Source organism: Vigna unguiculata, chromosome 3 (assembly GCF_037176805.1).
Source record: "Vigna unguiculata cultivar grain cowpea cultivar isolate G323 ecotype 2 chromosome 3, ASM3717680v1, whole genome shotgun sequence".
Taxonomy (NCBI): Eukaryota; Viridiplantae; Streptophyta; class Magnoliopsida; order Fabales; family Fabaceae; genus Vigna; species Vigna unguiculata.
Window position 1 is genome coordinate 50,355,829 of NC_140794.1, and position 72,089 is coordinate 50,427,917.

Consider the following 72,089-nt stretch of genomic DNA (forward strand, 5'->3'; position numbering starts at 1 on the left):
ATTTATTTCAAAACCTGAATTGTTTTACTGCAAAAAACTACTGTAATTAATTTAACGTACGTTAACTTATAATTCCAAAAGTGGATGACAGAAGAGTTGCATGTGCTAAGTGCTAAAGAATTTTATTATTTTTAATCCCCACTAATATAACATGCCTAACAATATGTTGCATGAATCAAAATTCGGTATTGCACAAAGAAAACAACGAATTAAGAGATTATATATATATATATATATATATATATATATATATATATATATATATATATATATATATATATATATTACTCAACCTTTCAATTGTCACTTTCTGATAAAATTTTATCAGTAAAAATAAATAAATAAATAAGAAGGAATCTTTTAGAGAAGCTTTCGGATTTTTGGAATGGACGGCCTAAAGTGACCTTTTGAATGTGAGAGCGTTAGAGGCAAAATGATGCCATTATTTTCTCAATTTACTGAAATGCGTATCTTTTTAAAAATATTACGTAATTGGGTAACTTGTATTTGAAAATGTATTTCTCAATTAGTTTTTTTTTAATTAAAAATGTATAAAAAGGTCGTGTTGTGTAGTATGATTTTAATATTTTTTTTGGGGTACAGTGATAGAAATTGCGTTTAGAGGCATTAAGTTTTTTTTTATTTTATTGTTGTTAAAACAATTAAGTAAAAGTTGTGGTTACAACTACATTTCCGAGTTTTAATTTCTTTCTTAAGTTTAATTTACTTTTGTTTTAGATTTTTTTTACTTAGAAATTAAATTTTGTAAAGTAAAGATGTATTTTTAAGAAAATTGGTCAAGTAGAAATAATTCTACATTAAAAGGAATCTAGATATTTTTATTATATATATATATATATATATATATATATATATATATATATATATATATAACTTGTTATTATAGAATTGTTGGGAATAAAGTGTGAGTCTAAGTCCCACCTTAGGTGAAAATGAGAAAGTTGAACATCAATGATAAAGGCCCATAAACCTATGGTCTTAAGGTTTTGAATTGAAAGTGGTGTCAATCATTTATGTTTGGATTAGGCTCATGCTCATTGGTGTTAAATCTTTCCGATGATTCTACCCAACAGTGATACTCCAAGTGTAAATATAAGTTCAATCGATTACTCACTTGAAAATCAACAAGAATAACCATTGAACTATTGTTGACTTGTTTGTAATTAATTTAATTTGTTTCATAACAAATGTAGCCGTCTTTTTGAATATTAGCGTTAAAAATTAAATTTTGAACATGAATAAAGAAACTAATAATATTGATTTTAAACTCAATAAAACTAAAGTTTATAAGTTTTATAAATTCCTTTTACTTGTAACAAGTTAACAAATATATCAATTTAAAAATGGCAAAGGAAAGAATAACTGAGTAAAGAAGTTAGAGAGGTTAAAACTCTCGACTATCACACAATTAGTCATTTAATTTGATTTTATAATTCATTTTGTCAAAGAAAACACTTGATTCCTAACACATTTTTCTCAATGAAGTCAGGATTTCGTAATTTTTAGATTTCACAAATTAACTTTTATTTCTCATTCAACAAACTACATTATATATATATATATATATATATATATATATATATATATATATATATATATATATATATATATATATATATATATATATATTTTAAACGTGATTTTGACAATGAGGTGTATGGATAAGACTCCTAAGTACTCGTGTAAAAAAAGTAAACTATTTATAACGTTTCTTTTTAAGTTTGCAATGAGATAAGCTGGCCGGACCTAATTTATTATCCATTTTTTCATATAATAGCTTTTTTTCCATTTCTATTTCCATATAAATGATAAAATAAAAATAGATTTTTTTCCCGCAAATGAAAATAATTGATATTGTTTCTTAGAAATTTATTGAGTTTCTCTTTGAGGTAATAGTATGAGTATGGCCGGTGAACTTTATGAGTATGGTGTACATGCAATTATGAGATTGAGTTCATTGCCTTTGAACTTTAAGTGTAAGCTAAGTCTCTTCTTATAGATCAACGATCATGTGATGTCCTCTTTGTTCTTTCAATCATCAGCTCCACCATTTATTAAAAAAATAATTTGCCACCTTTGTCCAAACAAATATAAAAACAGAGTATAATAATAATACTACTACTACTTTTATGTTTGTTAGATTAGTGTAATAGTATACTATAATATACAAATGAAGATGACCTCAACCTTAAGTCATCACAAATAGATTAACAGTTATATTTAAGAATATGCTTCATGACAATGACACAATTTCCTGTTTGTTAAAGAATCACGAGTGTGTCACTCACAAAAATAATCCTTTTATCTATATACATATTCAATAATTGTTGTACACAATCCAAATTAAATTAAGTTTACTTTGTTCTTCTTTTGAATTAGTGTACTTTTTTTATTTACATGTGACTCATTGGTCCATTGGTCCATGTTTGTGACTCAAAATAATTTAAGGTGAATAAATTTAATAAAAAAATCAAATTGCATCGATTTTCACAAACCAGAATTTAATGGAAAGACTAATTTTACATTAATTTTTCACAAATAAATATCAAGTTACATCAATTTTCACAAATCGGATCAATTTGAAATTATAAAAAATTAGAAAACCAACTTTATATTTGTAGACAAAAACACTAACCAAATCAATGATTAAACCTAAATTTTTTAATCCAACTTAATCATAAACCAAAGCGATTGAGTTAGATTTTTTCTTTTCTCAATTTGAATTTTAATGCCTTACATTTAACTCCACGAGTTAACCAGTAATAAAAATTTTATCAAAATCATATTAAAAGAAAGTCAGAGATTAGATTTACAAGAAAGTTTATTATTAGTAACTTCTTTTAATAAAATTTCGGCTTTTCTTTTATCTACTAATATGTTTAGTATACCGGTCAACATATATTGTTTTGACTATCTAAATTCACATATGAAGTCATGTTTATATATATAACCGTAAATTTAATGTTTTAAAATTAGAATAACCATTAGCAAGAGTGTTTTTATCAGTAATTACTAAATAGAAAACAATTAAGGTCTTTCTTTCAATAAAATCATTTCAAAAATAAACTATAATATTTAAAAAAGTTATCAATTGTAAAAAATAATATTGTTATATAATTTATATAGTAAAATATTAATTTATAACTATATATAAAGAAGATTTTCTCTTTTATATTTACAATTTATTTTTTCAATTTTATCTTTAATTATTATTTTTAAAATTAATTATTTTATAAATAATTTAATTCTAATGGTTATTTAATTTTTTTTATTTTTTAACAATTATTTTTAGAACCTATTTTGTACATATATTTTATTTTTTTAATTTTATATTTAATAACTATTTTAAAATAAATTATATATTTTTTATATTTAAAAAAATATATTATTAACCTTAACTTAAATGTGTATGAAGTGCGAACATACATGCGCTTTTTACGCTGTGTGTTCGCTAATTTATTATAAATTTTATATTGTTTGTTATTGTAAAACTTAGTTACAAGAAGTAAATATTATTTTTTCTGTGGTGGAACCCACCGTCTTCGGTTTTTCTTCGTTTCTACATACATTCTTCAACTAATCCACCCAACCTTGTCTAATTTTTCATGGTTTGGTATCTCTCTTTTTCCCTCTTCACCCATACCAAGGACACCGTTAAGCATAAATACTCCCAATCCACACAATACAAATATTAGTTTCAACATGACGCAGTGGGTTTTCAACATTCTCCATTTTCTTAATTCTGTTTCTTAATGTGGAGAAGTTTATAAAGTTATGAGAAAAGTTTGACCTAACAATATACACACAAAATTAATCTTATAAAAAATCACAAGTAAATGAACACAAAACATAGACTTATACTATTAAAAAGTTGTTATGCAAAAACAACATTATTAAAGAAGTTATTTTTAAAAGTTTAGCCAAAAGTAACTATGTCCAAATAATATGTGTAACTTAGTAAAAATGGCTATTTCCGAATAATAAATGATTAAACTCATATAAAAACAAAACGATCTTATTTATCTTTTACTTTCTATATTACATGTTATTTATCTGTAACTAATCTGAGAAGGAAAGTTTTGTAAAAGAATTTAAAAAAAATATTTTAATAATGCGTTTGTCTTGCATTCGAAGAATTTGTCAAAGAAATAGTTTCATTATGATCAATAAGAGTACAAAAGAGTCTCAATCAATAGTACAAATTAGTTCCAACACCCAACCAAATAACAAAGCAACAAAGCTTTCAAAATAGAGAAGAACAAGTGAGGAAACCTCTACAAATCATTAGTGCAGTGCGAAATTAATATCTTCCAAGAAATTAATATCTCCCAACTCAGACCTAGTATCAAAGATCCGATCGGTCAGAATGAAGAGCAATGAGTTCCGAACCTGCTGTAAAAATTTCCGCAGCGCCGATTCTACTGTGACAGCTCTGTGAAAAACACGTGAACAAAATTTTCCCTCTACCTCCCGTCCTATATGTTAGGGCTTTCAGTGTATTCTGACTCTATTGTTCTGTCTCTCTTTATTTTATAGCCTTCTCTCCACTAAGTTAAGTGAGACATGGACTTCTCAAATTTTAGACATTTTCTCCACATAGGAATAGAGCCCAATACCTAACAATAAAATGTAATTGTAGTTTTTTTTTTTACGTGTTAGAACTTTTCATCAAAACAATGTGATTAGAAAATTACATAATATGAACTAGAAAGAGACGAATTTAAAACACATAAACAAAAAATTCTTTAAACAACTTATTAATAAATCAAAACTGAAAATCAAACCTGAAACAAAATAGTTTTTACCATCACAAAATTGTAATTTAAAAAACTATGATAATGACCGATACAGACGCACAGATTGTCCTACTTATATTGTTCTACTCGATTTTTTATAATTTTTGTAATTATATTCTGTATTATATATATATATATATATATATATATATATATATACGGAAAAAATATTCTAAAGAGATTTTTTTTTATTTTTCTTATTTGTGTTGAAATAGAAATATTCAAAAAACTGTCAATAAAATAATATTTTTTAATCCTTCATGATAAATCGTATATTTAAATTTCTATTTTCTCTAACTTAGGATATTTCTGCCCGATAATCTTTTACTTTTTGCGTATGTGTCTACTTTGATTAAAAAGAACTATTTATTTTAATTATTATTAAAAATATTATTAAATTTATACAAAATATATTTTAAAAAAATAATTATAAAATACAGATATAGAATTTAAAGAATAAAATAATTTGTATTAATAAAGGGAAAACTGATAGTAAATATATACAAAAAAAAAACCCTACAATTATAAAAATACTCCTTTATATATAGTTATAATATTATACAACTAACAATTTATTATATTTTAAAAAAATAATTATAAAATAAAGATATAGAATTTAAAGAATAAAATTATTTGTATTAATAAAGGGAAAACTGATAGTAAATATATAAAAAAAAAACCTACAATTATAAAAAACTCCTTTATATATAGTTATAATATTATACAACTAACAATTTATTATATTTTAATTTTAATATATGATGAAAAGATATAATTATTTGAACGAAATAAGTTTGTTCATTTGTAATATACGAGGTCTATTTTTATTAACGATGAAGCAATTATTTTAAACCAAAACCAATATTCTAAAATTATTTGAGCCCAATTTTTTAATCCATTAATTCAATAATCCAACCAAAGTCATCTAATATTTTATTTTGCAGATTTGGATTAGTTGGATTCAAGTCGATCAAGGGAATTTTTCGCCCAACCCCACTTCATATATGTGATTATTCTAGCTCAAATCTTCACATTCAAAGTTTTTTTTTTTTTTTTTGTCTAGCAACAAAATATTAAAAAATAAAATCGTACTTAGCTGGTTAATCTTTTCGTCTGCCACCAATTTATAAATCCATAACCCATTATGGCCATGTGTCCTTTTTTGGAAGTTGAAACGATTGAATGTTATCCTTACCCTCTAAGTTTCAGTCATAATTTATATATCTTCTAAGGTACATTATGTAATGTTCCTATTTTTAAATTATTATTTTACATCTCTTAATCGTGAACCCCATTTATTATGTACGTATAAGACCTATTTTTAAAATATTTATGTTACATCTCTTCATCGTAAACCCTAATGAATGAATAAGTACATATAGTAAGACTTAATGGTCCTATCAATTATGAGAATACGACAACTTCTTGTAGTATATAGCAATTATTATCTATGATTATGAAATTAAACTGTTGAATAGATAATATACCTCTTAAAGTCTAAGCAAAAGGTTTTCCGAAGATACATTGGTAAATTACAGAAGATATCATGAAATAGTATGTTGTGAATTGTGAATGTCTCTTTGTAGGATTTATGGGGCATCTTTAAATTTGAATTTGCAACAATAATGGCGACCGTCGTATGAGAATGTTTCTATACAGAATTTCTTTTTCTTTTTCAGAAAAACAGCAGATAATGCTCCAATGATTGTACTAAAGATTATTCATCTGTAATATCTCAAAATTTATAATGTAATAATTCAAAATAATTATATTGTTTATAAATTATATATGTATATATTTTTATTTTATTAAGGTAATATACGATAATTATATATATATATATATATATATATATATATATATATATATACACACTAATATATCCTTATTTTTTAAGATATGAAATAAAAGAATAGACAAAAATTTCTTCTTCATAACTTACAAGATAAAGAGGAGAAAAAAAATGAATATTTGCTTCATCAATTTACTTATACGTATGGGAAAGTAAGAAATTTTTACAGTAAGAAGGGGAGAAATATAAGAGAAAACAAGAATAAAAGAAGGAGAGAGGGAAAGAAAGAAGATATAAGAAATGAGAAAAATGTTTTGCTTAAATCCACATAGTTTTAAAGTTGGAAGATTAAATTAGATAAAGTTTTAAAAATTGATTAATTCCGATCTTCACTAAATATAGATGGACCAAAAATATATTTAATTATTTTTCCAACTAAATTAAGAATTTTCTTTTTATTCAATTTACTAAAATGAACAATTTTTAAAAGAATTACATGAATTGATGAGTTGTGTCAAGATTATATGACTTTATTGTAAAAAAATCATGTCAAGGTGATATGATTTTAATTTAATGCTAAAGTCGTGCCAATGTCGTGCCAATGTGACAACTTTAGTTCAATACAATTTAAAGTGATTGTATTTATTTATATGTATTTCTAAATTATTTATTTATTCATTTATATTCATCTTTAATTATTCATTGGTTTTATTTATTTATATTTATATATCTTCGGTCTATACATTTATATTTATATTCATCTTTAATTATTCACACACAAATTCTATTTATTTATTTTATACATAGGTCCTATTTATTTTTTATATTTTTATTTAATTACATACTACTCTATTTATTTATTAATTTATATATATTTATTTATGCATTGGTCCTATTTATTTATTTATTTATTTATATTCATGTCTAATTACACACTGACCCTATTTATTTGTTTATTTCTATTTGTCTCCAATTACACAATGTACTACTTGTCTATTTAAGGGAAAAATATTTTTACTCCCTAAAGTTTGACTCTAATTTGGAAATGGTTCATGGTTGAAACTTTGTCACTGATTGATTCATCATGCACTTTCAAAATCATTGTTTTATCCCTATTTCTGGATGGCGTTAAAAATAGCAAACAACGAGCCATGTGTAATTAATTTTTTTTATGAAATAAATAACTAGCATTGGGCGACACTTTAAACAATTAATTATAAATTCACTCATTCTCACCTCTAAATGCCTTACACTATTTTTTTTTTGTATAAATTTATTGTTCACAGGAAAGTGAGAGAAATGATTTGAAGGTGATCTAGTTGTTCACTTATGCGGATTTGAGGGAGTGGGAAAAGAAGGAAGATTGAATTTTCTCTATTTTCTAATCCTCTCTCCTATGCGATGATTTAAGGGGATATCAGGCATATTATATTTATGTCCTTAGTTTATTTTTTCAATTCAATTATGATAATATTGTAAACATGGCTTTTAGAATTACGTTTACAAAAATAATTAATACCGAAAATTTTAAAATTGTTATTAAGAAAAGTTTAAAAACTAATTATTATTTTAATTTTTTAATAAATATGTTTTTATTAAAATATGTTATTTTAATTTATTCATTTTAATATTTTTTTTTCTAAAATAAATCTATCTCATCTAATTATAATTATATATTACTTTTAAAATTAAGGACAATTTGGTAATCTTGTTTTTTTTCTATTAAACTTAATTCTTAATGTATCACTTACATCAAATCACTCACAAACTTTTACGAATTTTACTTATAAATTCAACCACTATCACTTCTAAATTTCTTATACTGTGTTTCTTTTTGACAAATTTACTGTTCACAAGAAAGTGAGAGAAATGATTTGAAGGTGATGTAGTTGTTCACTTCTGCGGATTTGAGGGAGGGGGAACGGAAGGAAGAGGGAGATTCCTCTATTTTATAATCACTCTCCTATGCGATGATTTAAGGAGATATTAGACAGATTACATTTATATCCTTAGTTTATTTTTTCAGTTTAGTTATGATATTAATGTAAAAATATGATTTTTAAAATTATGTTTACAAAAATTATTAATACCGAAAATTTCAAAATTGTTATTAAAACAAGTTTAAAAAGTAATTATTATTGTAATTATTTTTTTATTTTTTATTAAAATATTTTTTTTAATTTATTCATTTTAATATATTTTTTCTAAAATAAATCTAACTCATCTAATTATAATTTTAAATTACTTTTAAAATTAAGGGTAATTTGGTAATCTTGTTTTTCTTTTTATTAAACTTAATTCTTAATCTATCACATCCATCAAATCACTCAAAAATTTTCACAAATTTTACATATAAATCCTCTCACTCTCACCTCTAAATCCCTTACATTGTTCTTTTGGAAGGATTTACTATTCATGTTTTACGGGAAGAGAGAATTAGCAAGTGATTACTTTGCTCTTTTGAGGGTGATAGAAGGTGATGTCTAGCGATGATTAGCAACTGATTACATTTCAATTTACGAAATTACTATCTCATATTTCGATTTTCTTGCACATTTATTCATTTATCCTTATTATGAAAACAACATAATAAAAATTATTAACACAAATAAAATTTTATTATGGTTATAATAAAAATTTATTACTTCTAAAATTACTATTAAAAATAAAATAAAATCTCCATGTAAATAAATTATTTTCCACCTTACATATATTTTCATACCAAATATATTGTATTATTCATTTTTTATAATTTCAATCATTCAATAAAATTTATAAAAGTAAATTTAATTCATTTTTTAACAATAGGGGCATTTTAGTAATATAACTTTTTTATCTATTAATTTTTTTTAATATGTCATATTAGTCAATTCAGTCACAAACTTTACTTTCTAATCCACTCCAAAATCACTTCAAAAAATTCCCTAAAAAACAAGACAATACCAACTTCACCCTCTAATCATTCCAATCTCTTCCCCCTCTCAAATCATTCATCCCATAAAAAGCCTTAAAGTGAAGAACACAAACTTCACCCTCTAATCCACTTAAATTCATCATCTTCCTTTCCCTTGATGTGTTCTTCTTAGGTTATTTTATTAACTATGGTAAAAGTTATTTATTCGTGGTAGCCATAACAAAACTATTGCAAATATATGATAAAATGGACTTTGTGAATTTAAGAGTCTTTATATTTTATTTTGATATGTTGTTATTTTACATTATATTAATTAAAAAACTTACATTAAATTAAATAAATAGAAGCGTCAAATATCTCAAACGATTATAATAGTCTTTTCGACAACGAGTTGGAATACGACTAGTATTAAAAATTAATAATGGTGTGACATTTTAAGGGATATGTTTTTCTGTCTTTAATTTTGTATGCCCTCAAATGCATCAATCATTCTAGAAAGACCAATTATAATCACTATATATCCATACCATCAATATGTTTCCACCAGCAGCGTCTCGGTAAAGAGTATTAGTAAAAGGAAAAATAGTAAAAAATAAAATTTCTTTTCCTTTATTAAATATTATTAAAAATATCTAAATTATAAAATAAAATATAAGAATTATATATATATATATATATATATATATAATATACAGTTATCTTTAATTTTATATCTATCTTACATAATTTAATTATCTCTTAAATGCTAATTAAATTAAAAACTAAATTATGACATTTGAGATTTGAAAATGGATGTGCAGATGAATCTTTGCCTTACCTTCAACTTCTTCAAAGTAATTAGAATCTATTTCATGCAAAACATATTTATATTAAAATACTCCAAACATCTGATGGCATTCTCGAGCCACAACTTGGGAAATCCACGTGCTTTGCTGAAACAGTGGATGTTTGGATTCCCTGTGAAAGATTTCAATTCGAGAAGTATTCTCATCGACTTTGAAGAGCTATAAGATGCAAGCAATGGTAGGTTTCTGAAAGAATGAATCTTCTTTTCATGTTTCAGAGTGCCAATGAGTGCAACCTTTTGGAATATGTGCCAACCTTTTGTAAATTTGTATCACGTGGAGGTCCCTTCTTGTTTCTCTCTTTTTCTCTTCTTTTTCCCACAATTTGAATGGCCAACCCAGATAACTACTTGAGTCAAAACAGGGTACACACCCCACCAATATCATGTCACTGTTAATTTCATGCACCAAAGGGTATGCCATAATGATCAGTTAGGCCAAAGGCATTTTGACAAACATTTGTCATTCAAAGAAGTTTCTCTTTTTAAGAAAAAGAGAATAAGCACTTTGATTAAAAAAAGGCTCACAGGTGATCCACTCTTAGCAAGTGTCAGGCCATTACTTCCATTTCTGAAACAGAGCAGATTATAACTAAATGTTTCAAAAATACGACACTGTTTCTTTTGAATATTTGATCACACAATAGGATGTTCCCACGCCATGTCCTAATTTTTTCTTCTTCTATATATGGGAAGTATGAGTCAAATAGAGTTATTGAGGATGAGCTTGTCAATTTGGAACTCCGTTTTCCCAAGTGTTATTTATGTACAGATTGATCCATTTCATGTTTTGGCCCAACTAAAACTCACTGCTGCAGCTTAGGGCTTCAAATATATTTTTTAATTTTTGATTGACTTTTAGTTTTGTAAAATATTTTATGTTTTTATCCTTGGAAAATTGAAATCGTCCTCTCTATTCTTGATATTGTATGATACTAGTTAATTATTTGTTCCGAAAAAAAAAAATTCAAAGTTAAGCATATTAGTGTTGTAATATCATAACAATACGTAACACACTATAAAGTTACTAAAATTATAAAATAAATGTTAGAGACTAATTAAAGACAATGATTTGAAATTTTGGAAGAATTAAAAACAAAGAAAAATATTTTACAGAAATTAAAATTAATATGTTTTATAAAAAATAAATAGAATAATTCAAACTTCATAAAATAAAAAATAACTAAATTCACTAATTTTACATTTACCAAAACATATTTAATTTGTTCACTTGTCTAGAGTTATATAGTAACACATTATGTGTTCTTATTAGTTGCATTCATTATTAAATTACGGACTTTCTTTTTCACCAGCCTAACAAAAGTTCCAACATTTTGATTATATTTTTTTAAAATGCTATTCAAGTTGAGGAAAATAATTCACAGGACTTTCTGGTTGCTATTATATTGTCTATATCTACACATCTACATATAAGTATGAAAGAAAATCTGATATTCATAACAAAAAGAAAGGCACAAAATCAGGAAAAGCTACTTGACTGTATAATTTGAAAGTTTTAATTTTTTTAAGTAGTGGTTAACGTGTTTTCTATGGTAGTTGACACAATGACACTCACATTTTGACTAACGAGATAGCAAGCTGAAAAACATGTATCAGAAAACAAATCACAGTAATAGAAAGAAAACTCGGAGGCCTTATTATACTCTGAAATCGTGGGAACGTGTCTGTAGCAGTAGTATATGAACTACTGCAAACTACAAAGTTGATAATCACATGTGTTTCACGGGGACCAATTGAATCGTTGCAGGTACGTTGTCTCCTTCAGGGGTAGCTATTTTTCTAAGAAATTACCAATATTGTAAAGGGTGGTTACGTAGGAACAAAATCTTAAATCAACAAGGAAAAGCGACCTCTGGCTTGTAATTAGTTACTGGGTCGCTACGGCTATTGTCTATAGCTTCTTTCATCTTAGCTCCAACCACTCCAACCCAGTACCTTCTTCTGCATCTTCACACCTCTAACCCTCTTTTGCCTCTGCATCAAAACCTTCCTCACAAACTAAACTATCTCTATTAGGAATCTATTAATTAATCAGTGAAACAAATATCAACCAACCACATCAAGAATGATGGACCAAATATAACAAAATTGAACAAAATCGTTCTCATTAACGTTGTTTTCGGTTCTAGTCTAGAGGCTTGTAGGAGGGTCAATGTATAATGTAAGGTACTACTAATTCAGGTCACCCTCAACATTTCCACCCCTACACATTGCTTCAACTCTCTCTTATGCTATTCCAATACTTCTTTAAATTCGATCCTTCTTTCCCAATTCTCTCCCAAACCACAGAATCTCCTTCCAAACCATCATCATGAAGAACACAAACACCAACACCAAATTCATCCTTCTCCACCCTTATATCCAAAAACAAGGAAGCTCTAACCGCTTATGGCTCCTAGCCTTTATATCAATCCTCACCCTCGCTTTCCTCGTCACCCTCATTTACACCAGAGAATCCACCTTCATCACCACCGCAACTTCTTCCGTGATTGCTTCTTCCAATGCCCCGGTTTCTGCTCTCGGAACCGCTCCTTTGCCGGCCACCGTGATCAACACTCTCCTCCACTACGCCTCAAAATCCAACGACACCAACCGCATGCCACACTCAGACCTCAAACCCATCTCCGACGTGCTCCGGAAGTGCTCGTCCCCGTGCAACTTACTCATCTTCGGTCTCACGTCCGAAACCCTTCTCTGGAAAGCCCTCAACCACTACGGCAGAACCGTGTTCATCGACGAAAACCGTTATTACGCTGCATATTACGAAGAACTGCACCCAGAAATCGACGCCTACGACGTGCAATACACCACCAAGAGAAGCGAGATGAAGGAGCTCATAGCCTCTGCTAAAGAACGGGTAGCCAACGAGTGCAAGCCGGTGCAGAATCTTCTGTTTTCAGACTGCAAACTGGGACTCAACGACCTTCCCAACCACGTGTACGAGGTTGACTGGGATATCATACTGGTGGACGGGCCACGTGGCGACTGGCCCGACGCCCCTGGAAGGATGTCGGCGATCTTCACCGCCGGTGTTCTGGCGAGGAGCAAAAAGGGTGGGAACCCTAAGACTCATGTGTTTGTGCATGACTTCTCTGGCGAGGTGGAAAAGGTTTGTGGGAGTGAGTTTCTTTGCAGTGAGAATTTGTTGGAGGCAAGTGAGAATTTAGGGCATTATGTGGTGGAAAGAATGGATGAGAGCAGTGTTCAGTATTGTAAGAGTCACTCTTCTTCTGGGTCAGGGAATGCTTCATCAACGTAACGTAACTACTTCTTTCACCATTGTTTCGCCATCCCTCTGGGTATTTATCATCCTTTTTCCATTCCTACATTTTGTTTACTTTTCCTGGCTGGGGCCTGTAAAAATAATTCTTTTTTGAATTTTGGCTTTCCATTTTATCCCTCTCAGAATTGTAATTTCTTCTGTTAATTCAAATTTCCAATTTTCAATTCAGGATATGCATTAGCAAAAGCAATACCAAATAGACAGAGATTGTGTTGCGTACTTTATTTTAGTGATATTGGAATTTTATATAAAAAACTTTAGCAACCGGCTTTTATTAATTTAAATTAAAGAATAATAACACAAAAATATGTCTAGTTTAAATTTAAAATGGTTTGTTTGTTTGCATGTCGTGGTTTCATTGGCTTATGTAAAAAATTGTCTGATGCAATGAAACAGATTATGTTGGGCTTGCAATGGTTTGATAGATATAATTGATGAGATATTGGGAATGAGGATGAGTGTAATGAAGTAGAAAGTTGTATTCTCACCTTTAGAAAAGAGCGTTAGGTACATTAGTTAGTTGTGTGATAGCCACCTTTCAAGTTTAAGGTCGCTTCTAGTTGGAAGGAAGTTGCTTCAGCAACTATACGGCTTTGTTTTACAAGTGAACTCGGCCTCTTAGCTAAATGATGGTTTGCTTAAAAGTCAACTTAATACTTGCATTGGGCCTCTTTGGGCTATGACCTTGCCTCTGGCCCTGAAATTTTCGTCAATAGAATAGACGCAAGTGGGATTAGTTGGGCAATTGCTATCTGCATCCCTTTAAATTCTACCTGCACCCCGTCCGATTTTGGAATTCCATTTTTCCTTTGCCTGTGTTATTTGAAAGTGGTCTTCTTCATGGAGACAGTAGTTTGTGATGGTTGCTGCAACGGAGAATTTCTCCGACAAACGTTGGTGGAGGTTGTGGTGATTTGTCATAGTCAAAATCAAAGAAGGTTGTGATAAGTATATTTAATTATGTATATCTGTAGTGATTAAAAACTTCTACAAATAAAATTTTTAAAAGTTATAACTGTTAGACATACATATAATAAAAACTACAAAAATATTTGAAATCAATGGTGGATCTTCAGATAAAATTTAGGGATGTCAAAAATAAAAGATTAAATATGTTTGGTTTAATTAGTCAGATGGTATTCACTTTCGTTTAGATGTGTCAATTTGATATCCGCTTTTAAAAAAGTGTTAATTGAGTCCTAAATTTTTAAAAGATTACAAAATTAAGTATTGATATAAAGTTAACGGCGTTAATAATTTTTTTCTAAAAATGGACTTAATTGAGACATCTTCTAAAAAGTTAGGACTCGATTGACAGCTTTTTAAAAGCGGGTACCAAACTGATACATCCAAAAGAAAGTGGTACCATTTGCCTAATTAAACAAATATGTTTTTAGTCTATGAACTTTGATGCAAAATTAGAATTCGTTACTGTCTGAAACTTTGATATATTTTAATCCTCAAACTTCAAATGAATGAATATAGTACTGTTAACCTAATTAAGTTAATTTTTTCATACATCAAACGCGTTTTTCAGCAGATATTAAAAGGGGAACGTGTCAAACACCGTAAACAACTCAAATGTTAAGAATAAATTTTAATTTTACATCAAAATTCAGAAATTAAAAATATATTTAACACGATAAATATATAAAATCTTTAAACATATCAAAAATATTAAAATTAAAAATATATATAGAAAAAAAAATTGGAAGAGGGAGAGAGGCCATGGCCTCCCTGTAAGGACACATTTCCCCTGTTTTAAATGTTGATATTATTGTTACAAAAGAAAAAAATATATTAAGAATTAAAAATCGATACAAAATATAATCTTATTTTATAATATTTTGACAATAAAAAACATCATAATTTTTTTAAACATTTATAAAAAATTTAAAACTGTAAAAAAATCAAAATATTTTTTAAAGTTTTTAAAATTCTAAAAAATATTTCTTAATTACTTTTTGATAATTTTATAACTAATATTATAATTGTTTGCTTTCTTTAAAATTACAGCCTCTACAACACAAATAATCTCCTCGTTAAGACTATATTACAAAGTCACGCATCCACGAAAAAACTATATACTACGATTACAACTTCATTATTTATAAGTATGCAACTTGTTCATTTATTACAGCGAAAAACTAATTAAGTTTAAGCAATTTCATAGAAAATAATGAGGCTCTTAGCCAAAACCAACCATTAGAATTTGTAGGAAACAGCATAACCAAAGAATCTATTATTTTTCTTAGTTGGCTGTTTGCAACACGGTATAAAGGTTAAAACACCATAAAAGTGGATGTTATTTCCTCCGACCTTTTTGTTCACTTTGTTAAAAAGTGATTAATCAAATAATATGAATAATAATAAAATTATGAATAATATAATAATAATAATAATAATAATAATTAGAGCAATAATAATAATACTGATATGTATAAAAATAAAAAAATATTAATCAGAGATCCAATAATTCTTATAACAATAATAAATAATAGATAAACAATAAATGAGGTAAGGAGTATAAATAGTCTGGATTGAGGCACGCATATCATTATTCTTAGAGAAAACGTTTGTATGCAAAGGGCAAAACAAAATCATATGTGTTTCTCTCCTAAAATACAACAATCCATCACATCGATTAAGTGCAGCGAAGGATATCTGAATCTTATGAAAATCTTATAAAAATCATTGTTTTAAGAGATAGTATAAAAAAAAACACACTTTTGATAGAACTCTAATGTTTGTTGTGTCTCTCTTCATATATCTAGATGATATTTGTAGGTAGAAAAGAAAGATACAAAAATAAATTATAATAAAAATATATTCATTAAACATAAATAATATTAACTCATACAATTAAGAGTCCATTAAAAACGTGAATAATAACAATTTTTTTATTTTTATTGTTTATTTTTTAAATTATATTAAAATATTTTTAACACATTTCATTCGTGAGAATGTGGAGGGAAAGAGGGCAACAGAAATCACTCTTGTCAATGTTCTTGTGCACGTGCTGAAGACAACGCCTGCATTGTGCCAAGATCCAAGTTGTTATTCTTCATATTACCCAAAGGCTGAACTTGATGGAGGAGTTGTCACTACTCCTGATTTCTTCATGTCGCGAAAGTAGTGACAATAAAAAAGTGGAGTTTATAATAAAAATGACAATATTAGTACGGAACAAAAAGTTTGGTAGACTTAAATCAAACTTAAAAAATAAGGTATTTTGTTTATTTTTTTTTTAGCTTTTTTTAATGAAAAAGAAAATGAAACTTTGAATATAATTTGATGAAGAAAGGTGTCTAAAATGTATATTTTTAGAAAAATCTATATAATTATTTTTAATGAAATCTATTTTTACGGATAAATATATAAAATTTGTATCAATATTCTTCCAATGACTTGGATCTTATATATGTTGATCAAATCATCTAGTCTCTTGATCTCCTCTCATTATCATGGGTATGAGAATTAGAATTATCCTCATCATTGACTACTTCCTTTTTTCTATTGTTTTTTTTACCAATATATTATTTTGTTCATTCAAAAAGCATCCACATGTATTTTCTAATTCATTTTTTTTATATTTTTATAAATTGATTCGTAACTCCTTTTTGTGATGCAATTAAAACCTTAATTATTCTCTTTTTCGGTATTCTTGAATAGCATGATTCAAATTTTGTAGTTGTATATATTTTATATAAAATAAAAAATTACAAGTGGTTATGATTGACAGGGAAGTAAATTTGATAATAGACTTTCTCCTCCTCAAGTCTCAACTTTTGCACAAATATGTAAAGTTTATTTTAAGATTAATCATTAATAAAAATAATTAAAAAAATTATTGTTCTTCTCCAATCCGATAGTAATTTTTTTTTTCTCCCTAAACTTGAATTACCTTTCCACATAAGCCCAACTTTGAATTATGGTCAAATTAATTTATCATAAAAAAAAGACTAAACCTTAATCTAAGTCATAGTTTTGTAGAAAAATTTCCCTTTTTCGTCATCAAGATATATGCAAAAGAAAAATTCTAAAAACCCGTAATTATAAAAGTACCAAAAACTAAAATTGGGCAAAAAGAATACGTTTATAGTTCTAATACAAATCCAACAAAGAAAAAAAAACAAAAAACAAAAAACAACAACACAAATAGAAAAAAAAAACATACTAATCAGAAATGAGGATGAAAAGATCGGTATACACCAACAACAAGAGATTCAAAGAATATAATTTGCTAAAACTCTAAATATAAAAGATTCTAGAATAGAAAAAAACAATAAGAGATAACAGAGATAAGAGAAGTCACAGAAAAAAAAATAAATAGAATTAAGATTGATTACAAACAAAATAAAGATAATTAACCATTCTCATTTTCTTATTTATAAACAAAATTATAATTTACTAAAAAAATATTTTAACTCATTAAATACCATTTTTAATACCACTAAAAATTAACAAACACTAATAATAAATTATTTAAAGTTTATTTTCAAACATAAATTTATAATTAATTTAATAAAACTATATTAGTAATAAAATATTCTTTTTGAGAATTTTTTTCCTAAATATAATTTTTTAATTAATTTAATAGAATACTCAATAACTTAACAGAAAAATGAATAACATATAATTATTTACCATAGACATAATGGTTTAGAACCACCTAACACTTAACAACTATAAAATTATTTGGTAATATTTCTGTAACATCAGTTAATAGTCAAAACTCACATGAATAATGAAAAAATGTCATCCAGGAATAAGATCATATTTTTCAATTATAATATTTTATTACACTCCTAATCTTAATGACTATCAAATAAGAAGGTGTGTAAACTAGAAGGAAGAGAAAAGCAACCCGTGAACACTGGTATTGAAAATTAACTGTTAGGTAACGAAGATTCCACCTATTTTGTTTTAAAATGTATAAGAACCTAATACAATCAAAGTTTCATATAAAATCAAATTTAAAAAATGGCATTATAAATTGAAAACTAAAACAATATATATATATATATATATATATATATATACTTGAATAATTAAAATTAATTTTATTTTAATTAATTTTATTTTTTATATATACTTTATACGCTAATCCAATAAACAGCTTTCTTTATTGTTATCAGATTTTGTTTTTCAATTTTATCTGTACATTTCATTTTATTAAATAATTAATTCTTTCGGTGTAATCTCTTATACTTTATTTTTAAATTTGATTTTAATAATTTAAAATAGGTCAATAATTAAAAATAATCTAAAATTTTAAATAAAGATATGTTAAGCATTACTCGATCTTTGATATCTCAATTATATCGATACTTTAAGATTTATTAATAATTTATAATCACATGAAAAATTATTAAAAAATAAATAAGATAAAAAAATGCTAAACATTGAAAATCATACCAAATTCATAATGAAAGTTCAAACTTATAAAAAATAACCTACAATTATTGATTCTAAATTTAAATATAATCTATACATTTATTTGTCATAAACTGTATATTACAAATATTTATTATTATAACATTTAATTATATAAAAATAAATATTTACTCATGTAATGTACAAGTTCAAATAGAAAATTTAAATTATTATTAGGAATTAACAAACATGTGTTATTCAGTTTAAGTAACACAGCACAACACACACACTTGTCTATCTTCCACATTACAAAATGAGGAAGTGAATTATCAAAGTTTAATGGTATGTGATGAGAAAAAATTGTAAAATTATATTTCATGCATCCAAATCTTTTCTATGAGATGAGATAATCAGCTTATTTCTCAAATCCGCTCTTCTTTTCTCCTCCGAATCAACTGAAAAAAACGTAAGTCAACCCGTAAATTCATCCTACCAAAATTTTCTACACAGTGCTCTGAAGACATGCTAATACAGCCTAAGAAAAAAAAAAGTACTTTGACATGGTTATTCATTTGACACATTTTTCCTCGTTGTTGTTAGGTTAGGTTTATAAGGAAGAGTTTGATTAGGAAGATACAATATTAATAAAATCTGAACCATATATAAGACACTAATACCACTTTCAACCCAAAACTTAAAAGGCTCAGATTTAATCAGTGTTGATTTCTCCCGTAAAACCTCTCCCGTAAAACCTGAAAATTGTCGATTATAAAAGTGATGAATGAAGGTAAATGTGTAAATCATTGCCCTTTCTCTAAATAAAAATTTGGGTGTTTGTCTGTCATCGTACCTACTGTTTTTCTTTTCCTATATACGACAACACAACTCTGTTGTCTCGTCAGATTCCTGTATATGCCACTTCACATTTCACTACCTTCTTCCATACCTCACACAAATCACACTAAGAAAAGTATTTTGAGTTTCAGAGAACCACAATTCCCCTATGGCCACGAACTTTAGTTCCATCCCCGTAATTGGTAAACCCCCTTTCCACTTCCATAACCCTCATTCTCGTTACTTTCATCTTTTCCTCAATTCCATCATACCTATTCATACTATTAAGTTCTGTTTTCGTAGACATGTTTGTACACGCTCACGGTTTTACTTTCCATGATTTTGTTAACATATATATACTTGGGTTTATCGGAATTTTGTCTAAACATGTTACGATTGCATTTGCTTCGGATAGTATGTAGTAGAGAATTGGGGAGTAAAATATTGAGTTAGGTTCAGAATCTGATAACTAAGAATAATCTCTTATAACGGTGACGGTGATGCAGATATTAGTTCGCTTTTGGCTAAGGCAGATGATCCCAAAATGGCCGAGGACCCTGGTGTACGCGAGGTTGTAAGACAATTGGATAAGGCTTGTATAGAGGCAGGGTTCTTCTACGTGGTATTTGTTTGTTCTATTAACACTTTTTCCCTTCTATGATTTCTTTACGCATTTCGAGGCAAGAGAGTTTTGAAGCAAAAAATTCCTCCACAATCGTACAGATAAACTCTTTTTTTAAAGGAACTTATTATTATTAAAGAGGTCATTTTGTGTTTAATGTTCGAATCCCGCGTTCCTTGATTGACAGAAAGGACATGGTGTTCCGGAGACTCTCCTCAAAGAAGTTAGAGATGTAACGCGCAGTTTCTTTGAACTTCCATATGAAGAAAAGGCAAAAATAAAATTGACTCCGGCTGCTGGATACAGGTTTGCTTGGTTTACGTCGATCTACTTTGTATGTAAGTTTCAGTTCAGATCATGAGGTTTATGCATTAAATTTTTACTGATAACAGCCTGATGTCTGATGCAGAGGTTATCAAAGGATTGGAGAAAATATAACCAAAGGTGTACCTGACATGCACGAAGCTATTGATGTAAGTCTTATAGTTACATGACATAAAAAAGGTTGACACCCTTAAAATATTATAACCACTTGTAAGTATTTAAATACAAATTATTAATATATTATTATATTGTTAGAATAGGTTGTAAATTAAATGTATTTTGTTTTATATGGTTTGAAAGTATAATTTTGGTTACCTTCTTTTCTGATATACATGTCATAGAACAATCACGTCCAAATGACTTCTTTACTTTATTAATATCATGTGCATTAGGCTCATCTCAGTACAATTTAGAGTCAAGTATAATTTTATTTCCCTAAAAGTGGCAACCTGTAACTTCTGTGTAATATAGCTCATGGATCAACCAATGGTATTTAACATTGTACATGATCAGATTTCCTCAATATTTCATTTTCTTCTCTGGTTGGAGTCTGGCGTAGCTGATCCAGAATTCACTCTGATTCTGGTGATTCTATTAAGCAACAAATGATCCCTTTAATTTTCTTTCCTTTAACAGTGCTATAGAGAAGTGACCAAGGGCATGTATGGAGATCTGGGCAAAACTATGGAAGGAAGCAACCAGTGGTACATAGAAATAGGGATTTTCTGTTTATTACTGCATGTATTCCTCCACAAACACCCTTCAATATTTAGCTAAAAATTAGCTCGAGAACAATTTCATATATACTTTTAATCCTGAATAACTAGGAAGATTCATTGAATTGGATTTATAGTCTATGGATACTTTAGCATGATTGATGTTCTTCTCTGAGCTGACTCTGTTACTCTAGCATTTGATTTACTGGACAAGGGAGTTGGATTTTGGAGTATTAGCATCCAGAAAGAAGCAAGATAATTACATCATTTGGTTTGACCTTCTTCAGTTTTTGTGTTCACCATGCAGGCCACAATATCCTCCAACGTTCAAAGTTCTTATGGAGGAGTATATTCGTCTCTGCACAGGCATGTATTTTACTCATCCACTCTTTTTTTCCATCATGTGAGTTCTTACAGTTAAATTCGTGATTCCTCACATAGTTCCTTTGTTAGAGCAGACCTTGCAAGGAAAATTATGCGTGGAATTGCTTTGGGATTAGGTGGATCACCTGATGAATTCGAAGGTCAAAGAGCTGGGGATCCATTTTGGGTAATGCGGCTCATTGGATACCCAGGTGTATCAACTGTGAATGGAACACATGTTCTTAAAAATGACATTGGATGGTAATGAAATCCTGGATCTGGTTTTTCCAAAATTTCCCTATTTTTAAGTACTTGGATTGCTGATGCCTTTTCCTTTGCTACTTATTCTTCTCCAATTCTTTGAATCAAAATAAACGCAGTGGAGCTCACACTGATTACGGTATACCTGTACCTTTGCATTATTATAAGTCGAGAATATTTGTCTGGTCATTGTCCGTGATTTTAGATATTGTTTAACAGGTTTATTGACATTGGTTAACCAAGATGAGGATACAAACGCACTTCAGGTATGCACTTACTTATGTTTTATTTTGTATTTTAAGATGCTCAAACTCCTCGTTTATTGCATGCAGTTATTGATTTGACCTCTACTCTTATTGCAACCAATCTTGTACCATGCAATTATAAACCTAAATTTGGTAGAAATTATTACTTGAGCCGCTTGTTTTATGGTCTCTACCAATGTTTAATTAATACTTACTAATTGTTGCATAAAGATTGACTGAGACCATGCTGGTTCAGAACCACCTAATAGTTTTTGCAAATGTAGGGGTTCCTTCCAGTTTTTTAAATATCTGTCAGTGGTCTGTAAGACTGTAACTTCGGAGCAGATCTGTTGGTATCCCATTTCCTCCGTTGGACTATATTTCTTGGATAAAATGAGTTTTCCCCAAGAAAAATTAATTTTTAACTATTTTTTTTTGAAAGTTTTGACAATGTCCACCTGGCAGTACCTCTTTAGATAAAAGAAAAGTTTGATGTAATTTGAAAAGAGAAGAAAAAGGTTTGGTGTGACTTAAAAAAATTGTCAAGAAAAACTTTTTCAAAACTATCATTTTAGTAAGATGAGAATGTTCTAGTTCATAGAAAAAATGCAGAGTGGACGGAATATTTTAACTTGTTATTCCGCATGATCTTATATATAATTTATACTTTGCACATATCAATGATCGGAGAAGGTGGACTAGTTACTACGATAAAAAAATTTCACTGTTTTACTTTTTTAACTTTCTTGTTTGCGCATTAGTTCTCATATATATAACAAGTATAAGGATAATCTCTTGTTAAAAGGTATGGAAGTAATTATTCGTACTTTTATTTGACTTGTCCTATTTTTATTCTATTACTTTTAATTTAAATTCATCTTTTTTCATTGTTCAAATGTATGCAAATGATAAATGATAATAGATAAGATTATAATTATGAAAAAGTGGAATATGAAAATTCTTCCAAGACTGTATTCAATATTATTGAAATGGAAAAACAACAATATGTTTTTAGAGTCAAGAGATGTTGGTTAATTATAGTAATTTTTTTGTAACTCAGACAATAATTTCTTTTTACGTTTCCATGCAAATGAAAAATTTAAATGATATATTTATTTGATGTAGCTGTTAATTTTGTGTTTATTTATCTTATTTCAATTTTATTATTAATTGTAGACTCAAAGGGCTCAACAAAGATATAAAACATTAAAACAAAATTATTATAGTAACATTTGTATATACTTTTTCTTTTTTAAGATTTTGCTTGTGGACTGACCTGCACACATGTTGGTCATTCATTGCGCTGTATGAGCTAACAAAACTAATTCACAGTTCTTATATGAACCATCCCAGGCCGCTTTTTGCGAGCCTAATGCATGGCAGGTCAGCCGATCCTTAAAAGTAGTCGATTCTTTCAATTCAACCCACACCTATTGACTTAAGTTTGCGTTCTCTATTTTATCTTGGATAATATTATATGGTCCTGCAACTGTAATTTGAAACTAAAGAGGCGCAACTAAAACGCCTTGAGGCAAATTACCCACCATATTTATGGTGTGAAAATTGATTCAGGTGAGAAACCTATCAGGCGAATGGATATCAGCACCTCCAGTTCCTGGGACTTTTGTGTGCAACATTGGTGACATGCTAAAGGTATCTTATACCTAATCTCTTCATCTATGAATGTGGTAGATAATCTCATTAAGTCTGGAAGAGAACTGCAGATATACTCCAATGGATTGTACGAGTCAACTTTTCATCGGGTGATAAACGACAACTCAAAATACAGAGTCAGCGTAGCATACTTTTACGAGGTTAGCCACATCTAAAATTTACATGTTTCGTTCTTTTCTCGCCTTTGTTTCTGTATGTCACAGATGTCACTGATAAATGAACAGACAAACTTCGATACTGCGGTAGAGCCGTTGGACACACATAAAACGAGGGCAAATGGCAACACGAAGTTCGAAAGACCAGTCTATGGAGAGCATTTAATTGCCAAAGTTCTCACAAACTTTGTTTTTTAGTAACTTTGTTTTCCTTGTTCTGGTGTGCAAATAAGCCAGCCATCTTGATCTTGTCTAGCAGGCTTCTAGCTTGCTACTAGACCTACAACTGCGGATACTGTAATATTGTAATGCAAATCAAGCCTGTCATTTATCAATACCTTCCTTCTCAAAATTTATCACCACACGAGTTCACGACTAGGACTTGTGAATCCACATATCCTAAGTTGTCATAAATCATACTTAGAGCAACAAGTAAACAACACTACCAGGAGGTTTCGTTATCAGATCGTCGAGGGGTTGAGAACACAAACCAATTCTAACTTATGAAACGTTCAAGACAATCACGTAAAATTAATCCGCTCTGATCGCATCAGCGTTTTAATAGGGTACAACACAGCCAATTGACAATTGCCATAAGAATGAAGACAAATACAACACAAAAAAGAAGAAAATGGATATTTTAACCATTCTTACTCCTAATTAATCACAACAAAATTGTATCTAAGTCGTGCGTAATCATGCTAGCTTAGCCTAACCTCACCACCTCTACCACAAAATATTTCATTGAGGTTTTGGCTCAACTTTGAGCTTCAAATGTTGGTGTGCAGCCGAGTCGATCTGAGTAACTGTCCGATGTAAGTTCCACTCGGGTCTCTTTGTAAAGTGGGATCCTTGTACCTGTATCCCTAAGTCGATCTACCATGTCATAAAGAAATTCAAAAGTCAGTTTAGATTGCTTGTTTAGCTCCTCCCTGATATGAGGCTGAAGGCTGAACCAGTCTCCCAACAATTTATGAACATGAGAACGAATCATTCTCCATGGCACAGGGTACTTTTCACAAAGTTTCAAGTACTCTATTAGCAGATCAGCCTGGTCTAGTTTTCCATCCACATTGGTTCCTTCACTTTCAGAAACCCATTCGGCAGTTCGAAATCCAGCAAAGAGAGCAGGATTTTCAAGCAGGGTCTCAGCAGAAAGTACCCCTTCAACCTCCGTCTCTTCCAAGCAGTCTCTAACATCATCCATATGCCGTATGTTCCCATTTGCAAGGACTGGGATCCTGACTGCATTTTTCACAGCCCTGATAGCTTTCCAGTCTGCTCGAAATTTCTTCCCATCCTTCTCATCTCTGGTCCTGCCATGAACTGCTAAAAGCATACAACCAGCCTCTTCAAGCATCCTAGCATACTTCAAAGTGTCTTCTAAATTGGGAAATAGCCTAATCTTGCATGAAACAGGAACCTGGAGGTTTTCAGCTAGTTTTTCCACTAGAGATTTTACAACAGGAAGGTTATCCATCAAAAATGCACCATAGTTTCCTCGTTTAGCAATGCGCTGCGGACACCTACAAAATCAAATCAAACAAATACACCAAAATTTTATCAAAAGATAAAATCCAAGCATAGTGATGACCAATGACGATCGTTAAAATTGAAACAAGGAAAGTTTTTGTATTTCTAAGGTGATAGTATTCCATCCTATCTATATGGATGATCGCTATCTCTCACTTGAATAATATTTTAATATTATAACTGGCAATACTGTTACACCGCAACAGAAATGAAGAAAAGCACAATTTTATTCAGAAGGAATCAAAGATTTGACCCAGAGCACGGTGTAGGAATAAGCCAAACCAGATGAATACAGCCTACAGAGTATTAAATTGTGAGAGGAATTCGAGAGGATCTGCTTCTCTCATTAACCTTACTACTGTCTCTCTACCAAATAAAACAAACAAGAATTCCTAGTATGGTAAATACAATAATAAACTTCAGCTTACTTTCCTCCCTGGGAACTTGATTGAATTACACTAACCTCTCCTTTAATTTTTTAAAAATACACTCCCATCCCTTGAAGCATGAAATGGGGGTAAACTTCTATTCAAACAAAAACATTTCTGGTGGAAAACTATGAATAAAACTACAAGGACATCTTTCGTTTGGATACAACTTACAACTTCAATTTAAAAGGGATTCATGACCACTTCTTCATTCCTTTCCATTTCCTCCTATTCCTATAAACTATGGCTCAAGTGGCTAACACAGGAGGTATTGAAATGAAGCAGATTTGGTGGAAAGAGAATGTAAATATACATTACCCAAGATTAATATCAACATAATCACAATAAGGCTCGACCTTGCGTGCAGCTTCCAACAAAACATCAGGGTCGTTGGCACAGAATTGAACAAAGAGCGGTCGATCCTCCTGCGGTTTCTCCCAAAAGTCACAACAAAGCAACAATAATAGTATTAACACAATTAGAAAAATGGATGATTGTAATTTATCATACCTTGCAAGTGGTGAATTCTTCGTTCCTGTACTTTTCGGTCTCAGAGAAGATGCGGGAATGGAGCATGGGGGTGTAGGCGCCCTGGGCACCGTACTTGCGGCACAGCATTCGAAACGGCAACTCCGAATTGTCAACCATCGGGGCCACAATGAATCTGGGTCGGCCCAACTTGGACCAGTGAGCCCAAGCCCGTTCAGCCCGAGACTCTCCGCATAGACTGCGGGCCGGAAAACCCAAGTGGTGGTGGTGGTGGTCGTCGTGCGGTTGTTCTGCATCGAGAGAAGGTGGGGTTTGGGCCATGAGAGGAGGAGATAGCGCGCAAAAGTATCGGTTGAAAAGGGGAAGGGAATAGGGTTTAGGTTTCATCAATATTCGATGGGTTTTGCGAGCAAACCCATCGCCGCTATCGGATGGTTTCAATACCAATCCACTAAATCATATTTTACATGCCATAATAGGTATGAATTTGATTCTTCTGCTTTTTCAAGCTACTCCACTCGGTAAAATAATATCCGGTCAATTGTAGGTATACATTTTAACAAATACTTTTCCTCCACTCATCATATATATCAATTGTAGAATAATTATTGTTCTTGATTAGAATATGTACTATTTCTTTTTTTATCAAAATAAAATATTACAGTATGATATTTGGATTTATATTTTAAGTGATTTTTTTTTTCATTTTTTAAAACATATAATTATTTTGATAACTAAACTAAATAAAACTAATGTCATTTCATTGGATTAAATACAATTGCTTAATGAAAAAAAAAACTAATTTAATTAAGGATGTTTACAAGACGGGTATGTTTCGTGTAATAGTTCTCCACTATTTTACTTGCTGGATAAATATCTGTCACGTATAGTTCTTATATCCATATGGATATCCATTATGTGAATAATATATATATATATATATATATATATATATATATATATATATATATATATATATATAATATCCATGGATATTTACAAAAAGTAAAATAAAATATTTAACATATTTTAACCATAAATTCAAATAAAATACAATACATAATCATAAATTTCAAACAAAGTCTAAATAATCCATTTAGATAGTGTTTGAATGATAACTTACAAAGAAATGATTTTTTTTAAAATCAATTGATAAAAAAATAACTCATTCAAAATCAAACTGTTAATATTTTAATCATGTTTTTTTAATTTAAATGATAGTATAGCTGGTACGGGTATCTACAAGTACCGATACTATGATACTAGTTGTACCTGTTCCGTTAACATGTGGATATAAAAAATACTCGTATACGTTAACCATACAAATATCCATCTACAATATTAATTTTCTATCCATTACAAGTTTTATAAGAACATATCCTCAGATATGGTACAAATTTTTTTCAATCTAACTTTATTTTATTATGAGTGTTTATTTCTCTATACTCCATAATATATATTTTTTCAACTTTTTTCCTCTATTCCATAACGAGTTTTCATGATATATTTTTTTACTTAATTCTAAGTCCTCAATATATTATTTTATTTTAGTCCGTAATCTAACACATGTAATCCACCAACTACGAACCTCTCCGTTCGTAGCATCTCTCAAGTGTGAGCACGAAACATACGAATCTCCCTGCTTGTATCCCCACACGAGAGTAACAAGATATGAACCTCCCCGCTCATATCATCACGTGTTCACCACCATCCATGAACCTACCTGCTCATGGCACAACATCTCCTTATCCAAGTCCGCATCAATGCGTACAAACAACACACACAAGCCAATACCTACAGCATTATCACTTGGCACATCCTAAGCGCCCTAGGCGAAATTAGTGTGCAGACCGCCTGGCGGGACCTCCTCGTCGACAAGCGTCAGGCTCTAGTCAGACCCACTGTTTTAAGGTCTATCGCCTGGCGGAGCACACCTTGCCGCCAAGCGCCACGCGATGCAAGGACATCCCTACTGGACCTATCGCCTGACAGCCACACCCATGTCGCCAGGCATTATATCAGTAGACGAACTTTACTGGTTTTAGCACCCAAATTAGATTGGCTTACAACCCAAAGTACTTCCAAAATTCCAGAAATACAGTCGTCACTCAAAGTTAAATTCTTGGTAATCTACGGCCCTCATATGGTTTAAATGCCTATCATTCATAATTGTCAATTCCCTTATTCAAATCTTATGATTTTACCAAGTACTTTAACATTGCATAATACCTCAATCAAGCTCATGGGAAAGACCACCAATCCAGTACATGAAAATTAGACTACCTGCTACTTCCCTACTGAAATGATGTCAACCTTTCATTCAATATCTTTCACTCAAAGCTACACCAATTTATGATTGATACCTTACCCTAATAGATAATAAGTATCCAAAAATTATAATTCTTTATCCAACAAAACTCCACCTTTTCCCAACACCCGCAATCTTAGTGACCATCACCATCATTCTTTATTATGTTCACAATACCATGTACACACCAACTCTCACATACTAATAATATATACACCTTCATATTCTTTTAGGTATAGCATTCTGCTTATCACAGTTTAAATTTAATATTCTCGTCCACCTAAATTTATCACAATGACCATACACAACTCTCGACCCCTACAACATCAGAACACCAAGCTGGAAAACCTCCAACTATTGCTTGGCGGAAGATTATGCACCGCCAGGCGACGTAGCAGATTATGGGAACTTCCTAGTTTTTCCCTCTCTGCGAAGAACCCCTACGTTTTCCCAATCCTGTCTCATTATTCCACTAGCTCGAACTCTCACGCACATCCATAAACTAAAAATGCACATATAAAATATGATGAGTAAAATTTTGCAAAAACCATTTCAAGAACATAATTAAAGATTTGAAAAGGATCAAGAAGTTGATAAAACTTTAAAAAACAATTCAAGAAAAGAAAACTAAGTAAAAAAGTGTAAAAATAAGTAATTCAAGAAGTTAATGAAAATGAAGAGTTTAAAAAATTAGGAAAAGTGAGAAAATAGATTTCAAGAAAAAGAATTTAAAAACTTTACGAGAAGAACTCAATATGATGAGTAAAATTACAAAAAAAAAACAATTTCAAGAACATAATTAAAGATTTGAAAAGGATCAAGAAGTTGATAAAAACTTTAAAAAACAATTCAAAAAGTTTAAGAAAATAAAATTCAAGAAAAGAAAACTAAGTAAAAAAAGTGTAAAAATAAGTAATTCAAGAAGTTAATGAAAATGAATAGTTTAAAAAATTAGGAAAAGTGAGAAAATAGATTTCAAGAAAAAGAATTTAAAAACTTTACGAGAAGAACCCAATATGATGAGTAAAATTAAAAAAAAAACAATTTCAAGAACATAATTAAAGATTTGAAAAGGATCAAGATGTTGACAAAAACTTTAATTTTTTTTTTGAATAGTTTAAGAAAATAAAATACAAGAAAAGAAAAGTAAAAAAATTGTAAAAATAAGTAAGCCAAGAAGTTAATGAAAATGAAGAGTTTAAAAAAATTAGGAAAAGTGAGAAAATAGATTTCAAGAAAAAGAATTTAAAAATTTTTACAGAAGAACTCAATATGATGAGTAAAATTTTGCAAAAACAATATAAAAAACATAATTAGAGATTTGAAAAGGATGATAAAGTTGATAAAATTTTTAAAAAAGAATTCAAAAAGTTTAAGAAAATAAAATACAAGAAAAGAAAAGTAAAGAAAGTGTAAAAATAAGTAATTCAAGAAGTTAATGAAAATGAAGAGTTTAAAAAAATTAAGAAAAGTCAGAAAATAGATTTCAAGAAAAAGAATTTAAAAACTTTTAGAGAAGAACTCAATATGATGAGTAAAATTTTACAAAAAACAATTTCAAGAACATATAATTAAAGATTTGAAAATGATCAAGAAGTTGATAAAAACATTAAAAAAGAGTTCAAAAAGTTTACGAAAATAAAATTCAAGAAAAGAAAAGTAAGTAAAGAAAGTGTAAAAATAAGTAATTCAAGAAGTTGATGAAAATGAAGAGTTTAAAAAAATTAAGAAAAGTGAGAAAATAGATTTCAAGAAAAAGAATTTAAAAACTTTACGAGAAGAACTCAATATGATGAATAAAATTTAGCAAAAAAAATTTCAAGAACATAATTAGAGATTTGAAAAGGATCAAGAAGTTGATAAAAAAATAAAAACAAAATTAAAAAAGTTTAAGAAAATAAAATACAAGAAAAGAAAAGTAAAAAAAGAGTAAAAATAAGTAATTCAAGAAGTCAACGAAAATGAAGAGTTTAAAAAAATTAAAAAAAGTGAGAAAATAAAATTCAAAATAAAGAATTTAAAAACTTTAAGAAAGGAACTCAATAACATAAGTAAAATTTTGCAAAAACAATTTCAAGAATATCATTAAAGATTTGAAAAGGATCAAGAAGTTGATCAAAACTTTAAAAAACAATTCAAAAAGTTTAAGAAATGAAAATTCAAGAAAAGAAAAATAAGTAAAGAAAGTTTAAAAATAAGTTTTTGAAGAAATTTTTGAAAATGAAGAGTTTAAAAAAGTTAAGAAAAGTGAGAAAATAGAGTTCAAGAAAAAGAATTTAAAAACATTAAAAGGATTAAAAAATGTGATGATAAAAATTTTACAAAACAAATTTAAAGAAAATATTTGGAGATTTAAAAAGGATCAAGAAGTTCATAACAACTTTAAAAAAGAATTTAAAAAGTTTAAGAAATGAAAATTCAAGTAAAGAAAAATAAATAAATAAAGTATAAAAATAAATTCTTGAAGAAGTTTTGAAAATGAAGAGTTTAAAAAAGTTAAGAAAAGTGAGAAAATAGATTTCAAGAAAAAGAATTTAAAAACTTTAAGAGGATAAAAAAATGTGATGATTAAAATTTGACAAAACAAATTTAAAGAAAATGTTTGGAGATTTAAAAAGTATCAAGAAGTTGAAAACAACTTTAAAAAAGAATTTAAAAAGTTTAAGAAATGAAAATTCAAGTAAAGAAAAATAAGTAAAGAAAGTGTAAAAATAAGTTCTTGAAGAAGTTTTTGAAAATGAAGAGTTTAAAAAAGTTAAGAAAACTGAGAAAATAGAGTTAAAGAAAAAAAATTTAAAAACTTTAAGAGGATAAAAAAAATGTGATGATTAAAATTTTACAAAACAAATTTAAAGAAAATATTTGGAGATTTAAAAAGGATCAAGAAGTTGATAACAACATTAAAAAAAATTTAAAAAGTTTAAGAAATGAAAATTCAAGAAAAGAAAAATAAATAAAGAAAGTGTAAAAATAAGTTCTTGAACAAGTTTTTGAATATGAAGAGTTTAAAAAAGTTAAGAAAAGAGAGAAAATATAGTTCAAGAAAAAGAATTTAAAAACTTCAAGTGAAGAAAAAAAATGTGATGATCAAAATTTTACAAAACAAATTTAAAGAAAATATTTGGAGATTTAAAAGGATCAAGAAGTTGATAACAACTTTAAAAAAGAATTTAAAAAGTTTAAGAAATGAAAATTCAAGAAAAGAAAAATAAATAAAGTATAAAAATAAGTTATTGAAGAAGTTTTGAAAATGAAGGGTTTAAAAAAGTTAAGAAAAGCTAGAAAATAGAGTTAAGGAAAAAGAATTTAAAAACTTTAAGAGGATAAAAAAAATGTGATGATTAAAATTTTACAAAATAAATTTAAAGAAAATATTTGGAGATTTAAAAAGGATCTAGAAGTTGATAACAACTTTAAAAAAGAATTTAAAAAGTTTAAGAAATGAAAATTCAAGAAAAGAAAAATAAATAAAGAAAGTGTAAAAATAAGTTCTTGATGAAGTTTTGAAAATGATGAGTTGAAAAAAGTTAAGAAAAGTGAGAAAATATAGTTCAAGAAAAAGAATTTAAAAACTTTAAGAGGATAAAAAAATGTGATGATTAAAATTTCACAAAACATATTTAAAGAAAATATTTGGAGATTTAAAAAGTATCATGAAGTTGATAACAACTTTAAAAAAGAATTCAAAAAGTTTAAGAAATGAAAATTCAAGAAAAGAAAAATAAGTAAAGAAAGTGTAAAAATAAGTTCTTGAAGAAGTTTTGAAAATGAAGAGTTTAAAAAAGTTAAGAAAAGTGAGAAAATAGAGTTCAAGAAAAAGAATTTAAAAACTTTAAGAGTATAAAAAGAATTTGATGATTAAAATTTTACAAAACAAATTTCAAGAAAATATTTGGAGATTTAAAAAGGATCAAGAAGTTGATAACAACTTTAAAAAAGAATTTAAAAAGTTTAAGAAATGAAAATTCAAGAAAAGAAAAATAAATAAAGAAAGTGTAAAAATAAGTTCTTGAAGAAGTTTTGAAAATGAAGAGTTTAAAAAAGTTAAGAAAAGTGAGAAAATATAGTTCAAGAAAAAGAATTTAAAAACTTTAAGAGGATAAAAAAATTTGATGATTAAAATTTTACAAAACAAATTTCAAGAAAATATTTGGAGATTTAAAATGAATCAAGAAGTTGATAACAACTTTAAAAAAGAATTCAAAAAGTTTAAGAAATGAAAATTCAAGAAAAGAAAAATAAATAAAGAAAGTGTAAAAATAAGTTCTTGAAGAAGTTTTGAAAATGAAGAGTTGAAAAAAGTTAAGAAGAGTGAGAAAATATAGTTCAAGAAAAAGAATTTAAAAACTTTAAGAGGATAAAAAAATGTGATGATTAAAATTTCACAAAACAAATTTAAAGAAAATATTTGGAGATTTAAAAAGTATCATGAAGTTGATAACAACTTTAAAAAAAAATTCAAAAAGTTTAAGAAATTAAAATTCAAGAAAAGAAAAATAAGTAAAGAAAGTGTAAAAATAAGTTCTTGAAGAAGTTTTGAAAATGAAGAGTTTAAAAAAGTTAAGAAAAGTGAGAAAATAGAGTTCAAGAAAAAGAATTGAAAAACTTTAAGAGTATAAAAAGAATTTCATGATTAAAATTTTACAAAACAAATTTCAAGAAAATATTTGGAGATTTAAAAAGGATCAAGAAGTTGATAACAACTTTAAAAAAGAATTTAAAAAGTTTAAGAAATGAAAATTCAAGAAAAAAAAATAAATAAAGAAAGTGTAAAAATAAGTTCTTCAAGAAGTTTTAGAAATGAAGAGTTTAAAAAAGTTAAGAAAAGCTAAAAAAGAATTTAAAAACTTTAAGAGGATAAAAAAATGTGATGATTAAAATTTTACAAAACAAATTTAAAGAAAATATTTGGAGATTTAAAAAGGATCAAGAAGTTGATAACAACTTTAAAAAAGAATTTAAAAAGTTTAAGAAATGAAAATTCAAGAAAAGAAAAATAAATAAAGAAAGTGTAAAAATATGTTCTTGAACAAGTTTTTGAAAATGAAGAGTTTAAAAAGGTTAAGAAAAGTGAGGAAATATAGTTCAAGAAAAAGAATTTAAAAACTTTAAGAGGATAAAAAAATGTGATGATTAAAATTTTACAAAACAAATTTAAAGAAAATATTTGGAGATTTAAAAAGGATCAAGAAGTTGATAACAACTTTAAAAAAGAATTTAAAAAGTTTAAGAAATGATAAATCAAGAAAAGAAAAATAAATAAAGAAAGTGTAAAAATAAGTTCTTGAACAAGTTTTTGAAAATGAAGAGTTTAAAAAAGTTAAGAAAAGTGAGAAAATATAGTTCAAGAAAAAGCATTTAAAAACATTAAGAGGATAAAAAAATGTGATGATTAAAATTTTACAAAACAAATTTAAAGAAAATATTTGGAGATTTAAAAAGGATCAAGAAGTTGATAATAACTTTAAAAAAGAATTTAAAAAGTTTAAGAAATGAAAATTCAAGAAAAGAAAAATAAATAAAGAAAGTGTAAAAATATGTTCTTGAAGAAGTTTTTGAAAATGAAGAGTTTAAAAAAGTTAAGAAAAGTGAGGAAATATAGTTCAAGACATAAAAATTAAAAACTTTAAGAGGATAAAAAAATGTGATGATTAAAATTTTACAAAACAAATTTAAAGAAAATATTTGGAGATTTAAAAAGGATCAAGAAGTTGATAACAACTTTAAAAAAGAATTTTAAAAGTTTAAGAAATGAAAATTCAAGAAAAGAAAAATATATAAAGAAAGTTTAAAAATAAGTTCTTGAAGAAGTTTTGAAAATGAAGAGTATAAAAAAGTTAAGAAAAGTGAGAAAATATAGTTTAAGAAAAAGAGTTTAAAAACTTTAAGAGGATAAAAAAATGTGATGATTAAAATTTTACAAAAAAAATTTAAAGAAAATATTTGGAGATTTAAAAAGGATCAAGAAGTTGATAACAACTTTAAAAAAGAATTTAAAAAGTTTAAGAAATGAAAATTCAAGAAAAGAAAAATAAATAAAGAAAGTGTAAAAATATGTTCTTGAACAAGTTTTTGAAAATGAAGAGTTTAAAAAAGTTAAGAAAAGTGAGGAAATATAGTTCAAGAAAAAGAATTTAAAAACTTTAAGAGGATAAAAAAATGTGATGATTAAAATTTTACAAAACAAATTTAAAGAAAATATTTGGAGATTTAAAAAGGATCAAGAAGTTGAAAACAACTTTAAAAAAGAATTTAAAAAGTTTAAGAAATGATAAATCAAGAAAAGAAAAATAAATAAAGAAAGTGTAAAAATAAGTTCTCGAACAAGTTTTTGAAAATGAAGTATTTAAAAAAGTTAAGAAAAGTGAGAAAATATAGTTCAAGAAAAAGCATTTAAAAACATTAAGAGGATAAAAAAATGTGATGATTAAAATTTTACAAAACAAATTTAAAGAAAATATTTGGAGATTTAAAAAGGATCAAGAAGTTGATAATAACTTTAAAAAAGAATTTAAAAAGTTTAAGAAATGAAAATTCAAGAAAAGAAAAATAAATAAAGAAAGTGTAAAAATATGTTCTTGAACAAGTTTTTGAAAATGAAGAGTTTAAAAAAGTTAAGAAAAGTGAGGAAATATAGTTCAAGACATAAAAATTAAAAACTTTAAGAGGATAAAAAAATATGATGATTAAAATTTTACAAAACAAATTTAAAGAAAATATTTGGAGATTTAAAAAGGATAAAGAAGTAGATAACAACTTTAAAAAAGAATTTAAAAAGTTTAAGAAATGAAAATTTAAGAAAAGAAAAATAAGTAAAGAAAGTTTAAAAATATGTTCTTGAAGAAGTTTTTGAAAATGAAGAGTTTAAAAAAGTTAAGAAAAGTGAGAAAATATAGTTCAAGAAAAAGCATTTAAAAACATTAAGAGGATAAAAAAATGTGATGATTAAAATTTTACAAAACAAATTTAAAGAAAATATTTGGAGATTTAAAAAGGATCAAGAAGTTGATAATAACTTTAAAAAAGAATTTAAAAAGTTTAAGAAATGAAAATTCAAGAAAAGAAAAATAAATAAAGAAAGTGTAAAAATATGTTTTTGAACAAGTTTTTGAAAATGAAGAGTTTAAAAAAGTTAAGAAAAGTGAGGAAATATAGTTCAAGACATAAAAATTAAAAACTTTAAGAGGATAAAAAAATGTGATGATTAAAATTTTACAAAACAAATTTAAAGAAAATATTTGGAGATTTAAAAAGGATCAAGAAGTTGATAACAACTTTAAAAAAGAATTTAAAAAGTTTAAGAAATGAAAATTCAAGAAAAGAAAAATAGATAAAGAAAGTGTAAAAATATGTTCTTGAACAAGTTTTTGAAAATGAAGAGTTTGAAAAAGTTAAGAAAAGTGAGGAAATATAGTTCAAGAAAAAGAATTTAAAAACTTTAAGAGGATAAAAAAATGTGATGATTAAAATTTTACAAAACAAATTTAAAGAAAATATTTGGAGATTTAAAAAGCATCAAGAAGTTGATAACAACTTTAAAAAAGAATTTAAAAAGTTTAAGAAATGATAAATCAAGAAAAGAAAAATAAATAAAGAAAGTGTAAAAATAAGTTCTTGAACAAGTTTTTGAAAATGAAGAGTTTAAAAAAGTTAAGAAAAGTGAGGAAATATAGTTCAAGACATAAAAATTAAAAACTTTAAGAGGATAAAAAAATGTGATGATTAAAATTTTACAAAACAAATTTAAAGAAAATATTTGGAGATTTAAAAAGGATCAAGAAGTTGATAACAACTTTAAAAAAGAATTTAAAAAGTTTAAGAAATGAAAATTCAAGAAAAGAAAAATAAATAAAGAAAGTGTAAAAATATGTTTTTGAACAAGTTTTTGAAAATGAAGAGTTTAAAAAAGTTAAGAAAAGTGAGGAAATATAGTTCAAGACATAAAAATTAAAAACTTTAAGAGGATAAAAAAATGTGATGATTAAAATTTTACAAAACAAATTTAAAGAAAATATTTGGAGATTTAAAAAGGATCAAGAAGTTGATAACAACTTTAAAAAAGAATTTAAAAAGTTTAAGAAATGAAAATTCAAGAAAAGAAAAATAGATAAAGAAAGTGTAAAAATATGTTCTTGAACAAGTTTTTGAAAATGAAGAGTTTGAAAAAGTTAAGAAAAGTGAGGAAATATAGTTCAAGAAAAAGAATTTAAAAACTTTAAGAGGATAAAAAAATGTGATGATTAAAATTTTACAAAACAAATTTAAAGAAAATATTTGGAGATTTAAAAAGCATCAAGAAGTTGATAACAACTTTAAAAAAGAATTTAAAAAGTTTAAGAAATGATAAATCAAGAAAAGAAAAATAAATAAAGAAAGTGTAAAAATAAGTTCTTGAACAAGTTTTTGAAAATGAAGAGTTTAAGAAAGTAAAGAAAAGTGAGAAAATATAGTTCAAGAAAAAGCATTTAAAAACATTAAGAGGATAAAAAAATGTGATGATTAAAATTTTACAAAACAAATTTAAAGAAAATATTTGGAGATTTAAAAAGGATCAAGAAGTTGATAATAACTTTAAAAAAGAATTTAAAAAGTTTAAGAAATGAAAATTCAAGAAAAGAAAAATAAATAAAGAAAGTGTAAAAATATGTTCTTGAAGAAGTTTTTGAAAATGAAGAGTTTAAAAAAGTTAAGAAAAGTGAGGAAATATAGTTCAAGACATAAAAATTAAGAACTTTAAGAGGATAAAAAAATGTGATGATTAAAATTTTACAAAACAAATTTAAAGAAAATATTTGGAGATTTAAAAAGGATCAAGAAGTTGATAACAACTTTAAAAAAGAATTTAAAAAGTTTAAGAAATGAAAATTCAAGAAAAGAAAAATAAATAAAGAAAGTGTAAAAATAAGTTCTTGAACAAGTTTTTGAAAATGAAATGTTTAAAAAAGTTAAGAAAAGTGAGAAAATATAGTTCAAGAAAAAAAATTTAAAAACTTTAAGTGAAGAAAAAAAATGTGATGATTAAAATTTTACATAACAAATTTAAAGAAAATATTTGGAGATTTAAAAAGGATCAAGAAGTTGATAACAACTTTAAAAAAGAATTTAAAAAGTTTAAGAAATGAAAATTCAAGAAAAGAAAAATAAGTAAAGAAAGTATAAAAATAAGTTCTTGAAGGAGTTTTGAAAATGAAGAGTTTAAAAAAGTTAAGAAAAGTGATAAAATAGAGTTCAAGAAAAAAGAATTTAAAAACTTTAAGAGGATAAAAAAAATGTTATGATTAAAATTTTACAAAAAAAATTTAAAGAAAATATTTGGAGATTTAAAAAGGATAAAGAAGTTGATAACAACTTTAAAAAAGAATTTAAAAAGTTTAAGAAATGAAAATTCAAGAAAAGAAAAATAAATAAAGAAAGTGTAAAAATAAGTTCTTGAACAAGTTTTTGAAAATGAAAAGTTTAAAAAATTTAAGAAAAGTGAGAAAATATATTTCAAGAAAAAAAATTTAAAAACTTTAAGAGGATAAAAAAATGTGATGATTAAAAATTTACAAAACAAATTTAAAGAAAATATTTGGAGATTTAAAAATGATCAAGAAGTTGATAACAACTTTAAAAAAGAATTTAAAAAGTTTAAGAAATGAAAATTCAAGAAAATAAAAATAAATAAAGATAGTGTAAAAATAAGTTCTTGAACAAGTTTTTGAAAATGAAGAGTTTAAAAAAGTTAAGAAAAGTGAGAAAATATAGTTCAAGAAAAAAAATTTAAAAACTTTAAGAGGATAAAAAATTGTGATGATTAAAATTTTAATAAATAAATTTAAAGAAAATATTTGGAGATTTAAAAAGGATCAAGAAGTTGATAACAACTTTAAAAAAGAATTTAAAAAGTTTAAGAAATGAAAATTCAAGAAAAGAAAAATAAAGAAAGAAAGTGTAAAAATAAGTTCTTGAAGAACTTTTGAAAATGAAGAGTTTAAAAAAGTTAAGAAAAGTGAGAAAATAGAGTTCAAGAAAAAAATTTAAAAACTTTAAGAGGATAAAAAAAATGTTATGATTAAAATTATAAAAAAAAAATTTAAAGAAAATATTTGGAGATTTAAAACGGATCAAGAAGTTGATAACAACTTTAAAAAAGAATTTAAAAAGTTTAAGAAATGAAAATTCAAGCAATGACAAATAAGTAAAGAAAGTGTAAAAATAAGTTCTTGAAGGAGTTTTTGAAAATGAAGAGTTTAAAAAAGTTAAGAAAGATGAGAAAATATAGTTCAAGAAAAAGAATTTAAAAACTTTAAGTGGATAAAAAAATGTGATGATTAAAATTTTACAAAAACAAATTTAGGGAAAATATTTGGAGATTTAAAAAGGATCAAGAAGTGGATAACAACTTTACAAAAGAATTTAAAAAGTTTAAGAAATGAAAGTTAAGAAAAAGAAAAATAAGTAAAGAATTGTAAAAATAAGTTCTTGAAGAAGTTCTTTAATAAGTAGAGTTTAAAAAAGTTAAGAGAAGTGAGAAAAGAGTTCAAGAAAAAGAATTTAAAAACTTTAAGATGATAAAAAAATGTGATGATTAAAATTTTACAAAACAAATTTAAAGAAAATATTTGGAGATTTAAAAAGGATCAAGCAGTTGATAACAACTTTAAAAAAAATTTAACAAGTGTAAGAAATGAAAATTCAAGAAAAGAAAAATAAGTAAAGAAAGTGTAAAAATAAGTTCTTGAAGAAGTTTTTGAAAATGAAGAGTTTAAAAAGTTCAGAAAAGCGAGAAAATAGAGTTCAAGAAAAAGAATTTAAAAACTTTAAGAGGATAAAAAAATGTTATGATTAAAATTTTACAAAAAAAATGCAAACAAAATATTTGGAGATTTAAAAAGGATCAAGAAGTTGATAACAACTTTAAAAAAGAATTTAAAAAGTTTAAGAAATGAAAATTCAAGAAAAGAAAAATAAATAAAGAAAGTGTAAAAATAAGTTCTTGAACAAGTTTTTGAAAATGAAAAGTTTAAAAAAGTTAAGAAAAGTGAGAAAATATAGTTCAAGAAAAAAAATTTAAAAACTTTAAGTGAAGAAAAAAAATGTGATGATTAAAATTTTACATAACAAATTTAAAGAAAATATTTGGAGATTTAAAAAGGATCAAGAAGTTGATAACAACTTTAAAAAAGAATTTAAAAAGTTTAAGAAATGAAAATTCAAGAAAAGAAAAATAAGTAAAGAAAGTATAAAACTAAGTTCTTGAAGGAGTTTTGAAAATGAAGAGTTTAAAAAAGTTAAGAAAAGTGAGAAAATAGAGTTCAAGAAAAAAGAATTTTAAAACTTTAAGAGGATAAAAAAAATGTTATGATTAAAATTTTACAAAAAAAATTTAAAGAAAATATTTGGAGATTTAAAAAGGATCAAGAAGTTGATAACAACTTCAAAAAAGAATTTAAAAAGTGTAAGAAATGAAAATTCAAGAAAATAAAAATAAATAAAGAAAGTGTAAAAATAAGTTCTTGAACAAGTTTTTGAAAATGAAATGTTTAAAAAAGTTAAGAAAAGTGAGAAAATATAGTTCAAGAAAAAAAAATTAAAAAACTTGAAGAGGATAAAAAAATGTGATGATTAAAATTTTACAAAACAAATTTAAAGAAAATATTTGGAGATTTAAAAAGGATCAAGAAGTTGATAACAACTTTAAAAAAGAATTTAAAAAGTTTAAGAAATGAAAATTCAAGCAAAGACAAATAAGTAAAGAAAGTGTAAAAATAAGTTCTTGAAGGAGTTTTTGAAAATGAAGAGTTTAAAAAAGTTAAGAAAGATGAGAAAATATAGTTCAAGAAAAAAAAATTTAAAAACTTGAAGAGGATAAAATAATGTGATGATTAAAATTTTACAAAACAAATTTAAAGAAAATATTTGGAGATTTAAAAAGGATCAAGAAGTTGATAACAACTTTAAAAAAGAATTTAAAAAGTTTAAGAAATGAAAATTCAAGAAAATAAAAATAAATAAAGATAGTGTAAAAATAAGTTCTTGAACAAGTTTTTGAAAATGAAGAGTTTAAAAAAGTTAAGAAAAGTGAGAAAATATAGTTCAAGAAAAAAAATTTAAAAACTTTAAGAGGATAAAAAAATGTGATGATTAAAATATTACAAAACAAATTTAAAGAAAATATTTGGAGATTTAAAAAGGATCAAGAAGTTGATAACAACTTTAAAAAAGAATTTAAAAGGTTTAAGAAATGAAAATTCAAGAAAAGAAAAATAAATAAAGAAAGTGTAAAAATAAGTTCTTGAACAAGTTTTTGAAAATGAAATGTTTAAAAAAGTTAAGAAAAGTGAGAAAATATAGTTCAAGAAAAAAAATTTAAAAACTTTAAGTGAAGAAAAAAAATGTGATGATTAAAATTTTACATAACAAATTTAAAGAAAATATTTGGAGATTTAAAAAGGATCAAGAAGTTGATAACAACTTTAAAAAAGAATTTAAAAAGTTTAAGAAATGAAAATTCAAGAAAAGAAAAATAAGTAAAGAAAGTATAAAACTAAGTTCTTGAAGGAGTTTTGAAAATGAAGAGTTTAAAAAAGTTAAGAAAAGTGAGAAAATAGAGTTCAAGAAAAAAGAATTTTAAAACTTTAAGAGGATAAAAAAAATGTTATGATTAAAATTTTACAAAAAAAATTTAAAGAAAATATTTGGAGATTTAAAAAGGATCAAGAAGTTGATAACAACTTCAAAAAAGAATTTACAAGGTGTAAGAAATGAAAATTCAAGAAAATAAAAATAAATAAAGAAAGTGTAAAAATAAGTTCTTGAACAAGTTTTTGAAAATGAAATGTTTAAAAAAGTTAAGAAAAGTGAGAAAATATAGTTCAAGAAAAAAAAATTTAAAAACTTGAAGAGGATAAAAAAATGTGATGATTAAAATTTTACAAAACAAATTTAAAGAAAATATTTGGAGATTTAAAAAGGATCAAGAAGTTGATAACAACTTTAAAAAAGAATTTAAAAAGTTTAAGAAATGAAAATTCAAGAAAATAAAAATAAATAAAGATAGTGTAAAAACAAGTTCTTGAACAAGTTTTTGAAAATGAAGAGTTTAAAAAAGTTAAGAAAAGTGAGAAAATATAGTTCAAGAAAAAAAATTTAAAAACATTAAGAGGATAAAAAAATGTGATGATTAAAATTTTAATAAATAAATTTAAAGAAAATATTTGGAGATTTAAAAATGATCAAGAAGTTGATAACAACTTTAAAAAAGAATTTAAAAGGTTTAAGAAATGAAAATTCAAGAAAAGAAAAATAAATAAAGAAAGTGTAAAAATAAGTTCTTGAAGAACTTTTTAAAATGAAGAGTTTAAAAAAGTTAAGAAAAGTGAGAATATATAGTTCAAGAAAAAAAATTTAAAAACTTTAAGTGAAGAAAAAAAATGTGATGATTAAAATTTTACATAACAAATTTAAAGAAAATATTTGGAGTTTTAAAAAGGATCAAGAAGTTGATAACAACTTTAAAAAAGAATTTAAAAAGTTTAAGAAATGAAAATTCAAGAAAAGAAAAATAAGTAAAGAAAGTATAAAACTAAGTTCTTGAAGGAGTTTTGAAAATGAAGAGTTTAAAAAAGTTAAGAAAAGTGAGAAAATAGAGTTCAAGAAAAAAGAATTTTAAAACTTTAAGAGGATAAAAAAAATGTTATGATTAAAATTTTACAAAAAAAATTTAAAGAAAATATTTGGAGATTTAAAAAGGATCAAGAAGTTGATAACAACTTCAAAAAAGAATTTAAAAAGTGTAAGAAATGAAAATTCAAGAAAATAAAAATAAATAAAGAAAGTGTAAAAATAAGTTCTTGAACAAGTTTTTGAAAATGAAATGTTTAAAAAAGTTAAGAAAAGTGAGAAAATATAGTTCAAGAAAAAAAAATTTAAAAACTTGAAGAGGATAAAAAAATGTGATGATTAAAATTTTACAAAACAAATTTAAAGAAAATATTTGGAGATTTAAAAAGGATCAAGAAGTTGATAACAACTTTAAAAAAGAATTTAAAAAGTTTAAGAAATGAAAATTCAAGAAAATAAAAATAAATAAAGATAGTGTAAAAAGAAGTTCTTGAACAAGTTTTTGAAAATGAAGAGTTTAAAAAAGTTAAGAAAAGTGAGAAAATATAGTTCAAGAAAAAAAATTTAAAAACTTTAAGAGGATAAAAAAATGTGATGATTAAAATTTTAATAAATAAATTTAAAGAAAATATTTGGAGATTTAAAAATGATCAAGAAGTTGATAACAACTTTAAAAAAGAATTTAAAAGGTTTAAGAAATGAAAATTCAAGAAAAGAAAAATAAATAAAGAAAGTGTAAAAATAAGTTCTTGAAGAACTTTTGAAAATGAAGAGTTTAAAAAAGTTAAGAAAAGTGAGAATATATAGTTCAAGAAAAAAAATTTAAAAACTTTAAGTGAAGAAAAAAAATGTGCTGATTAAAATTTTACATAACAAATTTAAAGAAAATATTTGGAGATTTAAAAAGGATCAAGAAGTTGATAACAACTTTAAAAAAGAATTTAAAAAGTTTAAGAAATGAAAATTCAAGAAAAGAAAAATAAATAAAGAAAGTGTAACAATAAGTTCTTGAACAAGTTTTTGAAAATGAAGAGTTTAAAAAAGTTAATAAAAGTGAGAAAATATAGTTCAAGAAAAAAAATTTAAAAACTTTAAGTGAAGAAAAAAAATGTGATGATTAAAATTTTACATAACACATTTAAAGAAAATATTTGGAGATTTAAAAAGGATCAAGAAGTTGATAACAACTTTAAAAAAGAATTTAAAAAGTTTAAGAAATGAAAATTCAAGAAAAGAAAAATAAGTAAAGAAAATATAAAAATAAGTTCTTGAAGGAGTTTTGAAAATGAAGAGTTTAAAAAAGTTAAGAAAAGTGAGAAAATAGAGTTCAAGAAAAAAGAATTTAAAAACTTTAAGAGGATAAAAAAATGTTATGATTAAAATTTGACAAAAAAAATTTAAAGAAAATATTTGGAGATTTAAAAAGGATAAAGAAGTTGATAACAACTTTAAAAAAGAATTTAAAAAGTTTAAGAAATGAAAATTCAAGAAAAGAAAAATAAATAAAGAAAGTGTAAAAATAAGTTCTTGAACAAGTTTTTGAAAATGAAAAGTTTAAAAAATTTAAGAAAAGTGAGAAAATATATTTCAAGAAAAAAAATTTAAAAACTTTAAGAGGATAAAAAAATGTGATGATTAAAATATTACAAAACAAATTTAAAGAAAATATTTGGAGATTTAAAAAGGATCAAGAAGTTGATAACAACTTTAAAAAAGAATTTAAAAAGTTTAAGAAATGAAAATTCAAGAAAAGAAAAATAAATAAAGTGTAAAAATATGTTCTTGAACAAGTTTTTGAAAATGAAAAGTTTAAAAAAGTTAAGAAAAGTGAGAAAATATAGTTCAAGAAAAAAAATTTAAAAACTTTAAGAGGATAAAAAAATGTGATGATTAAAATTGTACAAAACAAATTTAAAGAAAATATTTGGAGATTTAAAAAGGATCAAGAAGTTGATAACAACTTTAAAAAAGAATTTAAAAAGTTTAAGAAATGAAAATTCAAGAAAATAAAAATAAATAAAGATAGTGTAAAAATAAGTTCTTGAAAAAGTTTTTGAAAATGAAGAGTTTAAAAAAGTTAAGAAAAGTCAGAAAATATAGTTCAAGAAAAAAAATTTAAAAACTTTAAGAGGATAAAAAAATGTGATGATTAAAATTTTAATAAATAAATTTAAAGAAAATATTTGGAGATTTAAAAATGATCAAGAAGTTGATAACAACTTTAAAAAAGAATTTAAAAGGTTTAAGAAATGAAAATTCAAGAAAAGAAAAATAAATAAAGAAAGTGTAAAAATAAGTTCTTGAAGAACTTTTGAAAATGAAGAGTTTAAAAAAGTTAAGAAAAGTGAGAAAATATAGTTCAAGAAAAAGAATTTAAAAACTTTAAGAGGATAAAAAAATGTGATGATTAAAATTTCACAAAACAAATTTAAAGAAAATATTTGGAGATTTAAAAAGGATCAAGAAGTTGATAACAACTTTAAAAAAGAATTTAAAAAGTTTAAGAAATGAAAATTCAAGAAAAGAAAAATAAGTAAGGAAAGTGTAAAAATAAGTTCTTGAAGAATTTTTGAAAATGAAGAGTTTAAAAAAGTTAAGAAAAGCGAGGAAATAGAGTTCAAGAAAAAGAATTTAAAAACTTTAAGAGGATAAAAAAGACTTTGATGATTAATATTTTACAAAACAAATTTAAAGAAAATATTTGGAGATTTAAAAAGGATCAAGAAGTTGATAACAACTTTAAAAAAGAATTTAAAAAGTTTAAGAAATGAAAATTCAAGAAAAGAAAAATAAATAAAGAAAGTGTAAAAATAAGTTCTTGAACAAGTTTTTGAAAATGAAAAGTTTAAAAAAGTTTAGAAAAGTGAGAAAATATAGTTCAAGAAAAAAAAATTTAAAACCTTGAAGAGGATAAAAGAATGTGATGATTAAAATTTTACAAAACAAATTTAAAGAAAATATTTGGAGATTTAAAAAGGATCAAGAAGTTGATAACAACTTTAAAAAAGAATTTAAAAAGTTTAAGAAATGAAAATTCAAGAAAATAAAAATAAATAAAGATAGTATAAAAATAAGTTCTTGAACAAGTTTTTGAAAATGAAGAGTTCAAAAAAGTTAAGAAAAGTGAGAAAATATTGTTCAAGAAAAAAAATTTAAAAACTTTAAGAGGATAAAAAAATGTGATGATTAAAATTTTAATAAATAAATTTAAGGAAAATATTTGGAGATTTAAAAAGGATCAAGAAGTTGATAACAACTTTAAAAAACAATTTAAAAAGTTTAAGAAATGAAAATTCAAGAAAAGAAAAATAAATAAAGAAAGTGTAAAAATAAGTTCTTGAAGAACTTTTGAAAATGAAGAGTTTAAAAAAGTTAAGAAAAGTGAGAAAATATAGTTCAAGAAAAAGAATTTAAAAACTTTAAGAGGATAAAAAAATGTGATGATTAAAATTTCACAAAACAAATTTAAAGAAAATATTTGGAGATTTAAAAAGGATCAAGAAGTTGATAACAACTTTAAAAAATAATTTAAAAAGTTTAAGAAATGAAAATTGAAGAAAAGAAAAATAAATAAAAAAAGTGTAAAAATAAGTTCTTGAACAAGTTTTTGAAAATGAAATGTTTCAAAAAGTTAAGAAAAGTGAGAACATATAGTTCAAGAAAAAAAATTTAAAAACTTTAAGTGAAGAAAAAAATGTGATAATTAAAATTTTACATAACAAATTTAATGAAAATATTTGGAGATTTAAAAAGGATCAAGAAGTTGATAACAACTTTAAAAAAGAATTTAAAAAGTTTAAGAAATGAAAATTCAAGAAAAGAAAAATAAGTAAAGAAAGTATAAAAATAAGTTCTTGAAGGAGTTTTGAAAATGAAGAGTTTAAAAAAGTTAAGAAAAGTGAGAAAATAGAGTTCAAGAAAAAAGAATTTAAAAACTTTAAGAGGATAAAAAAAATGTTATGATTAAAATTTTACAAAAAAAATTTCAAGAAAATATTTGGATATTTAAAAAGGATAAAGAAGTTGATAACAACTTTAAAAAAGAATTTAAAAAGTTTAAGAAATGAAAATTCAAGAAAAGAAAAATAAATAAAGAAAGTGTAAAAATAAGTTCTTGAACAAGTTTTTGAAAATGAAAAGTTTAAAAAATTTAAGAAAAGTGAGAAAATATATTTCAAGAAAAAAAAATTAAAAACTTTAAGAGGATAAAAAAATGTGATGATTAAAATTTTACAAAACAAATTTAAAGAAAATATTTGGAGATTTAAAAAGGATCAAGAAGTTGATAACAACTTTAAAAAAGAATTTAAAAAGTTTAAGAAATGAAAATTGAAGAAAAGAAAAATAAGTAAAAAAAGTATAAAAATAAGTTCTTGAAGAACTTTTGAAAATGAATAATTTAAAAAAGTTAAGAAAAGTGAGAAAATAGAGTTCAAGAAAAAGAATTTAAAAACTTTAAGAGGATAAAAAAATGTTATGATTAAAATTTTACAAAAAAAATGTAAACAAAATATTTGGAGATTTAAAATGGATCAAGAAGTTGATAACAACTTTAAAAAAGAATTTAAAAAGTTTAAGAAATGAAAATTCAAGAAAAGAAAAATAAATAAAGAAAGTGTAAAAATAAGTTCTTGAACAAGTTTTTGAAAATGAAGAGTTTAAAAAAGTTAAGAAAAGTTAGAAAATATAGTTCAAGATAAAAAATTTAAAAACTTTAAGTGAAGAAAAAAAATGTGGTGATTAAAATTTTACAAAAAAAATTTCAAGAAAATATTTGGAGATTAAAAAGAAAAAAAATGTGATGATTAAAATTTTACATAACACATTTAAAGAAAATATTTGGAGATTTAAAAAGGATCAAGAAGTTGATAACAACTTTAAAAAATAATTTAAAAAGTTTAAGAAATGAAAATTCAAGAAAAGAAAAATAAATAAAGTGTAAAAATATGTTCTTGAACAAGTTTTTGAAAATGAAAAGTTTAAAAAAGTTAAGAAAAGTAAGAAAATATAGTTCAAGAAGAAAAATTTAAAAACTTTAAGAGGATAAAAAAAATGTTATGATTAAAATTTTAATAAAGAAATTTAAAGAAAATATTTGGAGATTTAAAAAGGATCAAGAAGTTGATAACAACTTTAAAAAAGAATTTAAAAAGTTTAAGAAATGAAAATTGAAGAAAAGAAAAATAAGTAAAAAAAGTATAAAAATAAGTTCTTGAAGAACTTTTGAAAATGAATAATTTAAAAAAGTTAAGAAAAGTGAGAAAATAGAGTTCAAGAAAAAGAATTTAAAAACTTTAAGAGGATAAAAAAATGTTATGATTAAAATTTTACAAAAAAAATGTAAACAAAATATTTGGAGATTTAAAATGGATCAAGAAGTTGATAACAACTTTAAAAAAGAATTTAAAAAGTTTAAGAAATGAAAATTCAAGAAAAGAAAAATAAATAAAGAAAGTGTAAAAATAAGTTCTTGAACAAGTTTTTGAAAATGAAGAGTTTAAAAAAGTTAAGAAAAGTGAGAAAATATAGTTCAAGATAAAAAATTTAAAAACTTTAAGTGAAGAAAAAAAATGTGGTGATTAAAATTTTACAAAAAAAATTTCAAGAAAATATTTGGAGATTAAAAAAGGATCAAGAAGTTGATAACAACTTTAAAAAACAATTTAAAAAGTTTAAGAAATGAAAATTCAAGAAAAGAAAAATAAATAAAGAAAGTGTAAAAATAAGTTCTTGAACAAGTTTTTGAAAATGAAAAGTTTAAAAAAGTTAAGAAAAGTGAGAAAATATAGTTCAAGAAAAAAAATTTTAAAACCTTGAAGAGTATAAAAAAATGTGATGATTAAAATTTTACAAAACAAATTTAAAGAAAATATTTGGAGATTTAAAAAGGATCAAGAAGTTGATAACAACTTTAAAAAAGAATTTAAAAAGTTTAAGAAATGAAAATTCAAGAAAAGAAAAATAAATAAAGTGTAAAAATAAGTTCTTGAAGAACTTTTGAAAATGAAGAGTTTAAAAAAGTTAAGAAAAGTGAGAAAATAGAGTTCAAGAAAAAGAATTTAAAAATTTTAAGAGGATAAAAAAAATGTTATGATTAAAATTTTAATAAAAAATTTAAAGAAAATATTTGGAGATTTAAAAAGGATCAAGATGTTGATAACAACGTTAAAAAAGAATTTAAAAAGTTTAAGAAATGAAAATTCAAGAAAAGAAAAAAAATAAAGAAAGTGTAAAAATAAGTTCTTGAAGAACTTTTGAAAATGAAGAGTTTAAAAAAGTTAAGAAAAGTGAGAAAATATAGTTCAAGAAAAAGAATTTAAAAACTATAAGAGGATAAAAAAATGTGATGATTAAAATTGTACAAAACAAATTTAAAGAAAATATTTGGAGATTTAAAAAGGATCAAGAAGTTGATAACAACTTTAAAAAATAATTTAAAAAGTTTAAGAAATGAAAATTGAAGAAAAGAAAAATAAAGAAAGAAAGTGTAAAAATAAGTTCTTGAAGGAGTTTTTGAAAATGAAGAGTTTAAAAAAGTTAAGAAAAGCGAGGAAATAGAGTTCAAGAAAAAGAATTTAAAAACTTTAAGAGGACAAAAAAAATGTTATGATTAAAATTTTACAAAAAAAATTTAAAGAAAATATTTGGAGATTTAAAAAGGATAAAGAAGTTGATAACAACTTTAAAAAAGAATTTAAAAAGTTTAAGAAATGAAAATTCAAGAAAAGAAAAATAAATAAAGAAAGTGTAAAAATAAGTTCTTGAACAAGTTTTTGAAAATGAAAAGTTTAAAAAAGTTAAGAAAAGTGAGAAAATATAGTTCAAGAAAAAAAAATTTAAAACCTTGAAGAGGATAAAAGAATGTGATGATTAAAATTTTACAAAACAAATTTAAAGAAAATATTTGGAGATTTAAAAAGGATCAAGAAGTTAATAACAACTTTAAAAAAGAATTTAAAAAGTTTAAGAAATGAAAATTCAAGAAAATAAAAATAAATAAAGATAGTATAAAAATAAGTTCTTGAACAAGTTTTTGAAAATGAAGAGTTCAAAAAAGTTAAGAAAAGTGAGAAAATATTGTTCAAGAAAAAAAATTTAAAAACTTTAAGAGGATAAAAAAATGTGATGATTAAAATTGTACAAAACAAATTTAAAGAAAATATTTGGAGATTTAAAAAGGATCAAGAAGTTGATAACAACTTTAAAAAAGAATTTAAAAAGTTTAAGAAATGAAAATTCAAGAAAAGAAAAATAAATAAAGAAAGTGTAAAAATAAGTTCTTGAACAAGTTTTTGAAAATGAAAAGTTTAAAAAAGTTAAGAAAAGTGAGAAAATATAGTTCAAGAAAAAAAAAATTTAAAACCTTGAAGAGGATAAAAAAATGTGATGATTAAAATTTTACAAAACAAATTTAAAGAAAATATTTGGAGATTTAAAAAGGATCAAGAAGTTGATAACAACTTTAAAAAAGAATTTAAAAAGTTTAAGAAATGAAAATTCAAGAAAATAAAAATAAATAAAGATAGTGTAAAAATAAGTTCTTGAACAAGTTTTTGAAAATGAAGAGTTTAAAAAAGTTAAGAAAAGTGAGAAAATATAGTTCAAGAAAAAAAATTTGATGATTAATATTTTACAAAACAAATTTAAAGAAAATATTTGGAGATTTAAAAAGGATCAAGAAGTTGATAACAACTATAAAAAAGAATTTAAAAAGTTTAGGAAATTAAAATTCAAGAAAAGAAAAATAAATAAAGAAAGTGTAAAAATAAGTTCTTGAACAAGTTTTTGAAAATGAAAAGTTTAAAAAAGTTAAGAAAAGTGAGAAAATATAGTTCAAGAAAAAAAAAATTTAAAAACTTTAAGAGGATAAAAAAATGTGATGATTAAAAATTTACAAAACAAATTTAAAGAAAATATTTGGAGATTTAAAAATGATCAAGAAGTTGATAACAACTTTAAAAAAGAATTTAAAAAGTTTAAGAAATGAAAATTCAAGAAAAGAAAAATAAATAAAGAAAGTGTAAAAATAAGTTCTTGAACAAGTTTTTGAAAATGAAGAGTTTAAAAAAGTTAAGAAAAGTGAGAATATATAGTTCAAGAAAAAAAATTTAAAAACTTTAAGTGAAGAAAAAAAATGTGATGATTAAAATTTTACATAACACATTTAAAGAAAATATTTGGAGATTTAAAAAGGATCAAGAAGTTGATAACAACTTTAAAAAATAATTTAAAAAGTTTAAGAAATGAAAATTCAAGAAAAGAAAAATAAATAAAGTGTAAAAATATGTTCTTGAACAAGTTTTTGAAAATGAAAAGTTTAAAAAAGTTAAGAAAAGTAAGAAAATATAGTTCAAGAAGAAAAATTTAAAAACTTTAAGAGGATAAAAAAATGTGATGATTAAAATTTTACAAAACAAATTTAAAGAAAATATTTGGAGATTTAAAAAGGATCAAGAAGTTGATAACAACTTTAAAAAAGAATTTAAAAAGTTTAAGAAATGAAAATTCAAGAAAAGAAAAATAAATAAAGTGTAAAAATATGTTCTTGAACAAGTTTTTGAAAATGAAAAGTTTAAAAGAGTTAAGAAAAGTAAGAAAATATAGTTCAAGAAGAAAAATTTAAAAACTTTAAGAGGATAAAAAAATGTGATGATTAAAATTGTACAAAACAAATTTAAAGAAAATATTTGGAGATATAAAAAGGATCAAGAAGTTGATAACAACTTTAAAAAAGAATTTAAAAAGTTTAAGAAATGAAAATTCAAGAAAATAAAAATAAATAAAGATAGTGTAAAAATAAATTCTTGAACAAGTTTTTGAAAATGAAGAGTTTAAAAAAGTTAAGAAAAGTGAGAAAATATAGTTCAAGAAAAAAAATTTAAAAACTTTAAGAGGATAAAAAAATGTGATGATTAAAATTTTAATAAATAAATTTAAAGAAAATATTTGGAGATTTAAAAAGGATCAAGAAGTTGATAACAACTTTAAAAAATAATTTAAAAGGTTTAAGAAATGAAAATTCAAGAAAAGAAAAATAAATAAAGAAAGTGTAAAAATAAGTTCTTGAACAAGTTTTTGAAAATGAAAAGTTTAAAAAATTTAAGAAAAGTGAGAAAATATATTTCAAGAAAAAAAATTTAAAAACTTTAAGAGGATAAAAAAATGTGATGATTAAAATTTTACAAATCAAATTTAAAGAAAATATTTGGAGATTTAAAAAGGATCAAGAAGTTGATAACAACTTTAAAAAAGAATTTAAAAAGTTTAAGAAATGAAAATTCAAGAAAAGAAAAATAAATAAAGAAAGTGTAAAAATAAGTTCTTGAACAAGTTTTTGAAAATGAAGAGTTTAAAAAAGTTAAGAAAAGTGAGAATATATAGTTCAAGAAAAAAAATTTAAAAACTTTAAGTGAAGAAAAAAAATGTGATGATTAAAATTTTACATAACACATTTAAAGAAAATATTTGGAGATTTAAAAAGGATCAAGAAGTTGATAACAACTTTAAAAAATAATTTAAAAAGTTTAAGAAATGAAAATTCAAGAAAAGAAAAATAAATAAAGTGTAAAAATATGTTCTTGAACAAGTTTTTGAAAATGAAAAGTTTAAAAAAGTTAAGAAAAGTAAGAAAATATAGTTCAAGAAGAAAAATTTAAAAACTTTAAGAGGATAAAAAAATGTGATGATTAAAATTGTACAAAACAAATTTAAAGAAAATATTTGGAGATATAAAAAGGATCAAGAAGTTGATAACAACTTTAAAAAAGAATTTAAAAGGTTTAAGAAATGAAAATTCAAGAAAAGAAAAATAAATAAAGAAAGTTTAAAAATAAGTTCTTGAAGAACTTTTGAAAATGAAGAGTTTAAAAAAGTTAAGAAAAGTGAGAATATATAGTTCAAGAAAAAAAATTTAAAAACTTTAAGTGAAGAAAAAAAATGTGATGATTAAAATTTTACATAACACATTTAAAGAAAATATTTGGAGATTTAAAAAGGATCAAGAAGTTGATAACAACTTTAAAAAATAATTTAAAAAGTTTAAGAAATGAAAATTCAAGAAAAGAAAAATAAATAAAGTGTAAAAATATGTTCTTGAACATGTTTTTGAAAATGAAAAGTTTAAAAAAGTTAAGAAAAGTAAGAAAATATAGTTCAAGAAGAAAAATTTAAAAACTTTAAGAGGATAAAAAAATGTGATGATTAAAATTTTACAAAACAAATTTAAAGAAAATATTTGGAGATTTAAAAAGGATCAAGAAGTTGATAACAACTTTAAAAAAGAATTTAAAAAGTTTAAGAAATGAAAATTCAAGAAAAGAAAAATAAATAAAGAAAGTGTAAAAATAAGTTCTTGAAGAAGTTTTTGAAAATGAAGAGTTTAAAAAGTTAAGCAAAGCCAGAAAATAGAGTTCAAGAAAAAGAATTTAAAAACTTTAAGAGGATAAAAAAAATGTTATGATTAAAATTTTACAAAAAAAATTTAAAGAAAATATTTGGAGATTTAAAAAGGATCAAGAAGTTGATAACAACTTCAAAAAAGAATTTAAAAAGTGTAAGAAATGAAAATTCAAGAAAATAAAAATAAATAAAGATAGTGTAAAAATAAGTTCTTGAACAAGTTTTTGAAAATGAAGAGTTTAAAAAAAGTTAAGAAAAGTGAGAAAATATAGTTCAAGAAAAAAAAAATTTAAAAACTTTAAGAGGATAAAAAAATGTGATGATTAAAAATTTACAAAACAAATTTAAAGAAAATATTTGGAGATTTAAAAATGATCAAGAAGTTGATAACAACTTTAAAAAAAAATTTAAAAAGTTTATGAATGAAAATTCAAGAAAAGAAAAATAAGTAAAGAAAGTATAAAAATAAGTTTTTGAAGAAGTTTTGAAAATGAAGAGTTTGAAAAAGTTAAGAAAAGTGAGAAAATATAGTTCAAGAAAAAAAATTTAAAAACTTTAAGAGGATAAAAAAATGTGATGATTAAAAATTTACAAAACAAATTTAAAGAAAATATTTGGAGATTTAAAAATGATCAAGAAGTTGATAACAACTTTAAAAAAGAATTTAAAAAGTTTAAGAAATGAAAATTCAAGAAAAGAAAAATAAATAAAGAAAGTGTAAAAATAAGTTCTTGAAAAAGTTTTTGAAAATGAAAAGTTTAAAAAAAGTTAAAAAAAGTGAGAAAATATAGTTCAAGAAAAAAAATTTAAAAACTTTAATAGGATAAAAAAATGTGATGATTAAAAATTTACAAAACAAATTTAAAGAAAATATTTGGAGATTTAAAAAGGATCAAGAAGTTGATAACAACTTTAAAAAAGAATTTAAAAAGTTTAAGAAATGAAAATTCAAGAAAAGAAAAATAAATAAAGTGTAAAAATATGTTCTTGAACAAGTTTTTGAAAATGAAAAGTTTAAAAGAGTTAAGAAAAGTAAGAAAATATAGTTCAAGAAGAAAAATTTAAAAACTTTAAGAGGATAAAAAAATGTGATGATTAAAATTGTACAAAACAAATTTAAAGAAAATATTTGGAGATATAAAAAGGATCAAGAAGTTGATAACAACTTTAAAAAAGAATTTAAAAAGTTTAAGAAATGAAAATTCAAGAAAATAAAAATAAATAAAGATAGTGTAAAAATAAATTCTTGAACAAGTTTTTGAAAATGAAGAGTTTAAAAAAGTTAAGAAAAGTGAGAAAATATAGTTCAAGAAAAAAAATTTAAAAACTTTAAGAGGATAAAAAAATGTGATGATTAAAATTTTAATAAATAAATTTAAAGAAAATATTTGGAGATTTAAAAAGGATCAAGAAGTTGATAACAACTTTAAAAAAGAATTTAAAAGGTTTAAGAAATGAAAATTCAAGAAAAGAAAAATAAATAAAGAAAGTGTAAAAATAAGTTCTTGAACAAGTTTTTGAAAATGAAAAGTTTAAAAAATTTAAGAAAAGTGAGAAAATATATTTCAAGAAAAAAAATTTAAAAACTTTAAGAGGATAAAAAAATGTGATGATTAAAATTTTACAAATCAAATTTAAAGAAAATATTTGGAGATTTAAAAAGGATCAAGAAGTTGATAACAACTTTAAAAAAGAATTTAAAAAGTTTAAGAAATGAAAATTCAAGAAAAGAAAAATAAATAAAGAAAGTGTAAAAATAAGTTCTTGAACAAGTTTTTGAAAATGAAGAGTTTAAAAAAGTTAAGAAAAGTGAGAATATATAGTTCAAGAAAAAAAATTTAAAAACTTTAAGTGAAGAAAAAAAATGTGATGATTAAAATTTTACATAACACATTTAAAGAAAATATTTGGAGATTTAAAAAGGATCAAGAAGTTGATAACAACTTTAAAAAATAATTTAAAAAGTTTAAGAAATGAAAATTCAAGAAAAGAAAAATAAATAAAGTGTAAAAATATGTTCTTGAACAAGTTTTTGAAAATGAAAAGTTTAAAAAAGTTAAGAAAAGTAAGAAAATATAGTTCAAGAAGAAAAATTTAAAAACTTTAAGAGGATAAAAAAATGTGATGATTAAAATTGTACAAAACAAATTTAAAGAAAATATTTGGAGATATAAAAAGGATCAAGAAGTTGATAACAACTTTAAAAAAGAATTTAAAAGGTTTAAGAAATGAAAATTCAAGAAAAGAAAAATAAATAAAGAAAGTTTAAAAATAAGTTCTTGAAGAACTTTTGAAAATGAAGAGTTTAAAAAAGTTAAGAAAAGTGAGAATATATAGTTCAAGAAAAAAAATTTAAAAACTTTAAGTGAAGAAAAAAAATGTGATGATTAAAATTTTACATAACACATTTAAAGAAAATATTTGGAGATTTAAAAAGGATCAAGAAGTTGATAACAACTTTAAAAAATAATTTAAAAAGTTTAAGAAATGAAAATTCAAGAAAAGAAAAATAAATAAAGTGTAAAAATATGTTCTTGAACATGTTTTTGAAAATGAAAAGTTTAAAAAAGTTAAGAAAAGTAAGAAAATATAGTTCAAGAAGAAAAATTTAAAAACTTTAAGAGGATAAAAAAATGTGATGATTAAAATTTTACAAAACAAATTTAAAGAAAATATTTGGAGATTTAAAAAGGATCAAGAAGTTGATAACAACTTTAAAAAAGAATTTAAAAAGTTTAAGAAATGAAAATTCAAGAAAAGAAAAATAAATAAAGAAAGTGTAAAAATAAGTTCTTGAAGAAGTTTTTGAAAATGAAGAGTTTAAAAAGTTAAGCAAAGCCAGAAAATAGAGTTCAAGAAAAAGAATTTAAAAACTTTAAGAGGATAAAAAAAATGTTATGATTAAAATTTTACAAAAAAAATTTAAAGAAAATATTTGGAGATTTAAAAAGGATCAAGAAGTTGATAACAACTTCAAAAAAGAATTTAAAAAGTGTAAGAAATGAAAATTCAAGAAAATAAAAATAAATAAAGATAGTGTAAAAATAAGTTCTTGAACAAGTTTTTGAAAATGAAGAGTTTAAAAAAAGTTAAGAAAAGTGAGAAAATATAGTTCAAGAAAAAAAAAATTTAAAAACTTTAAGAGGATAAAAAAATGTGATGATTAAAAATTTACAAAACAAATTTAAAGAAAATATTTGGAGATTTAAAAATGATCAAGAAGTTGATAACAACTTTAAAAAAGAATTTAAAAAGTTTATGAATGAAAATTCAAGAAAAGAAAAATAAGTAAAGAAAGTATAAAAATAAGTTTTTGAAGAAGTTTTGAAAATGAAGAGTTTGAAAAAGTTAAGAAAAGTGAGAAAATATAGTTCAAGAAAAAAAATTTAAAAACTTTAAGAGGATAAAAAAATGTGATGATTAAAAATTTACAAAACAAATTTAAAGAAAATATTTGGAGATTTAAAAATGATCAAGAAGTTGATAACAACTTTAAAAAAGAATTTAAAAAGTTTAAGAAATGAAAATTCAAGAAAAGAAAAATAAATAAAGAAAGTGTAAAAATAAGTTCTTGAAAAAGTTTTTGAAAATGAAAAGTTTAAAAAAAGTTAAAAAAAGTGAGAAAATATAGTTCAAGAAAAAAAATTTAAAAACTTTAAGAGGATAAAAAAATGTGATGATTAAAAATTTACAAAACAAATTTAAAGAAAATATTTGGAGATTTAAAAATGATCAAGAAGTTGATAACAACTTTAAAAAAGAATTTAAAAAGTTTAAGAAATGAAAATTCAAGAAAAGAAAAATAAATAAAGAAAGTGTAAAAATAAGTTCTTGAAAAAGTTTTTGAAAATGAAAAGTTTAAAAAAAGTTAAAAAAAGTGAGAAAATATAGTTCAAGAAAAAAAATTTAAAAACTTTAAGAGGATAAAAAAATGTGATGATTAAAAATTTACAAAACAAATTTAAAGAAAATATTTGGAGATTTAAAAAGGATCAAGAAGTTGATAACAACTTTAAAAAAGAATTTAAAAAGTTTAAGAAATGAAAATTCAAGAAAAGAAAAATAAATAAAGAAAGTGTAAAAATAAGTTCTTGAACAAGTTTTTGAAAATGAAAAGTTTAAAAAATTTAAGAAAAGTGAGAAAATATATTTCAAGAAAAAAAATTTAAAAACTTTAAGAGGATAAAAAAATGTGATGATTAAAATTGTACAAAACAAATTTAAAGAAAATATTTGGAGATTTAAAAAGGATCAAGAAGTTGATAACAACTTTAAAAAATAATTTAAAAAGTTTAAGAAATGAAAATTCAAGAAAATAAAAATAAATAAAGATAGTGTAAAAATAAGTTCTTGAACAAGTTTTTGAAAATGAAGAGTTTAAAAAAGTTAAGAAAAGTGAGAAAATATAGTTCAAGAAAAAAAATTTAAAAACTTTAAGAGGATAAAAAAATGTGATGATTAAAATTTTAATAAATAAATTTAAAGAAAATATTTGGAGATTTAAAAAGGATCAAGAAGTTGATAACAACTTTAAAAAAGAATTTAAAAAGTTTAAGAAATGAAAATTCAAGAAAAGAAAAATAAATAAAGAAAGTGTAAAAATAAGTTCTTGAAGAACTTTTGAAAATGAAGAGTTTAAAAAAGTTAAGAAAAGTGAGAAAATACAGTTCAAGAAAAAGAATTTAAAAACTTTAAGAGGATAAAAAAATGTGATGATTAAAAATTTACAAAACAAATTTAAAGAAAATATTTGGAGATTTAAAAATGATCAAGAAGTTGATAACAACTTTAAAAAAGAATTTAAAAAGTTTAAGAAATGAAAATTCAAGAAAAGAAAAATAAATAAAGAAAGTGTAAAAATAAGTTCTTGAAAAAGTTTTTGAAAATGAAAAGTTTAAAAAAAGTTAAAAAAAGTGAGAATATATAGTTCAAGAAAAAAAATTTAAAAACTTTAAGAGGATAAAAAAATGTGATGATTAAAAATTTACAAAAAGAATTTAAAGAAAATATTTGGAGATTTAAAAATGATCAAGAAGTTGATAACAACTTTAAAAAAGAATTTAAAAAGTTTAAGAAATGAAAATTCAAGAAAAGAAAAATAAATAAAGAAAGTGTAAAAATAAGTTCTTGAAAAAGTTTTTGAAAATGAAAAGTTTAAAAAAGTTAAGAAAAGTGAGAAAATATAGTTCAAGAAGAAAAATTTAAAAACTTTAAGAGGATAAAAAAATGTGATGATTAAAATTTTACAAAACAAATTTAAAGAAAATATTTGGAGATTTAAAAAGGATCAAGAAGTTGATAACAACTTTAAAAAAGAATTTAAAAAGTTTAAGAAATGAAAATTCAAGAAAAGAAAAATAAATAAAGTGTAAAAATATGTTCTTGAACAAGTTTTTGAAAATGAAAAGTTTAAAAGAGTTAAGAAAAGTAAGAAAATATAGTTCAAGAAGAAAAATTTAAAAACTTTAAGAGGATAAAAAAATGTGATGATTAAAATTGTACAAAACAAATTTAAAGAAAATATTTGGAGATATAAAAAGGATCAAGAAGTTGATAACAACTTTAAAAAAGAATTTAAAAAGTTTAAGAAATGAAAATTCAAGAAAATAAAAATAAATAAAGATAGTGTAAAAATAAGTTCTTGAAGAACTTTTGAAAATGAAGAGTTTAAAAAAGTTAAGAAAAGTGAGAAAATATAGTTCAAGAAAAAGAATTTAAAAACTTTAAGAGGATAAAAAAATGTGATGATTAAAATTTCACAAAACAAATTTAAAGAAAATATTTGGAGATTTAAAAAGGATCAAGAAGTTGATAACAACTTTAAAAAATAATTTAAAAAGTTTAAGAAATGAAAATTGAAGAAAAGAAAAATAAAGAAAGAAAGTGTAAAAATATGTTCTTGAAGGAGTTTTTGAAAATGAAGAGTTTAAAAAAGTTAAGAAAAGCGAGGAAATAGAGTTCAAGAAAAAGAATTTAAAAACTTTAAGAGGATAAAAAAATGTGATGATTAAAATTGTACAAAACAAATTTAGGGAAAATATTTGGAGATTTAAAAAGGATCAAGAAGTGGATAACAACTTTAAAAAAGAATTTAAAAAGTTTAAGAAATGAAAGTTAAGAAAAAGAAAAATAAGTAAAGAAAGTGTAAAAATAAGTTCTTGAAGAAGTTCTTTAATAAGTAGAGTTTAAAAAAGTTAAGAGAAGTGAGAAAAGAGTTCAAGAAAAATAATTTAAAAACATTAAGATGATAAAAAAATGTGATGATTAAAATTTTACAAAACAAATTTAAAGAAAATATTTGGAGATTTAAAAAGGATGAAGCAGTTGATAACAACTTTAAAAAAAATTTAAAAAGTGTAAGAAATGAAAATTCAAGAAAAGAAAAATAAGTAAAGAAAGTGTAAAAATAAGTTCTTGAAGAAGTTTTTGAAAATGAAGAGTTTAAAAAGTTAAGAAAAGCGAGAAAATAGAGTTCAAGAAAAAGAATTTAAAAACTTTAAGAGGATAAAAAAAATGTTATGATTAAAATTTTACAAAAAAAAATTTAAAGAAAATATTTGGAGATTTAAAAAGGATCAAGAAGTTGATAAAAACTTTAAAAAAGAATTTAAAAAGTTTAAGAAATGAAAATTCAAGAAAATAAAAATAAATAAAGATAGTGTAAAAATAAGTTCTTGAACAAGTTTTTGAAAATGAAGAGTTTAAAAAAAGTTAAGAAAAATGAGAAAATATAGTTCAAGAAAAAAAAATTTAAAAACTTGAAGAGGATAAAAAAATGTGATGATTAAAATTTTACAAAACAAATTTAAAGAAAATATTTGGAGATTTAAAAAGGATCAAGAAGTTGATAACAACTTTAAAAAAGAATTTAAAAAGTTTAAGAAATGAAAATTCAAGAAAAGAAAAATAAATAAAGAAAGTGTAAAAATAAGTTCTTGAACAAGTTTTTGAAAATGAAGAGTTTAAAAAAGTTAAGAAAAGTGAGAATATATAGTTCAAGAAAAAAAATTTAAAAACTTTAAGTGAAGAAAAAAAATGTGATGATTAAAATTTTACATAACACATTTAAAGAAAATATTTGGAGATTTAAAAAGGATCAAGAAGTTGATAACAACTTTAAAAAATAATTTAAAAAGTTTAAGAAGTGAAATTTCAAGAAAAGAAAAATAAATAAAGTGTAAAAATATGTTCTTGAACAAGTTTTTGAAAATGAAAAGTTTAAAAAAGTTAAGAAAAGTAAGAAAATATAGTTCAAGAAGAAAAATTTAAAAACTTTAAGAGGATAAAAAAGACTTTGATGATTAATATTTTACAAAACAAATTTAAAGAAAATATTTGGAGATTTAAAAAGGATCAAGAAGTTGATAACAACTTTAAAAAAGAATTTAAAAAGTTTAAGAAATGAAAATTCAAGAAAAGAAAAATAAATAAAGTGTAAAAATATGTTCTTGAACAAGTTTTTGAAAATGAAAAGTTTAAAAAAGTTAAGAAAAGTGAGAAAATATAGTTCAAGAAGAAAAATTTAAAAACTTTAAGAGGATAAAAAAATGTGATGATTAAAATTGTACAAAACAAATTTAAAGAAAATATTTGGAGATTTAAAAAGGATCAAGAAGTTGATAACAACTTTAAAAAAGAATTTAAAAAGTTTAAGAAATGAAATTTCAAGAAAATAAAAATAAATAAAGATAGTGTAAAAATAAGTTCTTGAACAAGTTTTTGAAAATGAAGAGTTTAAAAAAGTTAAGAAAAGTGAGAAAATATAGTTCAAGAAAAAAAATTTAAAAACTTTAAGAGGATAAAAAAATGTGATGATTAAAATTTTAATAAATAAATTTAATGAAAATATTTGGAGATTTAAAAAGGATCAAGAAGTTGATAACAACTTTAAAAAAGAATTTAAAAAGTTTAAGAAATGAAAATTCAAGAAAAGAAAAATAAATAAAGAAAGTGTAAAAATAAGTTCTTGAAGAACTTTTGAAAATGAAGAGTTTAAAAAAGTTAAGAAAAGTGAGAAAATATAGTTCAAGAAAAAGAATTTAAAAACTTTAAGAGGATAAAAAAATGTGATGATTAAAATTTCACAAAACAAATTTAAAGAAAATATTTGGAGATTTAAAAAGGATCAAGAAGTTGATAACAACTTTAAAAAATAATTTAAAAAGTTTAAGAAATGAAAATTGAAGAAAAGAAAAATAAAGAAAGAAAGTGTAAAAATAAGTTCTTGAAGGAGTTTTTGAAAATGAAGAGTTTAAAAAAGTTAAGAAAAGCGAGGAAATAGAGTTCAAGAAAAAGAATTTAAAAACTTTAAGAGGATAAAAAAATGTGATGATTAAAATTGTACAAAACAAATTTAGGGAAAATATTTGGAGATTTAAAAGGGATCAAGAAGTGGATAACAACTTTAAAAAAGAATTTAAAAAGTTTAAGAAATGAAAATTCAAGAAAAGAAAAATAAAGAATGAAAGTGTAAAAATAAGTTCTTGAAGGAGTTTTTGAAAATGAAGAGTTTAAAAAAGTTAAGAAAAGCGAGGAAATAGAGTTCAAGAAAAAGAATTTAAAAACTTTAAGAGGATAAAAAAATGTGATGATTAAAATTGTACAAAACAAATTTAGGGAAAATATTTGGAGATTTAAAAAGGATCAAGAAGTGGATAACAACTTTAAAAAAGAATTTAAAAAGTTTAAGAAATGAAAATTCAAGAAAAGAAAAATAAATAAAGAAAGTGTAAAAATAAGTTCTTGAAGGAGTTTTTGAAAATGAAGAGTTTAAAAAAGTTAAGAAAAGCGAGGAAATAGAGTTCAAGAAAAAAAATTTAAAAACTTTAAGTGAAGAAAAAAAATGTGATGATTAAAATTGTACAAAACAAATTTAAAGAAAATATTTGGAGATTTAAAAAGGATCAAGAAGTTGATAACAACTTTAAAAAAGAATTTAAAAAGTTTAAGAAATGAAAATTCAAGAAAATAAAAATAAATAAAGATAGTGTAAAAATAAGTTCTTGAACAAGTTTTTGAAAATGAAGAGTTTAAAAAAGTTAAGAAAAGTGAGAAAATATAGTTCAAGAAAAAAAATTTAAAAACTTTAAGAGGATAAAAAAATGGGATGATTAAAATTTTAATAAATAAATTTAAAGAAAATATTTGGAGATTTAAAAAGGATCAAGAAGTTGATAACAACTTTAAAAAAGAATTTAAAAAGTTTAAGAAATGAAAATTCAAGAAAAGAAAAATAAATAAAGAAAGTGTAAAAATAAGTTCTTGAAGAACTTTTGAAAATGAAGAGTTTAAAAAAGTTAAGAAAAGTGAGAAAATACAGTTCAAGAAAAAGAATTTAAAAACTTTAAGAGGATAAAAAAATGTGATGATTAAAATTTCACAAAACAAATTTAAAGAAAATATTTGGAGATTTAAAAAGGATCAAGAAGTTGATAACAACTTTAAAAAATAATTTAAAAAGTTTAAGAAATGAAAATTGAAGAAAAGAAAAATAAAGAAAGAAAGTGTAAAAATAAGTTCTTGAAGGAGTTTTTGAAAATGAAGAGTTTAAAAAAGTTAAGAAAAGCGAGGAAATAGAGTTCAAGAAAAAGAATTTAAAAACTTTAAGAGGATAAAAAAATGTGATGATTAAAATTGTACAAAACAAATTTAGGGAAAATATTTGGAGATTTAAAAAGGATCAAGAAGTGGATAACAACTTTAAAAAAGAATTTAAAAAGTTTAAGAAATGAAAGTTAAGAAAAAGAAAGATAAGTAAAGAAAGTGTAAAAATAAGTTCTTGAAGAAGTTCTTTAATAAGTAGAGTTTAAAAAAGTTAAGAGAAGTGAGAAAAGAGTTCAAGAAAAAGAATTTAAAAACTTTAAGATGATAAAAAAATGTGATGATTAAAATTTTACAAAACAAATTTAAAGAAAATATTTGGAGATTTAAAAAGGATGAAGCAGTTGATAACAACTTTAAAAGAAATTAAAAAAGTGTAAGAAATGAAAATTCAAGAAAAGAAAAATAAGTAAAGAAAGTGTAAAAATAAGTTTTTAAAGAAGTTTTGAAAATGAAGAGTTTGAAAAAGTTAAGAAAAGTGAGAAAATATAGTTCAAGAAAAAAAATTTAAAAACTTTAAGAGGATAAAAAAATGTGATGATTAAAATTGTACAAAACAAATTTAGGGAAAATATTTGGAGATTTAAAAATGATCAAGAAGTTGATAACAACTTTAAAAAAGAATTTAAAAAGTTTAAGAAATGAAAATTCAAGAAAATAAAAATAAATAAAGATAGTGTAAAAATAAGTTCTTGAACAAGTTTTTGAAAATGAAGAGTTTAAAAAATTTAAGAAAAGTGAGAAAATATATTTCAAGAAAAAAAATTTAAAAACTTTAAGAGGATAAAAAAATGTGATGATTAAAATTTTACAAAACAAATTTAAAGAAAATATTTGGAGATTTAAAAAGGATCAAGAAGTTGATAACAACTTTAAAAAAGAATTTAAAAAGTTTAAGAAATGAAAATTCAAGAAAAGAAAAATAAATAAAGTGTAAAAATATGTTCTTGAACAAGTTTTTGAAAATGAAAAGTTTAAAAAAGTTAAGAAAAGTGAGAAAATATAGTTCAAGAAGAAAAATTTAAAAACTTTAAGAGGATAAAAAAATGTGATGATTAAAATTGTACAAAACAAATTTAAAGAAAATATTTGGAGATTTAAAAAGGATCAAGAAGTTGATAACAACTTTAAAAAAGAATTTAAAAAGTTTAAGAAATGAAAATTCAAGAAAATAAAAATAAATAAAGATAGTGTAAAAATAAGTTCTTGAACAAGTTTTTGAAAATGAAGAGTTTAAAAAAGTTAAGAAAAGTGAGAAAATATAGTTCAAGAAAAAAAATTTAAAAACTTTAAGAGGATAAAAAAATGTGATGATTAAAATTTTAATAAATAAATTTAAAGAAAATATTTGGAGATTTAAAAAGGATCAAGAAGTTGATAACAACTTTAAAAAAGAATTTAAAAAGTTTAAGAAATGAAAATTCAAGAAAAGAAAAATAAATAAAGAAAGTGTAAAAATAAGTTCTTGAACAAGTTTTTGAAAATGAAAAGTTTAAAAAAGTTAAGAAAAGTGAGAAAATATAGTTCAAGAAAAAAAATTTAAAAACTTTAAGAGGATAAAAAAATGTGATGATTAAAATTTTAATAAATAAATTTAAAGAAAATATTTGGAGATTTAAAAAGGATCAAGAAGTTGATAACAACTTTAAAAAAGAATTTAAAAAGTTTAAGAAATGAAAATTCAAGAAAAGAAAAATAAATAAAGAAAGTGTAAAAATAAGTTCTTGAAGAACTTTTGAAAATGAAGAGTTTAAAAAAGTTAAGAAAAGTGAGAAAATATAGTTCAAGAAAAAGAATTTAAAAACTTTAAGAGGATAAAAAAATGTGATGATTAAAATTTCACAAAACAAATTTAAAGAAAATATTTGGAGATTTAAAAAGGATCAAGAAGTTGATAACAACTTTAAAAAATAATTTAAAAAGTTTAAGAAATGAAAATTCAAGAAAAGAAAAATAAATAAAGAAAGTGTAAGAATAAGTTCTTGAACAAGTTTTTGAAAATGAAAAGTTTAAAAAATTTAAGAAAAGTGAGAAAATATATTTCAAGAAAAAAAATTTAAAAACTTTAAGAGGATAAAAAAATGTGATGATTAAAATTTTACAAAACAAATTTAAAGAAAATATTTGGAGATTTAAAAAGGATCAAGAAGTTGATAACAACTTTAAAAAAGAATTTAAAAAGTTTAAGAAATGAAAATTCAAGAAAAGAAAAATAAATAAAGTGTAAAAATATGTTCTTGAACAAGTTTTTGAAAATGAAAAGTTTAAAAAAGTTAAGAAAAGTGAGAAAATATAGTTCAAGAAGAAAAATTTAAAAACTTTAAGAGGATAAAAAAATGTGATGATTAAAATTGTACAAAACAAATTTAAAGAAAATATTTGGAGATTTAAAAAGGATCAAGAAGTTGATAACAACTTTAAAAAAGAATTTAAAAAGTTTAAGAAATGAAAATTCAAGAAAATAAAAATAAATAAAGATAGTGTAAAAATAAGTTCTTGAACAAGTTTTTGAAAATGAAGAGTTTAAAAAAGTTAAGAAAAGTGAGAAAATATAGTTCAAGAAAAAAAATTTAAAAACTTTAAGAGGATAAAAAAATGTGATGATTAAAATTTTAATAAATAAATTTAAAGAAAATATTTGGAGATTTAAAAAGGATCAAGAAGTTGATAACAACTTTAAAAAAGAATTTAAAAAGTTTAAGAAATGAAAATTCAAGAAAAGAAAAATAAATAAAGTGTAAAAATAAGTTCTTGAACAAGTTTTTGAAAATGAAGAGTTTAAAAAAGTTAAGAAAAGTGAGAAAATATAGTTCAAGAAAAAAAATTTAAAAACTTTAAGAGGATAAAAAAATGTGATGATTAAAATTTTAATAAATAAATTTAAAGAAAATATTTGGAGATTTAAAAAGGATCAAGAAGTTGATAACAACTTTAAAAAAGAATTTAAAAAGTTTAAGAAATGAAAATTCAAGAAAAGAAAAATAAATAAAGAAAGTGTAAAAATAAGTTCTTGAACAAGTTTTTGAAAATGAAAAGTTTAAAAAAGTTAAGAAAAGTGAGAAAATATAGTTCAAGAAAAAAAATTTAAAAACTTTAAGTGGATAAAAAAATGTGATGATTAAAATTGTACAAAACAAATTTAAAGAAAATATTTGGAGATTTAAAAAGGATCAAGAAGTGGATAACAACTTTAAAAAAGAATTTAAAAAGTTTAAGAAATGAAAGTTAAGAAAAAGAAAAATAAGTAAAGAAAGTGTAAAAATAAGTTCTTGAAGAAGTTCTTTAATAAGTAGAGTTTAAAAAAGTTAAGAGAAGTGAGAAAAGAGTTCAAGAAAAAGAATTTAAAAACTTTAAGATGATAAAAAAATGTGATGATTAAAATTGTACAAAACAAATTTAAAGAAAATATTTGGAGATTTAAAAAGGATCAAGAAGTTGATAACAACTTTAAAAAAGAATTTAAAAAGTTTAAGAAATGAAAATTCAAGAAAAGAAAAATAAATAAAGAAAGTGTAAAAATAAGTTCTTGAACAAGTTTTTGAAAATGAAGAGTTTAAAAAAGTTAAGAAAAGTGAGAAAATATAGTTCAAGAAAAAAAATTTAAGAACTTTAAGTGAAGAAAAAAAATGTGATGATTAAAATTTTACATAACACATTTAAAGAAAATATTTGAAGATTTAAAAAGGATCAAGAAGTTGATAACAACTTTAAAAAAGAATTTAAAAACTTTAAGAAATGAAAATTCAAGAAAAGAAAAATAAGCAAGGAAAGTGTAAAAATAAGTTCTTGAAGAATTTTTGAAAATGAAGAGTTTAAAAAAGTTAAGAAAAGCGAGAAAACAAAGTTCAAGAAAAAGAATTTAAAAACTTTAAGAGGACAAAAAAAATTTGATGATTAATATTTTACAAAACAAATTTAAAGAAAATATTTGGAGATTTAAAAAGGATCAAGAAGTTGATAACAACTTTAAAAAAGAATTTAAAAAGTTTAAGAAATGAAATTTCAAGAAAAGAAAAATAAGTAAAGAAAGTATAAAAATAAGTTCTTGAAGGAGTTTTGAAAATGAAGAGTTTAAAAGAGTTAAGAAAAGTGAGAAAATAGAGTTCAAGAAAAAAGAATTTAAAAACTTTAAGAGGATAAAAAAAATGTTATGATTAAAATTTTACAAAAAAAATTTAAAGAAAATATTTGGAGATTTAAAAAGGATAAAGAAGTTGATAACAACTTTAAAAAAGAATTTAAAAAGTTTAAGAAATGAAAATTCAAGAAAAGAAAAATAAATAAAGAAAGTGTAAAAATAAGTTCTTGAACAAGTTTTTGAAAATGAAGAGTTTAAAAAAGTTAAGAAAAGTGAGAAAATATAGTTCAAGATAAAAAATTTAAAAACTTTAAGTGAAGAAAAAAAATGTGGTGATTAAAATTTTACAAAAAAAATTTCAAGAAAATATTTGGAGATTAAAAAAAGATCAAGAAGTTGATAACAACTTTAAAAAAGAATTTAAAAAGTTTATGAATGAAAATTCAAGAAAAGAAAAATAAGTAAAGAAAGTATAAAAATAAGTTTTTGAAGAAGTTTTGAAAATGAAGAGTTTGAAAAAGTTAAGAAAAGTGAGAAAATATAGTTCAAGAAAAAAAATGTAAAAACTTTAAGAGAATAAAAAAATGTGATGATTAAAAATTTACAAAACAAATTTAAAGAAAATATTTGGAGATTTAAAAATGATCAAGAAGTTGATAACAACTTTAAAAAAGAATTTAAAAAGTTTAAGAAATGAAAATTCAAGAAAAGAAAAATAAATAAAGAAAGTGTAAAAATAAGTTCTTGAACAAGTTTTTGAAAATGAAAAGTTTAAAAAATTTAAGAAAAGTGAGAAAATATATTTCAAGAAAAAAAATTTAAAAACTTTAAGAGGATAAAAAAATGTGATGATTAAAATTTTACAAAACAAATTTAAAGAAAATATTTGGAGATTTAAAAAGGATCAAGAAGTTGATAACAACTTTAAAAAAGAATTTAAAAAGTTTAAGAAATGAAAATTCAAGAAAAGAAAAATAAATAAAGTGTAAAAATATGTTCTTGAACAAGTTTTTGAAAATGAAAAGTTTAAAAAAGTTAAGAAAAGTGAGAAAATATAGTTCAAGAAGAAAAATTTAAAAACTTTAAGAGGATAAAAAAATGTGATGATTAAAATTGTACAAAACAAATTTAAAGAAAATATTTGGAGATTTAAAAAGGATCAAGAAGTTGATAACAACTTTAAAAAAGAATTTAAAAAGTTTAAGAAATGAAAATTCAAGAAAATAAAAATAAATAAAGATAGTGTAAAAATAAGTTCTTGAACAAGTTTTTGAAAATGAAGAGTTTAAAAAAGTTAAGAAAAGTGAGAAAATATAGTTCAAGAAAAAAAATTTAAAAACTTTAAGAGGATAAAAAAATGTGATGATTAAAATTTTAATAAATAAATTTAAAGAAAATATTTGGAGATTTAAAAAGGATCAAGAAGTTGATAACAACTTTAAAAAAGAATTTAAAAAGTTTAAGAAATGAAAATTCAAGAAAAGAAAAATAAATAAAGAAAGTGTAAAAATAAGTTCTTGAAGAACTTTTGAAAATGAAGAGTTTAAAAAAGTTAAGAAAAGTGAGAAAATATAGTTCAAGAAAAAGAATTTCAAAACTTTAAGAGGATAAAAAAATGTGATGATTAAAATTTCACAAAACAAATTTAAAGAAAATATTTGGAGATTTAAAAAGGATCAAGAAGTTGATAACAACTTTAAAAAAGAATTTAAAAAGTTTAAGAAATGAAAATTCAAGAAAAGAAAAATAAATAAAGAAAGTGTAAAAATAAGTTCTTGAACAAGTTTTTGAAAATGAAGAGTTTAAAAAAGTTAAGAAAAGTGAGAAAATATAGTTCAAGATAAAAAATTTAAAAACTTTAAGTGAAGAAAAAAAATGTGGTGATTAAAATTTTACAAAAAAAATTTCAAGAAAATATTTGGAGATTAAAAAAAGATCAAGAAGTTGATAACAACTTTAAAAAAGAATTTAAAAAGTTTATGAATGAAAATACAAGAAAAGAAAAATAAGTAAAGAAAGTATAAAAATAAGTTTTTGAAGAAGTTTTGGAAATGAAGAGTTTGAAAAAGTTAAGAAAAGTGAGAAAATATAGTTCAAGAAAAAAAATGCAAAACTTTAAGAGGATAAAAAAATGTGATGATTAAAAATTTACAAAACAAATTTAAAGAAAATATTTGGAGATTTAAAAATGATCAAGAAGTTGATAACAACTTTAAAAAAGAATTTAAAAAGTTTAAGAAATGAAAATTCAAGAAAAGAAAAATAAATAAAGAAAGTGTAAAAATAAGTTCTTGAACAAGTTTTTGAAAATGAAAAGTTTAAAAAATTTAAGAAAAGTGAGAAAATATATTTCAAGAAAAAAAATTTAAAAACTTTAAGAGGATAAAAAAATGTGATGATTAAAATTTTACAAAACAAATTTAAAGAAAATATTTGGAGATTTAAAAAGGATCAAGAAGTTGATAACAACTTTAAAAAAGAATTTAAAAAGTTTAAGAAATGAAAATTCAAGAAAAGAAAAATAAATAAAGTGTAAAAATATGTTCTTGAACAAGTTTTTGAAAATGAAAAGTTTAAAAAAGTTAAGAAAAGTGAGAAAATATAGTTCAAGAAGAAAAATTTAAAAACTTTAAGAGGATAAAAAAATGTGATGATTAAAATTGTACAAAACAAATTTAAAGAAAATATTTGGAGATTTAAAAAGGATCAAGAAGTTGATAACAACTTTAAAAAAGAATTTAAAAAGTTTAAGAAATGAAAATTCAAGAAAATAAAAATAAATAAAGATAGTGTAAAAATAAGTTCTTGAACAAGTTTTTGAAAATGAAGAGTTTAAAAAAGTTAAGAAAAGTGAGAAAATATAGTTCAAGAAAAAAAATTTAAAAACTTTAAGAGGATAAAAAAATGTGATGATTAAAATTTTAATAAATAAATTTAAAGAAAATATTTGGAGATTTAAAAAGGATCAAGAAGTTGATAACAACTTTAAAAAAGAATTTAAAAAGTTTAAGAAATGAAAATTCAAGAAAAGAAAAATAAATAAAGAAAGTGTAAAAATAAGTTCTTGAAGAACTTTTGAAAATGAAGAGTTTAAAAAAGTTAAGAAAAGTGAGAAAATATAGTTCAAGAAAAAGAATTTAAAAACTTTAAGAGGATAAAAAAATGTGATGATTAAAATTTCACAAAACAAATTTAAAGAAAATATTTGGAGATATAAAAAGGATCAAGAAGTTGATAACAACTTTAAAAAAAAATTTAAAAAGTTTAAGAAATGAAAATTCAAGAAAATAAAAATAAATAAAGATAGTGTAAAAATAAGTTCTTGAACAAGTTTTTGAAAATGAAGAGTTTAAAAAAGTTAAGAAAAGTGAGAAAATATAGTTCAAGAAAAAAAATTTAAAAACTTTAAGAGGATAAAAAAATGTGATGATTAAAATTTTAATAAATAAATTTAAAGAAAATATTTGGAGATTTAAAAAGGATCAAGAAGTTGATAACAACTTTAAAAAAGAATTTAAAAAGTTTAAGAAATGAAAATTCAAGAAAAGAAAAATAAATAAAGTGTAAAAATATGTTCTTGAACAAGTTTTTGAAAATGAAAAGTTTAAAAAAGTTAAGAAAAGTGAGAAAATATAGTTCAAGAAGAAAAATTTAAAAACTTTAATAGGATAAAAAAATGTGATGATTAAAATTGTACAAAACAAATTTAAAGAAAATATTTGGAGATTTAAAAAGGATCAAGAAGTTGATAACAACTTTAAAAAAGAATTTAAAAAGTTTAAGAAATGAAAATTCAAGAAAATAAAAATAAATAAAGATAGTGTAAAAATAAGTTCTTGAACAAGTTTTTGAAAATGAAGAGTTTAAAAAAGTTAAGAAAAGTGAGAAAATATAGTTCAAGAAAAAAAATTTAAAAACTTTAAGAGGATAAAAAAATGTGATGATTAAAATTTTAATAAATAAATTTAAAGAAAATATTTGGAGATTTAAAAAGGATCAAGAAGTTGATAACAACTTTAAAAAAGAATTTAAAAAGTTTAAGAAATGAAAATTCAAGAAAAGAAAAATAAATAAAGAAAGTGTAAAAATAAGTTCTTGAAGAACTTTTGAAAATGAAGAGTTTAAAAAAGTTAAGAAAAGTGAGAAAATATAGTTCAAGAAAAAGAATTTAAAAACTTTAAGAGGATAAAAAAATGTGATGATTAAAATTTCACAAAACAAATTTAAAGAAAATATTTGGAGATATAAAAAGGATCAAGAAGTTGATAACAACTTTAAAAAAGAATTTAAAAAGTTTAAGAAATGAAAATTCAAGAAAATAAAAATAAATAAAGATAGTGTAAAAATAAGTTCTTGAACAAGTTTTTGAAAATGAAGAGTTTAAAAAAGTTAAGAAAAGTGAGAAAATATAGTTCAAGAAAAAAAATTTAAAAACTTTAAGAGGATAAAAAAATGTGATGATTAAAATTTTAATAAATAAATTTAAAGAAAATATTTGGAGATTTAAAAAGGATCAAGAAGTTGATAACAACTTTAAAAAAGAATTTAAAAGGTTTAAGAAATGAAAATTCAAGAAAAGAAAAATAAATAAAGAAAGTGTAAAAATAAGTTCTTGAAGAACTTTTGAAAATGAAGAGTTTAAAAAAGTTAAGAAAAGTGAGAAAATATAGTTCAAGAAAAAGAATTTAAAAACTTTAAGAGGATAAAAAAATGTGATGATTAAAATTTCACAAAACAAATTTAAAGAAAATATTTGGAGATTTAAAAAGGATCAAGAAGTTGATAACAACTTTAAAAAAGAATTTAAAAAGTTTAAGAAATGAAAATTCAAGAAAAAAAAATAAGTAAGGAAAGTGTAAAAATAAGTTTTTGAAGAATTTTTGAAAATGAAGAGTTTAAAAAAGTTAAGAAAAGCGAGGAAATAGAGTTCAAGAAAAAGAATTTAAAAACTTTAAGAGGATAAAAAAGACTTTGATGATTAATATTTTACAAAACAAATTTAAAGAAAATATTTGGAGATTTAAAAAGGATCAAGAAGTTGATAACAACTTTAAAAAAGAATTTAAAAAGTTTAAGAAATGAAAATTCAAGAAAAGAAAAATAAATAAAGAAAGTGTAAAAATAAGTTCTTGAAGAACTTTTGAAAATGAAGAGTTTAAAAAAGTTAAGAAAAGTGAGAAAATAGAGTTCGAGAAAAAGAATTTAAAAACTTTAAGAGGATAAAAAAATGTTATGATTAAAATTTTACAAAACAAATTTAAAGAAAATATTTGGAGATTTAAAACGGATCAAGAAGTTGATAACAACTTTAAAAAAGAATTTAAAAAGTTTAAGAAATGAAAATTCAAGCAAAGAAAAATAAGTAAAGAAAGTGTAAAAATAAGTTCTTGAAGGAGTTTTTGAAAATGA

The 72,089-nt window shown here is 23.2% G+C and overlaps 3 protein-coding genes across 4 annotated transcripts; 2 read left to right on the forward strand and 1 right to left on the reverse strand.

Annotated features, from left to right (window-relative positions):
- Positions 1-12,356: 12,356 nt before the first annotated feature.
- Positions 12,357-13,839, forward strand: LOC114176539 (protein IRX15-LIKE-like). The gene has a single exon (XM_028061610.2). The coding sequence runs from the start codon at positions 12,700-12,702 to the stop codon at positions 13,645-13,647; it is 948 nt and encodes a 315-aa protein (XP_027917411.1). The 5' UTR covers positions 12,357-12,699; the 3' UTR covers positions 13,648-13,839.
- A 6,020-nt stretch (positions 13,840-19,859) lies between these two features.
- Positions 19,860-24,578, forward strand: LOC114177697 (2-oxoglutarate (2OG) and Fe(II)-dependent oxygenase superfamily protein). The gene is made up of 12 exons (XM_028063169.2): positions 19,860-20,084; positions 20,388-20,503; positions 20,691-20,809; positions 20,913-20,976; positions 21,464-21,531; positions 21,851-21,909; positions 22,002-22,167; positions 22,287-22,306; positions 22,387-22,433; positions 23,985-24,065; positions 24,137-24,226; positions 24,311-24,578. The coding sequence occupies exons 1-12, from the start codon at positions 20,051-20,053 to the stop codon at positions 24,437-24,439; spliced, it is 993 nt and encodes a 330-aa protein (XP_027918970.1). The 5' UTR covers positions 19,860-20,050; the 3' UTR covers positions 24,440-24,578.
- A 157-nt stretch (positions 24,579-24,735) lies between these two features.
- On the reverse strand, positions 24,736-27,204 carry LOC114177696 (FMN-linked oxidoreductases superfamily protein). 2 transcript variants are annotated; one of them, XM_028063167.2, is made up of 3 exons: positions 26,713-27,204; positions 26,521-26,627; positions 24,736-25,767 (listed from the first exon to the last, which is right to left on the reverse strand). In XM_028063167.2, the coding sequence occupies exons 1-3, from the start codon at positions 27,076-27,078 to the stop codon at positions 24,999-25,001; spliced, it is 1,242 nt and encodes a 413-aa protein (XP_027918968.1). In that variant the 5' UTR covers positions 27,079-27,204; the 3' UTR covers positions 24,736-24,998. The 2 variants fall into 2 exon arrangements, with proteins under 2 accessions (XP_027918968.1, XP_027918969.1); XM_028063168.2 differs by having other exon boundaries at positions 26,559-26,627; positions 26,713-27,164.
- Positions 27,205-72,089: the final 44,885 nt, after the last annotated feature.

Coding starts and splice junctions, on each gene's coding strand:
- LOC114177696 (XM_028063167.2), bottom strand. CDS start 27,078: ATGAAACCTAAACCCTATTCCCTTCCCCTTTTCAACCGATACTTTTGC. Junction 26,628..26,712: donor AAGAATTCACCACTTGCAAG/GTATGATAAATT, acceptor GAGAAACCGCAG/GAGGATCGACCGCTCTTTGT. Junction 25,768..26,520: donor TATGTTGATATTAATCTTGG/GTAATGTATATT, acceptor TTGATTTTGTAG/GTGTCCGCAGCGCATTGCTA.
- LOC114176539 (XM_028061610.2), top strand. CDS start 12,700: ATGAAGAACACAAACACCAACACCAAATTCATCCTTCTCCACCCTTAT.
- LOC114177697 (XM_028063169.2), top strand. CDS start 20,051: ATGGCCACGAACTTTAGTTCCATCCCCGTAATTG. Junction 20,504..20,690: donor AGGCAGGGTTCTTCTACGTG/GTATTTGTTTGT, acceptor CTTGATTGACAG/AAAGGACATGGTGTTCCGGA. Junction 20,977..21,463: donor ACATGCACGAAGCTATTGAT/GTAAGTCTTATA, acceptor TTCCTTTAACAG/TGCTATAGAGAAGTGACCAA.